Source organism: Neophocaena asiaeorientalis, unplaced genomic scaffold (genome assembly GCF_003031525.2).
Source record: "Neophocaena asiaeorientalis asiaeorientalis breed wild unplaced genomic scaffold, Neophocaena_asiaeorientalis_V1.1 scaffold1132, whole genome shotgun sequence".
NCBI lineage: Eukaryota > Metazoa > Chordata > Mammalia > Artiodactyla > Phocoenidae > Neophocaena > Neophocaena asiaeorientalis.
Window position 1 is genome coordinate 266,178 of NW_020174472.1, and position 72,089 is coordinate 338,266.

A 72,089-nucleotide genomic window follows, 5' to 3' on the forward strand; every position below is an offset into this window, starting at 1 on the left:
TTTATTCATTTGCTCAATCCTATGATGCACACAAAACAGTTTCGAAACCACTACACTAAAGCTATTAGGAAAAGCAATCTACTAAGTTGAGTTCAGAGATTGCTTGCATTTTCTGGCTTTTTGTCTTTATATATTAGGAATATTAGCTCCTTATCTGAGATTTATAAAGTTGTAAAGATTTTGCCATCTGTCTTTTGCCTTTGTTCGTTTTGCCTTACATAAGTGCTTTAATTTTATGTTTTAAGTGCAGCAGTCTTTTAAGTCTGGATTTTTAAGTCGAAATTAGAAAGTCTTTCCACACATCCAGGTTATAGTAGAATTCACCTCTGTACATGTCTGCTATTTGCATGGTTTAGTTTAGAACTCTGATCAATTTGGAGTTTATTCTTTTGCATGATGTGAGGTATGTATAAAATTGTAGAGTAATTGTATAATAATTATACAATAATACAATACTATATTTTACAAATATAATTATTATAATAGTTGTATAAAATACAATTCTACTTTTTTCCAACTGACTGTCCAATTATTCCACAAGGTTATTTATTAAAAAGTTCATTTTTATCCCAATGATTTGCCACCTTTACTACAGAGTAGATTTCCCTCTGTATCTGATATTTCTGGACTTTCTAGTCTCTTCCACCTGACAATTCATGAGCCAATACCACACAGCAGGTATAATTATAGAAGTTTTTAGAATGCTTTAATATCTGATCAGGTTAGCATACACCATAGCTTTCTTTTCTCAGAGTATTCTTAGCTATTTTTGTATGTTTAGTTTTTCATTTGAACTTTAGCATCAACTTGTCTATTTCCAATGAAGAAACAGTACTGGTATTCTTACTGGGTTTAAATTACATTTCTAAATTAATTTAGAGAAAAAGACATCCTCCAGATATGCAGCAACATGGATGTGCACAAACCTCAAAAAAATGTGTCAAGAAGTGAGACACAAGAGTACATGTTCGAAGAGAAATCAAGAGAAAAGGTCTCTGGACTGTGGGCCTGGGTCAAGGACAAATGTACCCCCTTGGATAGGGATGCTTTCCTCATTCACAGACCAGGTATAACAGGGTCTGACCGGCAACCAGGACATTGGACTTCCGACCATACTGGAACACGCTGTCCCGGGATGGGTGAAGTTCAGAGCTTCTCATGCTTTCACAAACCAAAGTTGTAGCACTAGAGGCCTTAGCCGGAAAATGTCATCTCATAACAGGAAACTCCTTGACAGCTCCTTTAAAACATTTTTGCTGATTCTGCATTCTCCTTCATAATCTACAAGTATTTCGACATAATGTTTTAAAATTAGTTACCAAATCAACTCTCGGGCTTTTTCCTCTCTCCAAATCTTTCAATAAAATGGCTGTTCCACGACAAAGATGATTTAACAATAGACGAGAAAAATTCTGTCATATACCACTTTTACACAGCCACACGCAAACGTGTACCTGGCGTTTAACGGTCCCAGTCACACACTGAACGACCGGGTGAGAACCGAACACGGCGCGCCCAGTCACAGTCACACACACTCACCTGCAATCAGCGAGACACTCACCTGCAATCAGCGAGACAGTCACACGCAGACAACGGGCCCAACAGACCTACCCTCACCCTGCGACTCAGGGAACCCAACACGCTCTGCCGTAACCCCGACAGCCTCCCACGCACACAAGCACCCAGCCCACCCGAAGCATCGCGAGACGCGGCCTTGCGGTTTGGTTCCGCCTTTAGGCCTGGAGACTACGTTTCCCAGAAGAGACTGCGGCGCTGGCCCAATCGCGACACATCAGCCAAGGGGCTTTGTGCGTCTGCGCTGTCTTCCGGCTCCCGAGTCCGCCGGTACGGAGGGGGAAGCGCACCTGGGGCTGCGCGGGGCGCGACCACGGGGGCAACTGGACCCGAGGAGGCGGCAGGTGAGGGGCTTCGGAGCTTGCCAAGCGCTCCGGAGTCCACGCAGGACTGAGCGCCGCGGCCGGGCGGGTCGCGGGCCTGGGAAGAACCCGAACGTCTCGCTTCATCGTTGGTCTGCGGCTTTCCCGGCTCTGGACTACACTTCCCATCGTCCCCCGCGGCGCGCGCCCTGCTTGCGCCCCCTGTCGGCATCAGGGCTCATAGCCCGGGTCCATAGACCCCTTAGGTGGGTGTGTCTGTTGGGGGAGTCCCCACCTCCAGAAAATACTTACGGATGTTTTGCGTTTATTCTTACGCGTGCTTTTTAAAAGATCTGGGGCGAAGTCTTGTTTCATGAGACTGTCAACGAATTGCAAGACCCCAGAAGATTTGGAACCACTAGTTTAGAAGGAGCAACTTGGAGACAATTTAGAGGATCTTGTTGAAAATTTGTCCAACCGTGGGGAAGTGGTTGAGTAAATCACTAGCCACCGCTGTAATAGACTATTTATAGATAATACAAATAATGCTTTAAAAAAAAAGTGGTCTTAAGGAAAAAGTCCTCCTACATGATATTAAGGAACACTTATCATTATTTCATTTACACATTACATTACTTAGAATTAAATATTTGTAACATGCCAGGCACTGTCCTAAGCTCTTTTATAAAATACTGCGGTTTTACTGATGAACTCAGGAAGTGGTTAAATGGCATCATTGTTAACACTTGGTTGTTTTCCATTCCAGTTGTGGGTGTTTTTTTTGTGGGGGGGTGGTTAACCTGTGTGTCAGTAAGTGGGTGGGTTTGACTTCTTTTGCTGAATGTTCTCTTGTTGTACAAAGGGTCCAGCTGTGAATATATTTGTCAGTTGATGTTGTTCTACATCATTTTTGATAGTTGCTTGGCATCCATAATACGGCTGTGCCAAAAATGATGCAACTGCTTGCCTACTTGTGAACTGTTAGGTACTAATCTTTGGTTCTGTTTTTTCAGCAAATATTGTGCACACAGTTTTGCTCACTGTTATATCTCTGTGCAGGGGCACGTTTATGTGATAATAATGGAGTACGGGACCTGCTCCATCTAATTTGCCCACTGCAAACATTTGTTGACTCAAGCAGGGTCCACAAAATGGTGTCTGCCAGGCCTTAGGTATGGCTGTAAGGTTCTTTGTGAGTTAGGAAGTTAGGGTAAGAGCCAGGGAGACTTCCAAAGGTGTTACATTGTGGGAATGAGACAGTTAAACGCTTTGGTTCTGGGAATGTTTCACTGTGGGCTGGGCTGATGCAGATCAGGCAGGCTTTGCTCCCTGGCCTAAGGATGGCCTTCCTTGTCCTTGGGACACCATCCTTAGTCACTGGACCAGGTCTGAGCATCCCCACCTCAGATTTGCATCAGTAACAGGGTGGAGCTGGGTAAAGGCCACAGTTTGTCCCAGCTCCCTCTAATTTGGGGGGATGGGGAGTAAAGGAGGTGGGCATTTGTCACCGTGGCATTCTGGGAGCTGTGAAGCAAGCCTAGCCTCTCATGTTTGCTCTTTCCTCCCTCAGCTCTGCCATCTCAGGACTCTGCCCTTCCCTAAGAGAGAAACCAGGAGGAGGACCCATCAACCCATGAAATTTTGACAGTCATGTCCCTTGTGAGTTTTAAAATCATATAAGTATTTGCTTTCCTTATCCTGAAGCTTCCCACCTGGGTTGCATCCAAGAATCTGGTTCTCAGAGGTTCCCATTTTAGGGAATAAAAAGACCAGGCAGGGCTTCCCTGGTGGCACAGTGGTTAAGAATCTGCCTGCCAATGCAGGGGAACGGGTTCGAGCCCTGGTCTCCAGAAAGATCCCACATGCTGCGGAGCAGCTAAGCCTGTGTGCCACAACTACTGAGCCTGCACTCTAGAGCCCGCTAGCCACAACTACTGAGCCCATGTGCCACAACTACTGAAGCCCACGCACCTAGAGCCTGTGCTCCTCCACCAGAGAAGCCACTGCAATGAGAAGCCCTCGCACCACAATGAAGAATAGCCCCAACTTGCCACAACTAGAGAAAGCCCGCACGCAGCAACAAAGACCCAACACAGCCAAAAATTAAAAAAAAAAAAAAAAAAAGCCCAGGCAGCTAGTACCCTCTCCCATAGCCCCATCCACTCTGATCAGTGCCCGCACGGATTCATTCTATATAGCATTCCACATCTTCTGTTTGCTTTGTATTTTGCTGGGAGGCCAGAGGGAGAAGAAATCCATTTCCTTACACAAAATGAAAGCATCCCTTATAGGAACTGAGGTTTGATGAAATGGTGATGGTTACTTATGAGGGATCACACACAAAAAAGCAGGGAAGCTGGTATTGGTTGGTCTCAATTTCAGTGTGGGGGGTGACATCTCCTGTATTGACAACTGGGTGTGTAACTGAAGTTTAGCTGGGAATCTAGGAGAGATTAAGATGCCAGAATTAAGGTCCAGTTTGGAGTTGAACAGAGCATTGGAATCTTGGTTATTCTCCATCAGCTTCTTGAGTTTAAAAGCAAGCAAAGTGCAGAGCTGAGGACTGAAAGATAGATAGATGGACAGATGTTCAGAATCTGGGTAGTCATAGTTTTGGAACAGCCTTAAGAGATCTGACCTTGGAGACCTCTGCATCCAAAGGAAGAGAATGGTTGAGTCAGTTATTTCACTTGACAGAAAATTGTACAGCTAATAAAGTAATCTTCGTTGAAGATTTTCCTCATAAGGAAAAATGTTTGTGATACGCTTTCACACAATCATGAGCCTGCATCTTGAAGCAATTCCTGACTTAAATGAAAGTTCTGTTTGCTAAGATAGAAAATATTTTTTAATAAAACATTTTGGGGAAAGTCTACCAAAAATTGTTGGGTTTTGTTGTTGTCACTCCATAAAAGTACAAATGATAGGTTTCACATTGAGAATTTATCATATACCAGGGACAGAGCAGGCAGTGTTCTTGATTATATTGTCACAACAGAGAAACTCCATTTGGCTGGATTTTAATTTTCATCCCAGAACTGAGTACAAGAGCTTTGGTTTGTAGTAAAAAGGGAAGTTCAAGAATATTTGAACATCTCTTTTACCTGTGCTCATCTTTTCCTGTCACTTGTTCACATCTAAGGCCTCCAGCCCCAGCCTTCTTTTTCACCAGAACACCCCGTTCTTGCAGAGACCTCCTCCATCTCCTCTCACCCCAGTGAAAAACATTTCCTTGAAATACACACATAACATACCTGCCTGTTGTTCCAGGGTTCAGACTTGTTCAGGGATGTGGCCGTAGTCTTCTCCCAAGAAGAATGGGAACAGCTGGCGCCTGCTCAGAGGGATTTGTACAGAGATGTGATGTTGGAGATCTATAGCAACCTGGTCTCACTGGGTAAGGCAATGTGGTCAGTTTGGAGGTTACCCCTGGGCACATCTCTTCCTTCTTACCAATTTTGGGGTGTCTTTTGATTGGTTAAAGGGTAGCTCTATGGCCTGAAGCTACATCTTCCTCAGCTTTCAGGTGGCTCACATATTCCCCTGGCCCATCCTGCAACTGCCTCTCCTGCTCGATAACCAGGCCCTAGGTCTGAATTCTGGGGCCCCACACCGTAACTGCATGGCATGTTTTCTTCTCACATCCAGGTCTTGCCATTTCCAAACCTGATGTGATCTCCTTCCTGGAACAAGGCAGAGAGCCCTGGATGGTGGAGAAAGTAGCGACAGGAGGCCACTGCCCAGGTGAGTGAGGCATGTGTGGGGAGAGAGAACCCACTGCAGATAACTGTCTAGCTGGCTGGTGAGGAGGCAGTCCTTTTGAGTTAGAAAAATTTCCTTCCAAGTTGCCAAACTCAGAGGTCTGGTCTCAGTCATCATCTTCCTTAGCTTATCATCAGCATTTGACAAAAGTGGTTGTTCCTTCCTTCCTGAAACATTTATGTATATCTGGGTCATCACTACCTCTTGTTCTCACCTACCTCATTAACCATCCTCAACCTCCTTTGTTGGATCTTCTCATTTTCTGTAAAAGCTGGAGCACCCCAGGGCTCAGACTTGGGCCTCTTCTGTTTATTTCCATTCCCCAGGACCTTCTCCATGACCATGCTATACGTACCACTCACACCTGTGCTGTCTAATGTGAAGCCACTGGCCACATGTGGCCATCGAAATTTAAATTCATTATAATTAAATACTTTTGGGGTGCGGGGCATGACGCGTGGCTTGTGGGATCTTAGTTCCTGGACCAGGGATCAAACCTGGGCCCCTGGCAGTGAAAGCATGGAGTCCTAAGTACTGGACCGCCAGGGAATTCCCTACAATTAAATACACTTTAAAATTCAGTACGTCAGTTGCACTTGCCACATTTCAAATGTTCCCTAGCAATTTTGTGGCTTGTGGCTACAGTATTGGACAATGCAGATACAGAATATTTCCATCACTGGAGAAAGTTCTTTTGGACAACACAAATGATTACCTTCACGTTCAGCTTCTCCCTTAAAACTTCAGATACCTCTATCCTACAGCCTTTTTATCAACTCCACTTGGATGTTCACCACTTTGAGCTTAAGTCCAAAAGGGAGTCCTTGATCCTTCCTAACAAATATACTCTTCCCCCTTTCTTCTGCACTTCAGTAACAGGGGACTGGACTCTATTCTAATTGCTCAAGTCAAAAACTGCTGAAGCACCCTTGACTTTTCTGTCTCACACATGTATTCAGTCTGTCAGGAAATCCTGTTCACTCTGCCTTGAAATATATCCAGAATTAAACCACTTCTTACCAACAAACAACACTGCTACCACCCATGTCCCCAGCACCACTTGGACTACTGCAGTAGCCTCCTCCCCGTGCCTCTGCCCGCACTGTTGTCCACTACAGTGCATTCTCCACACAGCAGCCGGACCGTCTCAAAACTTCAGTGAGGGTGTATCACATTTCTGCTCAAAACCTGCCCACAGGGCTTCCCCTGGTGGCACAGTGGTTGAGAGTCCACCTGCTGATGCAGGGGACACAGGTTCGTGCCCTGGTCTGGGAAGATCCCACATGCCGTGGAGCGGCTGGGCCCGTGAGCCGTGGCTGCTGAGCCTGCACGTCCGGAGCCTGTGCTCCGCAACAGGAGAGACCACAACAGTGATAAGCCCGCGTACCACAAAAAAATACACACAAAAAACAAAAAAACAAACCTGCCCACAACTTCCCATCACTCAAGAGGAAACCTAAAACCCATACCATGGCCTAGAAGGCTCTGTGTCTGTACTGTAGCCATCAGCCACACATGCTGTTTAAATTTTAACTAAAATGAAACATAGAATTCCATTTCACAGTCGCCCTAGCCACAGTGCCAATGCTGAGTGGCCATGTGTAGCTAGTAGCTGCCGTACTGGAATAGAACATTTTCAGTATCACAGAAACTTGTGTTGGACTAAGTTGCTCTAGAAAATCTGCCCTGCAGCCTCCACTCTGATTTGATTTCCTACCACCCTCCATGTTGCTGACTCGGTTATAGCCACACAAGCCTCTTTGCTGTTACATTAACAGAGGTTGGCAAATGTCTTGTTTAAAGGTCCAGACAGTTAAGTGTTTCAGGCTTTGCCCGCTCTGTGGTCTCTGTCGCAAGTACTCAGCTCTGCCATGGGAGCACGAAAGCAGACAATACAAGTATATGCATCCTGGCTTTGAAACATCAAGCGTATTCCTGTTTCGAGGCTTCTTCCCTTGCTTTCCCTTCTGCCTGGGGTGCTCCTGTTCTGGATGGGGGATTTCTGAACCTCAGTGGTATTGACATTTTGAGTGGGATAATTCTTTGTTGGGGCCAGGGTGGAGGGGGTGTCATTCTATGCATTGCAGGATGTTTAGCAGCTTCCCTGGCCTCCCTTTACTTGTGAAGCCAAAAATGTCTCCAGACATTGCCAAGTGTCCCCTGGGGGGACAAAATCTTCCCTGATTAGACCCAAAGTTACAGTGTGACACGAGACCAAAATCATGTCCATAAACAGTTTCTGCAGCATTCAAGAGAATTTCAAATGGGAAGCTAAGAACTAAGCGTTACTGATGTGGTAGATTCATCCACGTTGAAGTGGTAGTTAACCCCTTGGAGTGAGTGAGATCAGGGGTGGAGTGAACATGGGGAGAGAAGCTGTGTGCTGCCGTGTAACCTAACATATTCGTGGTTCCGAGAATTAGGACATGGGCATCTCTGGGAGGCCATTATTCTGCCTACCACACCTGAAATGTCACAGAACAGATTTTTTTGCTTTTGTCGTTTGAGTTTTGACAGCATGTGTTTGTTTGAGGTGCTCAATTTGTTTACTCCTTAGATATGTGGGTATGTGTCATATTTAAAGAGAACTTCACCCTCTGAGGTTATGAGTCTCCTGTGATATTTTTCTAGGTTATTTATGATGAAATTTATGACCCATATGGAATTTTTCCCAGTGTAAGATGTGATTTCATGTTATTTTCCAGATTATTATCCACTTATTGAAACAGCATTTATCTCTTCACCACTAATGTATAAAGCCACCTTTGTTGTCTGCTTTATCACCTCTGTATTTGGATCTATTTTTGAACTTTCTGTTCTAGCCCCTCTCTAACCATGTGTCTATACCATTATGGTTTTAATTTATTAAGAGTTTAAATGTTTTAAATATCTGGTACAATTAGTACCTCTTCATTCTTATCTTTCAGAGTTTTCCTGGCTAGTCTCATTTACTTTTCTATCCAAACCCTAGAATCAGAATATTTGCTTTCAAAAAAAATAAAATCATGCAATTTTTCTTACTGCAATCACTGTAAATTTATAGATTAATTTAGGAGAAAACTGATTTTATTATGCGGAATCTTCTATTGAAGAACACGACAGGATTTTCCTTTCATTTATGTCCATCCCTGATTAAAGTTTTAACATTTTCTTCATATAGATCTTATATGTGTCTTATTACATTTATTCCTAGGTAGTTTATATTTATTGCTGTTACTGGCATAATCTATAATATAGACTAATATGGCATTCATTTTATACTCCAACTGGTTGTTTTTTTATATATGACAGAAGCCATTCACATCTTCAGATGAATTTTGTAGCTAACCCAACTTACTGAATTTTCTCATTGTTTATGACAGTTTTTTATGTAACTCTCCTGAGCTTTCCAAGTATTCAGTTATATCATCTGCAAATGGTGATAATGTTTTTACATTTTTATACCTTGCAGGTTGTTTTCTCTTGCCTGATTAGGATGCTGATTATGTAGTACCCGCAGAACACTGTTAAGAGGGGTTTTACGTACTAATCTTGTTCTTGGCCTTAATAGGAATATTTTTAGTGTCTTTCATTAAGCATAATATCAGCCATAGGAATGAGATAGGGGTATTTTCTTAGGTTAAAGGAGATCCACCTTTTCATATTTTATTGTTTTTTTCTTTCCATCTATAAAATCTGCATTATATGAATAGGTTTCCTAATACTGAACTCCTGATACTGAATACTGAATCTAACATTCAAATGTTGCATTTCTTGAGCCAGTTGTGGTCATTTATAGTTTTTATGGAAAATGTTTAAAAAATTTTTTTAACTTATGGTAAAATATACATAACAAAATTCACCTTATTAAAGTGTATAGTTCATTGGCATTTAGTACATTCACCATTATCTAGTTTCAGAATATTTTTATCACCCTGTGATATTGTGATTTATAATAAGAAATATATATTTGTTCTTCATCCCTGTTTTTTGGCACACAAGTCTTAAAACCCTTGGAATCTCCAGAGTCATAAGTGTCTTCTTATATGCTAATTAGATGACTGGTGGCTGGGGTCTCCTGGATAGCTTCAGGATGGGGGCTGGTTGAGAGGGGAACCAAGTATGTGATTAAAGGGTTGGAACTCTCAGCTCCACGCCCAACCCCAGGAAAGGGGGTGCTGGAGGTTGAGTTAATCACTAATGGCCAATGATTTGATCAATCATGCCTACATAGTGAGGTTTCCATAAAAGTCCCTGAAGTATGGGGTTCAGAGAGCTTCCAGTTTGCCGAACACGTGGAGGTGCTGGGAGGGTGGTGTGCCCAGAGGTGGTATGGAAGCTCCACAGCCTTTCCCCACATCTTGCCCGATGCATCTCTTCTGTCTGGCTAGTCGTAAGTTACATCCTTTGTAATAAACTGGTAATACAGTAAGTAAACTGTTTTCCTAAATTCTGCAAGCCATTCTAGCAAATGATTAAAACCCATGGAGGGGGTTGTGGGAACTTCCATTTATGGGGGGTGGGGCACTGGTAGGGGCAGTCTTGTGAGACTGAGCCCTTAATCTGTGAGATCTGCAGCAAGATAGTGTCAGAATTGAATTTGTAGGTTGCCCAATCAGTATCTACCAGAGAGATGGAGGGCTGCTTGGTGTAAGCGAAAAACCCACACACATTTGGTGACCAGAAGTGTCAGAAGTGAAGTATGGAGAGTAGAATGGTGTTGAGAAGTGTGTTTTTCCTAGACATACCCCAGAAGAAAACCCATACCCATTAAGCAGTCATTCCGCATTCCCCCTCCCCACCAGGGCTTGGCAACCACTAATCTGCTTTCTGTCTCTATGGATTTGCTTATTGTGGATATTTCGCATAAATCATACAATATGTGGCATTTTGTGTCTGGTTTCTTTCACTTAGCGTGATGTCCTTAAGGGTGACCCATAATGTAGCATGTGACAGGATTTCCTTCCATTTTAAGGCTGTATGTATATGCCACAATTTTTTAATCCATTCATCTGTCAGTGGACATTTGGGTTGCTCCTACCTCTTGGCTATTGTGAATAAAGTTGCAGTGAACATGGGTGTGCAGCTATCTCTTTCAGATTCTGCTTTCAATTCTTTTGGATATATACCCAAAAGTAGAATTTCTGGATCATACGGTAATTCTGTTTTTAACTTTTTAAAGAGCCACTATACTATTTTCCATAGTGACGGCACCATTTTCCACTCCCACCAACAGTGCACAAGGGCTCCAATTTCTCTACACCCTATCAACACTTTTTTTATTTTAATAGTGGCCATCCTAATGGCTGTGAGGCAGTATCTCATTATAGTTTTGATTTGCATTTCTCAAATGATTAGTGATGTTGAGCATCTTTTCATACGCCTGTTGGCCACCTATATGTCTTCTTTGGAGAAATGTCTATTCAAGTCCTTTGCCCATTTTAAAACCAGGTTATTTGTGTTTTTTGTTGAGTTTTAGGAGTTCTTTATATTGTCTATTAACCTCTTACCAGTTATATGGTTTGCAGATATTTTCTCCCATTCTGTAGGTTGCCTTTTCACTGTGTTGATTTTTTTCCTTTGATGCACAGAAGTTTTTAAGTTTGATATAGTCCCATTTGTCTATTTTTGCTTTTGGTGCTTTTGTTACCATATCGAAGAAACCATTGCCAGATACAGTGTCATGAAGCTTTTCCCCTATGTTTTCTTCTAGTTTATAGTTTTAAGTCTTAGGTTTAGGTCTTTAATCCATTTTGAGTTATTTTTTTAAATGTGGTATAAAGTAAGGGTCCTGCTTCTTTCTTTTGCATGTGGATATCCAATTTCCTCAACCCCATTTGTTGAAGAGCCTGTCCTTTCCTCATTGTGTGGTCTTGGCATCCTTGTTGAAGATCATTTGACAATATGTATATGGGTTTACTTCTGTGCTCTCTATTCTGTTCCACTGGTCTTTATGTTTTCCTTTATGCCAGTACCACACTGTTTTGATTACTGTAGCTCTTTAATATGCTTTGAAATCAGGAAGTGAGAGAGGCCTCCAACTTTGTTCTTCCTTTTCAAGATTGTTTTGGCTATATGGGATCCTTTGAGTTTCCATATGAGGAAACCAAAACATTTTAATGCTAAGGCTATACATAAGATTTTTAGACATTATTTCATTTGTTGTTAAAAACAGTAACTACTAATGCTAAATAATCAGCTTCTAAAAAACTGCAGCAGATCCTATCAGGAAAATATAAAAAATAATACAGAGGACCTCATTATTATTGTTGCTATTTTGCAACTTTACAAGAAGTAGAACAGAAGCCAGAAATTAGAAAATTAGTACTATCTTTGTATAGTTATAGCACAATATATGATTAGAGATGGCTTAATCCAGATGAGTGCAAAGTGCTCATGGAATAAACACTGTACTCTGACCGCCATAAATCAGCAAAACTCAACTGTGTCTGATGTCTGTGACAGAAAATATGGCATTTTGGAGAGAGGAGTGCTTTTAATGTCATGTCCTTAGAGGCAGCAGTTTTTTTCACATTGCCAAAAAGACCAAGTGATGTGTTATCACTTTAGTTCCTAAAACCAGATTTCCATTAGGGCATAGTTACATTCCCAAACTAATTTTCTTCTGTCCACCAGGCTGGCTTTAATATTCCCTGGTCCACTGCAATCTTTTGGTCCCTTCTTTATAGGATGGCAGCCAGATGTTGCTAACCATTGAGTAGATGGACCACCAGTTCACAGGTAGCCATTATAATGGATGTGTTTGGAATCTGTCTTAGCACAGTTGTTAGAGCACAATAAAGAGACCGGTAAAGAGAGTTTCCCTCTTCAACAACCAAACATGGTGTCTGAAAAAATACCTCTACTTTTTGCTCTTTTCACTCTTTTTGTTCTTACAGCTTCACGTGGTGCAAATTTTTGAGGTGACAGCAGCATCACTCCCAGAAAACTGATACTTCTTTCACAGACTTTTCATCATCTTGCATTGTCAAAGTAATCTTTTATTCCAGTAGTTTTTGCTTAATAATTTCACAAAAAAAGCAATAGTGGTCTCTGATATGCTACCACAGGAAGCAGACGTGCCCCTATAAAGTCCCCTTTGGCCTTCTGTCTATAACTTACGAATACATTCAAAAGCACCCATTCACTTTTCCCCATAGTTCCTTGCATGAAGCTGAAACCAATTCTTTATTAACCAAATGGGACTGATTTCTGTGACTGCAGTAAAACAGGCCACTGTACGGAAATCATGTACCAGGTAGAATCAAGATCAAATACACCATTCAGCCTTTCCTCGCAGTTTGAATAACCAGCAAAGAATATTGCTCTGGAAGAGGCCACCCCTATTAAATTTGGGCCTAATCTTCTAAACAAGGAACAAGGCCCTCCTTTTTCCAAGGACACTTTTAGGCAGTGGAAAAGTCCAGGAGAGACTGGTCCAGCTGACATTAGCTCTAGCTACAGTGTTCAGCTAAACTTCAGAGACAGAAAGCATTACAGCAGAAGGCCACAGCTGTGTTATTACACCTTCCAGTGGACATGTGACATAGCCCTCCTATACCACCACATCCCCTGTCAAGCAGATGCACCGTCGTGTTCTTCTGGCCAGAGAAGTATCCAGTCACCCCTCTCCATCATTTTTAAAAATCTACTTTATTGAGGTATAATTTATATTAAATTAAATGCATGCATCTTAAGTACAATATTTTAATGGCTACTGACAAATGTATACACTTACATGACCACTGCCACAGACAAGATAGAGAACATATTTATCACCCTGGAAAGTTCCCTATGCTCTTTCCCACACAATTGCTCATACCCCCCAGCCCCTGGCAACAAATGATTTGCTTTCTGTTACTCATGTGTGTCTTTTCTAGGGTTTCATAGAAACATTCATTTTTTAAAACCATGGTTCAGTGGTGATTCTGATCCACACTAACATTTTAGAACTACTCTTATAATCTCTCTGATTACCTCATTCATCTTTATTTATGGTATTTCCTCTTTCTCTGTTCTACTCCATTTTCTAATTTCTTAGTCACATTCAAGAGCTTACAGATATTATCCTGAACTTTCCAGTTTTTACTATAGAAGTTACTTTTTCTGGAAAAGGAAAAAACAAATACATACTTGTTTTGTTCTTTTTCAGTATTGGAGTCCAGGTATGATACTAAGGTATTATCTCCAAAGCAGCACAGTTATGAAGTACAGTCACCCCGGTGGCAGATAATGGAAAGCCTTACAAGTTATGGTTTTGAGTGCTCAAGTTTCCAAGATGATTGGGAATGCAGAAGTCAGTTTGACAGGCAAGAGGGAAATCCAGATGGACATTTGAGTCAAATGATAATCGATAATGAAGAAATGTCCACTTTTGACCAGCAAGCATCTCTTACTTTTTATCAGAAAATTCATATTGGAGAAAAACCCTACGGATATAATGAATGTAGAAAAGACTTCTGGCAAGAGGACTTCCTTATTAATCATCAAGGGATTCATACTAATGAGAAACCCTACAAATGTAAGGAATGTGGGAAGGCCTTTAAATATGGCTCACGACTAATTCAACACGAGAATATTCATTCTGGCAAGAAACCGTATGAATGTAAGGAATGTGGAAAGGCCTTCAATTCTGGTTCAAATTTCATACAACATCAGCGAGTTCATACTGGTGAGAAACCTTATGAATGTAAGGATTGTGCAAAGGCCTTTAGTCGAAGCTCACAGTTGATTGAACATCAACGAATTCATACTGGTGAGAAACCCTATCAGTGTAAGGAATGTGGCAAGGCCTTCAATCGGATCTCACATCTTAAAGTACATTATAGAATTCATACTGGTGAAAAACCCTATGCATGCAAGGAATGTGGGAAGACCTTTAGTCATCGTTCTCAGTTGATTCAACATCACACTATTCACACTGGCAAGAAACTCTATGAATGTAAAGAATGTGGGAAGGCCTTTAATCAAGGCTCAACTCTTATTCGACATCAGAGAATTCATACTGGTGAAAAACCCTATGAATGTAAGGCATGTGGGAAGGCCTTTAGGGTGAACTCACAACTTAAGCAACATCAGAGAATTCACACAGGAGAGAAACCCTACCAATGTAAGGTATGTGGTAGGGCTTTCAAACGGGTCTCACATCTTACTGTACATTATAGAATTCATACGGGTGAGAAACCATATGAATGTAAGGAATGTGGGAAAGCCTTCAGCCATTGCTCACAACTGATTCAACATCAGGTAATTCATACTGAGGAAAAGCCCTATGAATATAAGGAATGTGGGAGGACTTTAAATCATGACTCAACTACCATTCAACATCAGACAATGCATAATAGAGAAACACAAGTGAATTTAATAAATGTAGAAAAACCTTCCATCAGCACTTATCCCTTATTAATCATCAGAGAATTTATGTTAGCAAGCAACCATATGAATGGAAATAATGGGAAGAGTCCATTAGCTTAGGCTAATCACAACTTACTCTTTTTATCTTGGAGAAAGACATGAAGAATGTAATGCAAGTGAGAATTCCTTTATTCAGAGTTGTCCTTTATCCTGAGTAATAAAATTCATATTGAAGAAAAATTATACGGATGCAAATTTTTTAGACCATGATTGTCAAAGATGAAAAGGTTGGAAAAAGTTTTGTCTCTAACACACACCAGAATCACATTTTCTCACCACAGTGTAATAATTTTAACAATAGCCAAGTGTGAGTTTTATTGGAAATTAAAAAGAAAAAAAAAAAACAGCCTAATTACTCTTGGGTTAACAAGAAACTAAGTCACGCAGTTACCATCAGTGGTAATGAACAGAATGACAATGAGAGTTTTTACATGTCAAGAAATGTGTGATGTGGCTGAAGTTACTCAGAGGAACTTTTATGGCCTTTAAGTATACGCAAAACATGAAAACCTGAAAGATAGTACTCAAATATACTAAATGTACTATTTAAGAAGCCAGAAAAGAGAATACCAAACACCCTGATGATGAATAAATGAACAGAAAATGATGAAATAGAAAGTGTTATCCTACAATAATCTCATATTTTATTTCTTTCTGATCCAAGAGTAAACTAAATTTAGGAGACTGTTTCTTAGTTTCCAGGTTGTTGTAGATTATCTTTTATAATATCACAGACAGAAGGGGTTGGTTGCCTACCTAGCAGCCATACCCAATTCCCATTCCTGTTGGCAGCATCTGTGTCTTGTCTTAGAAGCTGCAGATGTCACATGCTAATTTTCAGCCCGCTTTGCAGCTCAAGATGGCCCAGATGTTCCAGTGTGTGGCCAGTATGTTCTAGGAATCTACAGGGCCTTCTGGGAAAGATCTTCCTCATTCAGAAGAGACAAATACATTAGGAAGACTCCCTCCTCTTTCATCTCTTGCTTTTAAACATTTTCCTCTGAGAACTTGATGCCTGGAGCTGCTGCAGCCATCTTGGAACCAAGAGCAGAAAAGAGAGGACATCAAAGAAGCTGAACCAGCACCCTAACACTGAGCTACGAGGCCAATTTGGAACTGTCTCTTAGATGCCTTGTTATCTAAGAAAAATAAACCTTTATTGCTGAAGTTACTTTTAGTTGGACATTTTGTAAACTTGAGCTGAAAGCATCCTAAGTGATGTAACTTCAAATTTTATTTTATTATGATTGATAAATGTGGCCTGAAAGTATCTACTTTTTTGTATTTAGCATTTTTCTTTGTGGCTAAGTACAGGACTGATTTTTGTATATGTTCCATAACACTGAAAGATAATGTATATTATTTTTTGGATACTAGATTCTATTTAAGCAGTAGATTATAATGATAAAATTCTCCACATTCTTATATAATTTGGTATACTGGATCAGAATTTCCTAAAATAGAATTTTTTAACCACAATCTTGAATATCCAGAGATTTTTTACTTTATGTTGTTTGACCTATAAAGACATATAACTTAACCCCTATTTAAGAATCATACTTTTATCACTAAACAATATCCTACTCTGCTGAGTGTAGGGGTCAACAAACCAAATCTGGCCTGCTGCCTGTTTTAGAAATAAAGTTTTATTGGAACACAGTCATGTTCATTTATTTACATATTGTCTACAACAGTAGAGCTGAGTGGTTGCAACAAGGACTGTGGCCACAATGCCTATTTATTTCCTATCTGGTCCTCTAGATAAGAAGTTTGCCAACTTTGGCCTAGTATAATCCTTTTGGTATTTTATTTCCATACTGTGTAACACTAATAATAATGATTTATCCTTGTTTACTTGGCATGTTTTTGCCCATCCATTTATTTTCAACCTCTGTCATTTTAGTTATTTCTTATTTTAAAAATATAGCTAATTTTTTAATAACTCAAAATACAAATTTCTTTTTCTGTAGGGAAATTCAATTTTTTTTTTTTTTTTTTGCGGTCCGCAAGCCTCTCACTGTTGTGGCCTCTCACGTTGCGGAGAACAGGCTCTGGACGTGCAGGCTCAGCGGCCATGGCTCACGGGCCCAGCCGCTCCATGGCATGTGGGATCTTCCCAGACCAGGGCGTGAACCCGTGTCCCCTGCATCGGCAGGCAGACTCTCAACCACTGCGCCACCAGGGAAGCCCCACATTTTTATTTAGTGTAATAACTTCACCTTATTCCTTTCATTTTACTTTGTACTATTTATGTTTTCTTGGTCTTTTCCTTTCCTTATGTTCCTTTTCTCTTGCTAAATTGGAACTTCCCACTGTGCTTAGGGTAGTGGTTATCTCCCCATTCTTAATCATTATTGGGCAGAATGAGAGTACTATTATACTTTCTAGCCCATCATTAGTTTTCTTTGTTACTGTCCTCTGAGAAGAGACCATCCTTGCTTTCTCTTTCCCTTCCTTCACAGCCTGTTCTTTAACATTTCCTCCGTTTTACTAACCTAATGAAAACTCATAGTTTTACTAGTTTTACTCTTATTTACAGTAAGTCCCCTACATACGAACGAGTTCTGTTCCGAGAGCATGTTCGTAAGTCCAATTTGTTCATAAGTCCAACAAAGTTAGCCTAGGTACCCAACTAACACAATCGGCTATATAGTACCTACTGTAATAGATTTATAATACTTTTCACACAAATAATACATAAAAAACAAACACAAAAATAAAACAGTTTTAGTCTTCCAGTTCAGTACCTTGAAAAGTATTGTAGTACAACAGCTGGCGCTTCTTACCAGTTTCATCACCGCTGCTTTTACGCTTCCAGACATCCTGGGCTTAAAATAAAGATACTGTACTACTGTACTCTACACAGTACTGCATAGTAAAGTACACAAAAGCACAACCACTTGGAGAGGATGCATACACATGACAATGTACGCCAGACACATGAACTAACGTGATTGGATATGCAAATGCATGTTTGCATCTTTGAAAGTTTGCAACTTGAAGGTTCGTATGTAGGGGACTCACTGTATTTGATGCTTATATTACTTACTGCCAGACCCATTCATGATTTCCATTTAAACTTAAATATAGTATTCAGAGTAACATTCATTGCTGGCCACTGTTTTTTTTTACTGTTTTCCCCTGTCTTGAGGTAACAGATTTATTTCAAATGCAGTTTGGTTAGACTATTTTACTGAGTATTTATATTTATCTCAATAAATGTTACATAGTTGGTATTCTCTGAATCCTTATATGTCCAAAAGAGTTTCTTGGACCTTCACAAGTTATATTTTTGGTTAGTGGAATGTTCTTGGATTACAGTTTTTTTCTCAGTAATCCAGAGATGTCACTTCACTGAATTCTGGCTTCTGATCTTCTAGAAGAGGAACCCAATGCTAGTCTGTTTCTCTTAGCTTATGGGGATGTATTCATTTCCTGTTGCTGCTGTAACAAATTATCAAAACTTAGCATCTTAAAACAACACACATTTATTATCTGGAGGTCAGAGTCTGAAACAGGTCTCAATGGGCCAAAATCAAGGTCTTGACAGGGCTGTGTTCTCTTCTAGAGGCTTTATGGGAGAATCTATTTCCTAGCCTTTTCAGCTTCTGGAGGCTACCCACCACCTTTCTTGGTGTGGCCCGTTTCCACCTTCAAAGCCAGCAGTAGCCAGCTGAGTCTTTCACACATTGCATCATTCTGACACTGACTCTTCTGCCTCCTCCTTTCTTTTCACCTTTAAGGACCCTTGTGATTATATTGGGCTCATCTGGACAACCCAGGATAATCTTGTCCTAAGGTCAGCTGATTAACAAGCTTAATTTTATTTGCAACTTAATTCCCTCCTGCCATGTAAAAACATACCCACAGGTTCCTGGGATTAGGACATAGACATCTTTGGAGGGCCATAATTCTGCCTACCACAGTAACTGCTTCCATCCCAGCATTTGGCAAGAGTTTCTTTCTATCCTTAGAATTCGGGAACTTAGGATATGTTTAAATATCTCATGTCTTTTTTTTAGCCCAAGGTAATTTTCTTCTAAATATTGTTTATTACTTCTCAATTGTTCTATTTTATTTCTGCTTAAAAATGTTTAGTATTTTGAATAAGCAGTATATCTTCATGATTCAAAAACTTGAAGATGTAAAAGGGATGCAGTAACAAAGTGTGAGATTCAACCTCTTTATGCTAACATCACTTTTAATATCAGTAATCGTAATTCCTCAAAATAACCTTGCAGTCAGATTTTCTTTGTAGGAGAAAAAATAAGACAGATGTAGAAAAGTGACTTGCTGAAAACCACAAACTACAAGTGACTTGTAGAATGTGAGTGGTTGAGTTGGTATTTACAGTCAGGTCTCTGTGACTCTAAAATTTCCTTCCATGAAATACAAGGCCTACAGGGAAATGTTCCTCTATTTATTCCAGCCCCATATGGGTAGAATCAAGGTGGTAAACTCTTTAGAGAAAGCAATATCAGAGATAGCAGACATTTGCTTCATGACATCACAGAAGCCATGAGGCCAGATGAAAACAAAACTATATTAAGGGATAGAAACTCTGAGTTCTGGGTCTGGCTCAGGGAGAAACTGCTGCCTTGGGCAAGCTTCGAGACCTTCTGAGGGAAAGCATCCTTCCTCAGAGAGTGGGCAGACCAGGCCATGCATATTGTAGATGAGCGCTTCAGGATGGGTAACGCTAATTCTGCAGTCCAAGGCTTCCTGAATTTCTGCAGGTACATTACAATCAGCAAAAGGAAATGAGTAACTGTGGTGTTTGGGGCAGAGCCAAGACAGGCCGTACCATACTATTGATAAGAAATTGTTTTGAACAAACCCATCTTCATGTGTTAACATTTTAGGCTGTTTTTGAATTTTTCTCTGTAATAATTTTGAGTTTATTTAATGTAAAAGTCATGTTTTTATCATGTTTTATGTTGTTTGCGCTTTGCTCCAGAACTTCAGGGTAATAAGAAATTTGGAGTTATTACCCTATTTGTAAAGGGGGAAAACAAACCTGGAAGCAGATATCACAATCCCACAGGCAACCAAACAGAAACCCACATTCATGTTTTCTTAAACCTACAGTTTCTGAACAACTCCGGTCACACTGATAGACTGAAGGAAGGTTGAGAGTCACACCAACTTTTCACACATAACCAAGGCCACACATTCTAAGACCTGCGGTCACACACAAAGACACGTCACATACAAAGCCCTCCTCGCACGGTCACGCTCCACGTCGCAGAATCCCATCCGCCACCCACGCAGAGGCAGGTGTATCCACTCACCTGCCTCTCCCCACCCTCAGTCACTGGCACCGTCTTGGGCCAAACTCGACCTCTCACGTCACAGACCCACAGCCTCCCCTCTGTCACAAACAGGCTGCCCAACAGCTCATACCCGGAGAAGTACGCAGGACAGGTCATGGCCTACAGGCACAACTCACGGAGAAAGATTCGGTTCTGGGCGGTCATACGAGGCCAAGGTTGAGGAGATGGAAGACCGGGCTCCAGCTTGACCAGAGCGACACGCCGAACTACACTCCCAAAAGCCAACTGCGGCCAGGGCCCAATCACGGTCCGGGTTTGTCTTCCCAGCATTCTTCGGGCGACCGGCCCTCCGGCTCTGGACTACATTTCCCAGAAGGCACTGCGGCGGGGCCGCTCTCGGGTGCCTTCTTGTTGTCCAACTGAGGAGCCCAAGCTCCCTGGAATTTATAAGCGGGTTCATCCGCGGAGCCTTCCAGCGTTTCAATTCCGGGCGATTGTTTCCGCGTTAGAGCGGGTCGACGTTCGGCTCCGCCCGGGGCCGGGTCCGAGCTCTTTATGGGTGGCGGGGAAGGTACTTTGGGGGTTCGGGGGTGGTGATGGGATGACCAAGTTCTGGCTATCCTGCCTCTGGACTACGTTTCTCAGAGACCATGGCGGCAGGAAATGTGTCCAGCCACAAATGGATCCCAGCGTCTTTTCCTTAAACATACTTAATCTGGGATTCGTAGACCCCACAAACCACTTAAGGTTTTGTGCAGTTTTGCTTTTTTTTTTTTTGCGTTTTCTCTTAGGAATAGGACTATAGTTGTATGGATTCCCAAAGTTATCTGAGCCTTCCTCAGTATATTGTCAAAAAATACCAGAGCCGGACAGAATCGAAAGCTTCTCAAGGCAAACTTTATTCAGGAATTATTGCCATAGGGCGAGAGACCTTTGTCCATAACTGGGCTCCATTCCAAATACAAGAACAAGTGGGGATTTATAGTGAACGGGGGCGGTGTCACTGGATATACGGTTACTAAAAAAGAACCATCAAGGGTAAGAGGGAGAATCTGGCTAAAAGGACTTAATAGGATTCTTGCTGAGGGCTGGCGAGAGTGATGAGATGTTAAGGATGAGGGCGGGTGGTGGTGTTCTTGATAAACTGACCTAGGGGAATTCTTCCTAAAACTGGACTAAATGGGTGAAGGACAGAGCCCAAGACTGGGGCCTAGAGGAGCCTGACTAGAGTTAGTTCAGGGAGAGAGAGTGTGTGTGTGTGTTTAGAGAAAGACAGAGACTGACTGACTGATATCCATTGATAAATATATCTGATACATGCCGATATAGATGTCACTCTATATATACAGATGGTCCCCAACTTACGATAGTTCAGTTTAGGATTCTTTCACTTAGCAATGGCGTGAAAGCGATATGCATTCAGTAGAAACTCTACTTTGAATTTTTAATTTTGACCTGGGCTAGTGCTATGCTCTATGATGCTCTCATGATGCTAGGCAGCAGCAAATTGCAGCTCCCAGGCAGCCAGGAGGTTATGAGGGTAAACAATGGATATACTTACAACCAGTCTATTTTTCATTTTCAGTACAGTGGTCAATAAGTTACCCGAGATGTTCAACCCTTTATTATAAAATAGGCTTTGTGTTAGACAATTTTGCCCAACTGTAGGCTCATATAAGTGGTCTGAGCACGTTTAAGGTAGGCGAGGCTAAGCTATGATGTTCAGTAGGTGTATTAATTGCATTTTCGATTTAGAATATTTTCAACTTACCATGGGGTTATCAGGCCATAACCCCATAGTAAATTGAGGAAGATCTGTAGCTATAGATGTGTGTATATATACATACAGATTTATATATACATATATATATATATATTTGCTAATCACTATGTAGCAAGCACTATAATATAGTAAGCACATAAGTCAATCCTCACAGCAACACTTTGAGGTACATAATGTCACCTATCCCATTTAAAGATTAGAGAACTGAGGCATGGAGAAGTTAAGGATACTGGTGCAGCTGCCCTTCCAACCCCAGCAGTCTCATCCTGTTTAGACTCAATATATGTATACCACCTCTCAGAAATTTGGAACCACTAGTCTAGAAGCAGATTTTGGGAAAGACCTTAAGGTCTTATCTAAAAGGAGTGCCCTACAATCAAGAATGACTGGGCAAGTCATAGACTTACATGTGAATCTCATGTCCATTCATGTGGTGGATTACTCTACAGTTAATAAAAATTATGTTTGAAGAATTTTTCAGACCAAGGGAAAATGTCTGTGGTAATGTTAAACATTCACAATGATGTATGTGTTCTCAAAAAATAATTGTATTTAAATTGCACTGTCAGAAAGAAATTTGCTGATTCCATTCAAATACTTTTTTAAATGAGTAAATCCATGGGTGTTAGGTAATTTATTTAACTAGTATTGGACTCAATACATTAAGGCTATCTGAGAAAAAATTTTTATAGTGCCCTCTTTCCCTTTCTGAGGCAAATTTGCCCCTCCCCTTAGGGTCATGTTGTCACTCAGCTCTCAAAGTCTAAAAATGTTGGTTTTTCTTATCAGGATAGCCCCAAAGATGTGGCCATCAACTCCACTTAAGCAGAGTGTGTGTGGGTGGCTAATTCCCTCCCTCTCCTCCCACACATAGCCACCCAGAGGGATGTGTACAAACTGGAGAACGACAGGAGTCTCAGCTGTTGGTTAAGACCGTCCTCTCATAATTCACTATCACCTGAGCATAATGATTCCTCCATCTTGACCCTCCAGGGAAGTGCTAAAGTGTTTGACTGCATTTTGGAAGCAACAGTTTGAGATTTGTAAAGCTGGAAATAGGTCTGAGTTACTTCTGAAACTTCACCTTCCTGATTTTTCAAGCCATTCTCTTTACTTTGCTGTATCCATGTACCCTCAAGGGACTGGGCATTTGGATAGCAATAGCATGACCAGGTCCCACTCATTTTCCTACATGGAAAGTTTAGCAATTCTAAGCCAAGTGTGATCGATTGTTGGAACAAGGGAATAGCTGTTGGTGGTGAAGAGACAGCAGCCTAGTAGCTGAGTGAGGAAGGGGTAAGCCATTGTAGGGAAAAACAAACAAACAAACCTCACCTGTTTGGCTTTCAAAGGTTTTCCTTTTAAACTCTTTTCTCAAAGGTTTACAGAGAAAATGAGGCTCCTTTCACATGCGATCTTAAACTGACTTTACTTTTGTCTTAGGGCTCAAGCTAAGCTGCAAACTTAGCTTGACTCCAAAGTATGGTGGCTCAACATAAGAATTTATTTCCTAGACACTGAGTGCCAGCACCTTGAGCTCATTCTTCCCAGCTTCCAGAACTGTGAGAAAAAATTTTCTGTTGTTTATAACTTACCCAGTCTGTGCTATTTTGTTACAGCAGCCCAAATGGACTAAGACACCTGACATGGGTTTGGGCAAAAAAGACACACACACACACACACACACACACACACACAATCACCTGAACTAAAATTAGGATTGGTTAACTGGGCAAACCAACTTCAGTACTCTTTGAGCTGGTAGCTCAAGTTTCCTAAGATTTTTGCCTGGTAATTCTGGGCTATTTTTTTCAGATCTTTGATAAAGATTTTTTGGTGTAAGTTTTACTTTTTAAATGTGTTTTTATTGGAAGGGTTGCTCTGGCTTATCTTCTCCTGAAATCCTGTTTTTTTTTTCCTAATTTCTTAAAATCAGTATTAAGACTGTGTATGTGTGTGTCTTTTTTAAATTAGGAAGGTATTTAAAGATATAAAATATGGGAAATGGGTGCTTAAAAACTGTTAGAAGGGTAACAGGAGCTGGCTCTCCAGAAATGCCTTCCAGAACGTGGCAACACTGAATCTTTGGAAGATGTGCTACCTCTGCCACAGCCAAGATGTAGAGACATAGGAGCTGCCACTAGGACCACCACCTGCAAGTGCACACTGCCTTAGCTATGATCTGGGATCAGAAGGTAAGGCGATGAAGCCACCACCACTGCTGCCACACGTACTTTGAAACTGGAGTGAAGAGGCCAGCAACCACCTTTTGATAGCCAAAGCAGCAGAAAATGTTGCTTCTATCATCTGAATTTCACACAAGTGTGCCTAAAGGGTGGAAACTTAGTTCCATTCAGAGTCTTCAGTGCCAGGAGCTGGAAAATTACTTTCCCAGCCTAAGTAGAGGAAGGCCAACTAGGAGGTGGGAATGGATACTGAATGCCAGTTGACAAAACTAACTACAGTCACTGTACTTTCAATTGTTAGAATTTCTATTTAGTTTTTTGTCAGTGTCCTTTGCTTGGTTTGTTTTCCTTTCAGCAGTTAAGATTTTTGTTTCTTCCTTGATCTCTTGATGCATTTTAAGCCATACTTATGTTCTCTCTCAATATATGCTGCTGTCTTGTTCTTGCTCCTGGTTTGGGCTTGTGCACTGCTCCTTGGCCAAGGGCACCCAACCTCATCCTGCGTGCTGCCCTGATGAGGTTGTGTCTGGTCCTTGCAGCCAGGGGGGCAGCTCTTCCAGGTCAGAGCCCACCTAGTATCCCGTCGATGTTTCAGGCATGCATTGCTGACTGGCTGGATCCTTCCGGCTAAAGCAGGAACTCTGGGGATTTTGGAGAACAGGAACTGCGTAGTCACATTTGGGAGCTGTATGGAACACTTACTTTTTCCATAAGCATTATTTTCAGTTTAAAACTATTTCTACTAAAGAAGCTCTAACTGACACCAGGCACTAAAGCATCTCTGCTTTTTCATTATTTTTCAGATCAGGTATCCCAATGGGAGAAAATGGAAAATTTTATAAACAAAGATCCTGAGAACCCCAGTTTCCAAGATGACTGGGAATGTGAAGGTACATTTGAAACATATCACAGAAATGAGGAAGGAAGTTCCAGTCAAGTCATAATCACTCATGAAGAAATACCTGCTTTGACACAGCAAACATCCCATAACCTGCTTCATAACATTCCACCTGGAAGTAGACCCTATGTGTGTAATGAATGTAGAAAAGGCTTTTGGCAGAAGAAATGTCTTCTTAGTCATCAGAAAATTCATACTGGTGAGAAATCTTATGAATGTCAGCAATGTGGGAAGGCTTTCCATTGCCGTTCCTATCTTCCTCAACATCAGAGAACTCATAGTGGCGAAAGACCCTATGAATGTACAGAATGTGGAAAGGCCTTTGGTTCTGTCTCACTCTTTACCAGACATCAGAGAATTCATACTGGTGAGAAACCCTATGAATGTAAGGATTGTGGAAAAACCTTTGTTCGGCTCTCACAACTTAACGTACATCACAGAACTCATACTGGTGAAAAACCCTATCAATGTACTGAATGTGGAAAAGCTTTCAGTTACTTATCACTGATTATTAAACATCAGAGAATTCATACTGGAGAAAAGCCCTATGTCTGTAAGGAATGTGGAAAGGCCTTTAGAGGTATCACCCAACTTAATGAACATCAAAGAACCCATACTGGTGAGAAGCCATATAAATGTAATGAATGTGGAAAGGCCTTTGGTCATCGTTCATATCTTCCTCAACATCAGAGGATCCATACTGGTAAGAAACCTTACAAATGTAAGGTTTGTGGGAAAGCCTTTAGGCAGGGCTCACAGCTTAACCACCACCAAAGAATTCATACTGGTGAGAAACCCTATAAATGTAATGAATGTGGGAAGGCCTTTAGGCAGGGCTCACAGCTTAAACAACACCAGATAATTCACACCGGTGAGAAGCCTTATGAATGCAAGGAATGTGGGAAAGCCTTTAGTCAGTGCTCACAACTTACTCGACATAAGAAAATTCATTCCTAACGTATGTAAGAAATGTGGGAAGGCCTTCGGGCACTCTCCTCTTCCTCAACTTTAAGGAATTCATGCTATGGAAAATTCCCATAAATAAGTGAAGCAAAGACTTCACTGGTCTCATCCCTCAAGGAACATCAGGTAATTATGTACAACCTTGTGAAATGTGGAAACGCTTTTTGGTTCAACTCATGTTACATTCATCGGCAGATTCATCACCATCACATTCAACATTAAAGACCATACTAATATGATAATGTAGCAAAGCTTCCCAACACTACCTATCAATCATTAGTAATTGGAAAATTCATGCTGGCTAGCAACCATTAAAGTAGAGAAATTTTGGAAACACTTTAGTTTAAGCTAATTCTAACTTACATAAAGAAAGCAAAAGAGAAAGTAATCCTGTGAATGTCAGGTATGTGGGAAGTTCTTTAGCCATAAGTCTCTTATGGCTAAAGAAAATTCATATTTGAAGAATGTAAGTTTAAAAAAAATCCCCATTCATCATTTACTGTGCATCAGAAAATACACAGTGAATAAAACACCACACATTTAAAAACAACAGTTAAACATTTAACTATCAAGTTGAGGAAGGTGTGAAGTTTGTAACCAATCATATAGGGCTATAGCTCAGGTAAAAATGTAATAAGTTAGACATTAACAAAATATTTATGTTACATACTACCTAATATTTTCTCCTTCAATGAAACAATGAGAGCAAGATGAAGTGAATGAGCAGTATAAAACAAAACCCGTGGGACGTGACCATATCTATACTCAAAGTTACTACTTTAAATGCATTTATAGATAAGAAAACTACAAACAATGTAAATAATAAGTGAACCAGAGACCTCGAGAAGGTAGAAAATGAACATAACTCACCAACAGACAGAATTAAGAAAAAAAATTAATTGAAATTTAAACAGAGAAGTAGGTTTTATTAACCTTGAAACCTTTTCTTTGAAAAGAAAATATAAGCACTTATAAATTTCGTAAAAGTATGCTACAGTATTGTTAAAAACGAGGATGTAAACAAGCGAACAAAAAAAAGAGGATGTAATAACACACATAAAGAGTATTCAAAAATAAGGTTGAATGCTTTACATTTTTGATACCAATAAATTTTAAATTTAGATATACTTCACTTCCTATAAAGACAAACCTAAGTTTTCCAGAGTTGCCTGAATATTAGAAAAGGACAGATTTTATAGGGAATTCACTTAAGTGTTTTTTTTTTTTTTAACTGTAGTATCATCAGTTGTTAGGAGCAAAGATTTACCAAACTATAAGTGTATAGAAAATATGATACAAATTTCCAAGTTTGAAAACATGCAGATTTCATCAATTCCTTTTCTGAATCTTGCATAATTTCAATATATAAACAGAAACCAAGATTTGCAGATGTCCTCAACCTCCCAATTACAAAAAAAATGTTGAGTACCTATGAGAGCCAGGTACTTTTCTACATGTTAATTGTGAATTTAAATTTAAAAAGTCATAAGAACTAGCATATTAATACATCTTAGTTTTTTCTCTTTAAAATGGAAATATTTTTAAACCAGTAATATATTCATTAGTATTTTTTAAACTAGAAGATTATTTTTCAGGAATTTAGAAGAACGTATCTATTTCCAAGTTTGATTATCCTTCCACAGTTTACACAGCTTAACTAAAAGGAAAATATTTAAAAATTACTTGATCCTTGCATTGAAGAATGGTATGATGACATAGGTAGAATCAGAATGTGACACTTAAAAATAATTATTGACCACAAAAAATAAGAACAACTTAGAATCACCTGGACATATGCATTTTCTTTAGAAAATGTGGAATGTCTTCTTTTACCCAGCCTTCTTTAAAATGGAAATTTAAAAAAATGAGTAGAAAGTTACATTTCTCAATTTTTACATAACTTATACAAATGTTTGTAAAGGCTGTCCTTGGAAGAGAATTGAACAAAACTTTAGCTAAGCAAGTTTAACCTATGTCTCAAGAAGACCAGTTCTAACTATGTCTTCCTCTATATCCAAATGACAACATTACTTTTGAGGTTTCCTTCAGTCAAGTATAAAAAGGAAGATTTCATAATATCAGTGTTTTGCTTTATTTTTAAAGTTTGTATTTAAGCATCTCTGAAGTCTTTAAGCATGAATCTTGAAAGAACTGCTTGCAGTCCTAAAATGTATTATTTTGTTTTTGTTTTGTAGGAAATAATGTTAATAGTCCTTGAAATATATGCTTCTTAAATTCCTCTGTTACATCATGAACGACATCAATATAATTTTTCTTCTTTTTGCTTTAGTCTTCCAACCATATATATTCTGTGAAAATTTCTAAACAGAGAGAAAGCAATATTCTCTATTTCCAACTTTTGTTACGTTTTAGGATAATTGACAAGATCAGAATGAAGTCATTACAGCAATCAGTTATTATGTTTCAGTTATTCTTGATTTGTGACAACTGTTCTTCTTCACTATACCAACAGAATGTTTAAGTGGCTATAATAAAATCAGTCAATTTCATATATAATCTTGTATAATTATGTGAAATACTTCTAATACACTGACATTATTCCTTCCAAGTATATTTTTATATTAACATATACCTTGACATACCTACAAACAATATCCTTTCCAACATTTATTCCGTATCATAATGTTGGTATGTGGACATTCCTTTTATTTTATGTATGCTAATATGCGTGGTGGTATCTCACTGTGGTTTTAATCTGCATTTCCCTAATGACTAACATTGAACATGTTTTCATGTACTTATTTGCCATCAGTTAATCTTTAATGAAATATCTGTTCAAATCTGTGGCCCATTTAAAGTTGATTTGTTTGCCTTCTTTTGAGCTTTGAGTGCTCTTTATATATTCCAGATCAAATCCCTTTTCACATTTGTGAAATGCAAATTTTCTCTAGGCTGTTATCTTCTCATCTTAGGAGTATGTTCTGAGGAGTAGAAATTCTTAATTTTTGATGAGGTCATTTATCATTTTTATCTTTTATGAATTGTGTTTTTGGTGTCATATCAAAAGAAACCTTTGCTTAACCTAAAGCCACAAATATTTTCTCCTAAAAGTTTTGTAGTTTTAGGTTTTACGTTTAGCTCTATCATATTTTTGAGTCAATTTTTGTATACGCTTCAAGAGATGGATCAAAGTTGGTTGTTTTTTGTTTGTTTGTTTTGCATATAGATATCCAGTTGTTCCAGCATCAATTGATAAAACACTTTCCATTCTCCACTGGATTGCCTTTGCTCTTTTTCAAAAAAAAATCAATTGACCATATATGTACAGGTTTATTTCTGGACTCTAGTTTGTTCCATTAACCTTTTTCTGTCTTTATGCCAATACTCTCTTGAGGACTGTAGCTTTATGAGTCCTGAAGTCAGGTAATGTAAGCCCTCCAACTTTACTCTTTTTCAAAATTGCTTTGGGACTTCCCTGGTGGTGCAGTGGTTAAGAATCCTCCTGCCGGGCTTCCCTGGTGGCGCAGTGGTTGAAAGTCCGCCTGCCGATGCAGGGGACACGGGTTTGTGCCCCGGTCCGGGAAGATCCCACATGCCGTGGAGTGGCTGGGCCCATGAGCCATGGCCGCTGAGCCTGCGCGTCCGGAGCGTGTGCTCCGCAACAGGAGAGGCCACAACAGTGAGAGGCCCGCGTACCGCAAAAAAAAAAAAAAAAAAATCCTCCTGCCAATGCAGGGGACACAGGTTTGATCCCTGATCTGGGAAGATCCCACATGCCGCAGAGCAACTAAGCCTGTGTGCCACAACTACTGAAGCCTGTGGACCCTAGAGCCCGCATGCCACAATTACTGAGACCACGCATCACAACTACTGAAGCCTGTGTGCCACAAGAAAAGCCACCACAATGAGAAGCCCACGCACTACAACAAAGAGTAGCCCCTGCTCGCTGCAACTAGAGAAAGCCCATGTGCAATGAAGACCCAACGCAGCCAAAAAATAAATTAAAAAAAAAAAACTTAAAAACTGCTTTGACTATTCAACTTTTGCATTTTCATATGAATGGTCAAATCAGATTATTGATTTCTATTAAAAAGGCTACAGGGATTTTGATTGAGATGTTGTTAAATTTACAAATGAATTCTGGGAGAACTGATGTTTTAACAATATTGGGATTTCCAATGCATAAACATATCTCTGTATTTCTTCAACATTTCTCTCAACTGTGTTTTGTAGTCTTTGTACAGGTCTTTTAAGTATTTCATTTTTTGGTGCTATTTTAATAAGTATTTTAATTTCAATTTCTGATTTTTAATGCTAGTATATAGAAATGTAATTTGTTTTTTTTTTTGCGGTACGCGGGCCTCTCACTGTTGTGGCCTCTCCCGTTGCGGAGCACAGGCTCCGGACGCACAGGCTCAGCAGCCATGGCTCACGGGTCCAGCTGCTCCGCGGCATGTGGGATCTTCCCGGACCGGGGCACAAACCCGTGTCCCCTGCATCGGCAGGCAGACTCTCAACCACTGCGCCACCAGGGAAGCCCACTTTTCATATTTTGTTGAAAAACTTAGATACATTTTTACACCCACACCTCTCTTCACATTGTCTATATGTATGAACGTGTAATTTGCAAAACTGGCCATGGGATGGGGCCCAGATATTTGGTCAAATATTATTCTGGGTGTTTCTGTGAGGGTGTTTTTGGATGGGATTAACATTTTAGAAAATTTTAAAAATGTTTTCTTTGGCTGTGCTGCACAGCATTCAGGATCTTTGTTCCCCAACCAGGGATCAAACCCATGCCCCTGCAGTGGAAGTGTGGAATCCTAACCACTGGACTGCCAGGGAAGTCCCGTGGGATTAACATTAAAATTGGTGAAGGGACTTCCCTGGTGGCGCAGTGGTTAAGAATCAGCCTGCCAGTGCAGGGGACACGTGTTCAAGCCCTGGTCCGGGAAGATCCCACATGCCTCAGAGCAATTAAGCCTGTGTGCCACGACTACTGAACCTGTGCTCTAGAGACCACGAGCCACGACTACTGAGCCTGCATGCCACAATTACTGAAGCCCGCGTGCCGAGAGCCCGTGCTCCACAGCAAGAGAAGTCACTGGCATGAGAAGCCCGTGCACTGCAATGAAGAATAGACCCCACTCGCCGCAACTAGAGGAAGCCCGCGCGCAGCAACAAAGACCTGACGCAGCCAAAAATAAATAATAAATAAATAAATAAATAAATTTATGTTTTAAAAAAAATCATGCTTTAAAATTGGTGGACTTTGAGTGAGCAGATTGTCCTCCATAATAAGGCCTGAATACAACAAAAAGACCAGCCTCCCCTGGGCAAGAGAGAATTCTCTCGCAGTGGCCTTTGGACTTCATCTGAAACATCAGCTCTTCCTGGCTCTACAGCAGATGGCCTTCAGGCTGGAGCTGAAACATCAATGTTCCTGGGTCTCAAGCCTGCCAGTCCACCCTGCAGATTTTGGGTTAGCCAACCTCTGTAATCAAATGAACCAATTCCTTACAACACATCTCTATGTCTATATACATCCTATTGACTCTGTTTCTCTGGAGAAAAACCTGACTAATACAAAGTGCCTGCCTATCTGTGTTTCTAGCTTGACCATGAACTCCTTATGGGCTGACACTCTATTTTATTGGTTTCTGAACTCTCAGGATCCAACATGTGCCTAGAGAATATTTGTTGACTAGAGTTAAACTGACAGTATTTTAAAACCATTAAGGACTTCCCTGGCAGTCCAGTGGTTAAGACTTTGCCTTCCAATGCAGGGGGTGCGGGTCTGATCCCTGGTTGGGGAGCTAAGATCCCACATGCCTCGTGGCCAAAAAACTAAAACAGAAGCAATATTATAACAAATTCAAAATAGACTTTAAAATGGTCCAAATCAAAATAGAATCTTTAAAAAAAATTTAAAAACCCATGAATAGCTTATCTTCCTGGAGTATTAAGTGGGACCCCCATCTGCACTGGACACAATCTCAGTAGAGATTTTATAGGAAGTATTGTTGGTTTTTTTAATAAATGATGATAATTTTTAAAAAAACGTTTATTTATTTATTAGGTTGCACCGGGTCTTAGTTGCGGCACGCGGGCTCCTTAGTTGCGTCATGTGAACTCCTAGTTGTAGCATGCGTGTGGGATCTAGTTCCCTGACCTGGGATCGAACCAGGGCCCCCTGTATTGGGAGCGTGGAGTCTTATCCACTGTGCCACCAGGGAGGTCCCCAGGAAATATGGTTTTATATGAAATATATTTTCTGGTTCTTAGGGAGGGGAAAGTCCTTATCTAAGATCCCAGGATTATTTTAACAGTCGTAAGCTTTGTTTTGCATCAATTTGCATATTGTATCTCTTAAAATGTGAGACAACTAGTATGACTTATTTCTCCCTGTCTTAGCCAACTGCTGTGATTTTTAAAGTATGTAAAAATTACAACAAGGTCCTACTGTATAGCACAGGGAACTATATTCAATATCCTGTAATAAACCATAATGTAAAAGAATATGAAAAAGAATACATGTATACATAATATATATATATATATCTGAATCACTTTGCTGTACACCAGAAACTAATACAACATTGTAAATCAACTATACTTCAAAAAAAAATTTAAAAAGTAAAGTATGTAACAATTACTAATAAAATCAGTTGCCCTTTCTTCTCTCTCCTGTTTGGGTAGAAAGTAGGCCGTTGCTCCTCTAGATTCTTAGTGTTTTGTGAGGCCTGGTCCTTAGAGTGTTGTCTAAGGCAGGCTGATGGCTTTTCATTTGGCCTGTTCTGCTACCTGACCTTTATTCTCCCTCTTTGAGGTTGTCATCGGTCTGGAGAGCTGCCACCATCAGCAGGTACCATCAGCCTTCTTCTTGGCCGAAATATCAACAAATCGGGCCCAGGAGTCTCAGAGGAACCTCTGTGAAAAAATGCCCCTAGAGCTAGTGCATCTTTAGGAGGCAGAGATAGGGATAGAATTTCCCAGAAAGGGTGGCTGTCACCCCTTCGTGTAAAACTGAGATGACGCCAGGGCCGTGTCGGCTACACCCCTGAAAATACTATGTTCGTTTGGCCAGCGAAGCCAGTGGGTTCCTTTGCTTGCTAATCATTCGTCGACTTGCTCAGGCATGCGGATGTCAAGGGGAGACTCACAAGGCCTCCAAGAGAGAAATCTCAGCTTCCAGGACATAGAGCCGTTGCACCTGGGGCCTCTGTCCGGAAGGTGGCGCTGCCGTACTGCGAAACAGCATTTCCCACGGTGACTTTTTTTTTTTATGCGTTCTTTTTTTTTTCTTCTAGGATGTCATACCGTTTTCATTAGGAACCTCTGTCTCCCAACTGCCAAGGCTCACTTTGATGACGTCAACAACATGGATATTCTAAATTCTGAGTCCACCAAACGCAGTGTTGGGTGGAAAACTCCTACTCTCGCCTGTGTATCTCATCACCGGTTTCCTTCTCTAAGATAATCATAGTTCTACCAGAGTTGTCCTAAGGGCCCCACACCCAAAGTATTATATCAAAGAACTACAATGCCTTTTATGTTTCTGCCTGTTTTCCCAACAACCTGCCTAATCCTAGATCCAGGAGTCTTATGCATCTCTGATGACAGTGAATTCCAAACTTGGCTGTAAATCTGAATCACCTGACCAGAGGGTTAGTTTAATTTTGATATTTTCTTACTCAATAATTTAAATTTTCTAGTGATTCAAATAAAACAAGGACATATTACTTTATGAAAGAGCAAAATATATAGAGAGAGATCACTGTCTTCTCAAACTGTTTTTCAGTATTGTTCTCCCAAGAAACCTTTTTCAGACTTTTCTTTTTCTAATCATTCCCACCTCCATGAAATTTTAATACCACAGAAGTACTGTATATGTTTATGTATATGTTTATGTATGTCTGTTTCTTTTAAAGAATAAAGGAATATTTTTCCCCCACCAAGAATCAATTTTTTAAAAAAATCATTTTTTGCCCCCTTGGGGATGATATCGCCCCAGTGGAGAACTATAATATGCTATATAATAATATACTAATATACAATAAATGGAGCAAGATTTCCTTTGGATAAGTCTTTACCGTTTGAAGATTCTTCCTAAGAAGTAACTAAAAATAACTTTGGTCTGAATGATTCCAGACACTTTTGTAAATATTATCACATACATACATAAATGTACCTATAAAAACCCAAGAGGGATGGCATCGAACAAGAAAACTATAGACCAATATTATTTATCAATATAGATGCAGAACTTCCAAATGCAGTGTTAACAAATTTAATCTACCAACTTCATTGAAGAGTAACCCACCATAACTAAAAAAGGATCTGATCTGGTCCAGGAACAAATGATTGCTCACATTATTAACACAGCTCAGAAAATGGATAATTTAAAGAGGAAATGATCATCTCCGTAGGTTCCAACAAATAAATTTCATCCAAACCAGAGAAAACTGTCTGCAATTTCAAAATGGAATAAAACCTCTTAGTTTGATTCAAAAGCCTAACAATATTATTATTATTTTTTTTTTTTTCGGTACGCGGGCCTCTCACTGCTGTGGTCTCTCCCATTGCGGAGCACAGGCTCTGGACCCGCAGGCCAGGCGGCCATGGCTCGCAGGCCCAGCGTCCATGGCTCACGGGCCCAGCCGCTCCGCAGCACGCGGGATCATCCCGGACCAGGGCACGAACCCACGCCCCCCGCACCGGCAGGCGGACTCCCAACCACTGCGCCACCAGGGAAGCCCAGGAAACCTGATTTTTAATGGTAAATATTGATAGTATTTGTGGTCAAGACAGGAGCAATACAAAGAGACCCATAATTACCATGACAAGTATTATATCAGAGAAACTTGCCAACACACTAAATCTAGAAATAAGAGGTAAATGTTGGATAGAAAAAGAAAAAAAAATTGTTATATGGTTGTACAGCTTAGACATTCAAGAGATTCAACAAACAAAATAATGGAACTGACAAGCGGATTAAAAACCCGGTCTGATCTAGAACAGAGGAAGAAGCAATCTTACCCAAGTAACCAGTTAAAAATGTAATCAGAATAAAACAAACAAAAAAAAATCCTTCCCAATGGTGATGAAGCCAATATAACCCTTAGGAATAGATTTAGTATGAAAAAAATACTAGACTGGAATGAAATATATACCTATAAAATATTAATAAAGGAGAATGAAAACAACATGGTAAATGGAACGTTATATTCCTGAAAGGAAAAATTATTAATTTCAAAGATGTCTGTTCCCCCACCAATTAATCGATAAATTCACTAAAATTCCAATCCACGTACCAATAGTATTTATTAGGAGATTTTCCAAGACAATTTTAAAATCCATACAAAGGAGGAATCCACAAGAATAAATACCACAACTTTGCAAATGGTGAACCCTTACGTAGGAAATGTGGTACCCACTATCAAACACAGAAGTATAAAGTTCCCACTATTAAAACAGTGTGATAGTTGTTCCGTAGAGGAAAGGGGGGTGTGAGGGTTGAAACAGACACTGAGTCCATAAATAGATGGATTGGATTCACGTATAGAGATTTACGATACAACAGAATTGGACATTTCAAATCAGCAGGAAAATAAGACTATTTATTCAGTAAATGGTCTTAGAATATTTTGGATATCCACGGCAGAATTGGTGGAGGGTAATATTTAAGGCGTCTCTGAGTTCAAATAGAAAAATGAGAAAATACAAACCGAAAGACTACATAAAAGTGTTACTACAAACAAAGTGAATACGAAATGGTAGAATATAACAGTAGATTCAACGTAAAGAATCTCCCGCCGCCCCCTTCCCCAAATGAGCCGATGTTGAAATTCAGGATGAAAGTTTGAATGGTGGTTAAGGGTTGCAATGCCCTGACTACTCATTTTTTGACAATAAATATTCTAATTTCCTCTACTCACTATTCCTCTTCCCTGTTTTCTCCACAGCCTTTTCAACATTCGATATACTATTTATTTTACTCATTCTTTGGTGGTCTGTTTCCATTCACTTGAAAGTAAGATCTGAGAGGTCGGGGGATTTTGTGGGGTTTTTTTCCTCTGCTATATCCCTCTGAATGGCTTTTCCTTATTTACTTCAACTTCCAAGGCAGCTACTAATTTACCGTTTTCTTAGTCTCCCATACGACGGACCATTTACAGTCTGGTCAGGGGCAGAATGGGGTTCAATCCCAGTGATCTGGTCCAAAGAGGTGCGTCTCATATTCACTACTTCTGAACAGTGATAATAACGACATTCCCATTTTGCAGGTGAGAAGTGTAATAATTTGCTGTTATCACAGAGGTGATAGAGCCCATTCGGGGTTCCCTCGCTGATCTTGCTGCCATAAAACTTAGCACAGAAAGAAAATCACGTTCCCGCAGACAGTCTCAGAGGGCCGCACTCGGAGCGACACGGCGGTCACACGGACACAGACAGCGTCAAATCACAGGTACACACAGGAGCACACCAGGGGCTCCGCCGCACCTCGCTTAGACCACGTAACTAGGGCCAGAACACGCCTAAGAACACGCCCCTCTCCGTTAAACCACGCCCCGTTCCACGCCCCTCGAGTCTAACCCCTCCCCTTATTCCGCCCACCTGGGAGATTCGGCGCCTGCGCACTCTGTTCCCGGGCGTCGGCTCCGAAGTCTTTCGGGTGAGTGTGGCTGGCTTCCGGGGGGAGGCCTCTGGGTTGTTTTGGGTGGTCGGGTGTCCAAGCCCGAGGGCGGGGCGGGGCAGGGCAAGCGAGGCAAGCAGCTCGGACCCGGCCGTGAAGCCCTGGCCTGAGCGCCGCTGCGCCGTCTCTCCCGGACCGACTACATTTCCCAGAGGCCCGCGCGGGTGCGTCGAGGCCGCGGCTCGAACCGGGCTCTGGGCTGTGGGGCGGCTGGAGCGGCGTGTGTGTGAGAGACAAGACTGGACTGTGAAAAATACAGAGAGAGTGCGAGCGGGGTGTGTTGGTGTGGGTGTGAGAGAAACGGATGTGCCTGTGTGTAAGAGGTCAGCAGGTGTGGGGCCCCGGGAGAGAGAGAGAGAGATCGTGTTGAGGGCGGGTGTGTGTGTGAGAGAGAGAGAGAGACCTGACTGTGAGTGTGAGAGACCGAGAGCATGTTGGTGTGTGTGAGGGAAACGGGTGTGCCCGAGTGTGAGAGGTCAGCAAGTGTGTGGGGCCCCAGGAGAGGCTGAGAGGGAGAGATCGTGGGGGCGGGTGTGTGTGTGAGAGAGACCGAAAGCATGTTGGTGTGAGCGTGTGAGGTTGTATGACAGTCCGTGTGTGTCCGAGTGTGAGGGAGACCCCAGTGTGTATTGTGTGTGTGTGAGAGAGATAGCAGTTGCAGTGTTTGTGTATCTATGTGTGTGAGAAATCCGTGTGTCTCTGAAACAGAAGCCATTAAGGATGTGTGTGAGAGAGAGAGAGAGAGGAAAACTAGTGATGTGTGTGACACCAAAGTGAGTAGGAGAGAGACTGTGAACCATGGATTGTCACCACAAGGCTTGCAAATATAGCTTCTGTGAGGTTGCGGAGAGTGTGGGTGTGAGTGAGACAGAGATGAGGGGCAGTGAGCCATGATGAGGGGTGTGTGAGAGAATAAGATTGGGGGTATATGTGTGATGTTTGTGTATCACCATGTGTGTTTGTACCCATGGCCTCTCTGAGACTGTGATATATGTGACTGCATATGATGTGCCTTCCGTTGGGTGCTTGCGATTGTGTCCTCTGTGTAATCAGGAGGTGTGTGAGGTCTTGTGTCAGTGTCTGTGTGTTACCCTGTATGGTTGTAACTGGCCCTGTGTGACTGTGGTGTGTGTGGGGAGACTACTTGGAAGGTTGATAGCTTTGGCTTCTTTGTGTGTTGCTTTATGGAATTGTGTGTTGCCAGGATAAGGATCCTGGAGTAGAATTCCCTGCTCCCAGTCCGAGAGTTCCAGTGAGAAGCAAGAGGTGGGGTGACTGGAGCTCCTGACTGAAGCAGGAGACACCCTTAGTTCTGGGTGACAAAAAGGAGGGGAAACCGAGGGGTTGAAGACAGAGATGAGAGTGAAGGTGGCAGAATTGGGTGCTAAAGGATCCACTGTCCCAGGGTGAGAGGAAAGCAAAGCCCCTGGGGGTTTGGCAGGAGAAGGTGGATAACCCTGGCCTCTGGTGGCATTTAGGAGTCAGATTTTCAAACTGAAGACTGTATCAAAGCATGAAGTAGGGACACAGGAAGGGAAAGAGTCCACCTTTACCTACAAAATATAAAATAGAGGAAACAGCTATTTCATGGGATCATTTTAAAAATAAGGTGAGAGAAGATAATCTATGCAGAGTACCTAGCACATCTCATTATTTTTATTCATAATAAGACCAAAGAATGGGAAAGCAACTTTTAGAAAAAAGATTAAATTTAGGACCTTGAGCATAAGAGAAACAGAGTTATAAGTTATACATCTCAACTGCCATCGGTTGCCCATAATCTCCCAGTTATGTGGGCAGTGGAAGCAAAGAAGGCTGGGAGGAAGAAGGAGAAGATAGAGTTTTTAGGCTGGTGATTCTGGGAGTGCAAAGGCCTCATCTTTTCACTCTCCTTTTTCTCCCTTCAGCCTTACCCTTCCAGGACAGTGCTGTTCCCCAAGAGAAAAGCCAGGAAAAGGAGGCGAAAATGACAGTTGAACTAGTGAAAGCCATACCTCAGGTTAGTTATTGCATTTCTCCTTCTTGAAAAGCAGTCTTACTGTTTAGGACTTTGTAAAGCTGCTTTCCTTTTGAAAATTCCCTGATTAACGGTCTTATCTAAGGGCCTGGTTCCCACTTCTCCCAGAGAGCACTGTCCTTAACTCAGACTGCCTAATGGGTAAATAAAACTGAGTGTGATGAGGCATAGAGCCCCCTCTTCTTCCCACTTTATTTTATTTATTTATTTATTTTTGGCTGCATTGGGTCTTCGTTGCTGTGTGCAGGCTTTCTCTAGTTGGGGCGAGCAGGGGCTACTCTTTGTTGCAGTGCATGGGCTTCTCATTGCAGTGGCTTCTCTTTGTTGCGGAGCACGGGCTCTAGGCGCATGGGCTCAGTAGTTGTGGCTCACGGGCTCTAGAGCGCAGGCTCAGTAGTTGTGGTGCATGGGCTTAGTTACTTCACGGCGTGTGGGATCTTCCCAGATCAGAGCTTGAACCCATGTCCCCTGCATTGGCAGGCAGACTCTTAACCACTGCACCACCAGGGAAGTCCCTCTGTGAGTTTTTATTTTCTGATTTTTTTCCTCTTAATTTTGTCTTATGTGCCTCATTATTTTGAGTTAAGTGCTGGACTTTGTATATTTAAAAATCTTAGAGAAAATTTAAAGCTTTGATGTCTTCCTTTTGATAGGGTTTACTCTTTTTTTGGCTGCGCTGTGTGGCTTGCGGGATCTCAGTTCCTTGATCAGCAATTGAACCCAGGCCATGCAGTGAAAGCCTGGAATCCTAACCATTAGGCAAGCAGGGAACTCCCTATAGGATTTACTTTTTAAAATAGATTTTTAAAAATAAACTGTTTTTAATAATAGAAAATTTGCTGATAGCAGGGAGGATCCTTATGCATCACACTCAGCTTCCCCTGTTTCTAACATCTTACATTAGTATGGGACATTTGTTAAAATTAATGAACAAATATTGATACATTATTATTAAGTAAAGTCCATTCTTTGTTCAGATTTCCTTAGTTTTTACTTAATATCGTTTTTCTGTTCCAGGATCCTATCCAGGACACCACATTACATTTAGTAGTTCTATCTTCTAGGTAGTTTTGTCTCCTTGTCTGTGACAGTTTCTCATACCTTCCTTCTTTTTGATGACCTTGTCAGTTTTGAGAGGTTCTCTGGTATTTTTCAGAACATCTCTCAAACCTGATTTTTTTTTATTTCCTGGTTAGACTGGAGTAATGTGTTTTTAGAAGGAAGATCACAGAGTTCCATTTTCATCATATATCAGGGGTTCATACTATCAACATGAGTTATTACTATACCTTGATTACCTGGTTGAGGTAGTATTTGTCAGGTTTCTGCACTGTAAGGTTACTCTTTTTTGTTCCACTTTTCCATACTGTACTCCCCTCTTCTCTAGCAACTACCAGTTTGCTCTCTATATCTGTACAAAGTCTGTTTCTGTTTTGTTTTTTAGATTCCACATATAAGTGAGATCATACAGTATTTGTCTTTCTTTGACTTATTTCACTTAGCATAATACCCTCTAGTTCCATCCATGTTGCTGCAAATGACAACACAGCATTACAAAGATTTTTATTTTCAGTGGAAATAAATGTGAAGATGAAAATGCCCATAATACTTAAAAAAAATTGTCACAAGCCTCACAGATATAGAGAACAAACTAGTGGCTACTGGGGGGAGGGGCAAGATCGGGGTATGGAATTAAGAGATACAAACTATTATGTGTAAAATAAATAAGCCACAAGGATATACTGTACAACACAGGGAAATATAGCCACTATTTTATAATAACTACAAATGGAGTATAACCTTTAAAAATTGTGAATCACTATGTTGTACACCTGAAACTTATTGTAAATCAACTATACCTCAGTTTAAAAAAAAAAGAAAAAAATTTGTCTCAACCTGATGGTGATGGTAACTGGACATTAAGTCTTTATGAAACTAAAAATTATAATTATTTCATTTTGATATTGTCTAAGTATATATTGGTTTGTTATACTCAAATTCAGCACACAAGTTGGATGTGTTATAGTCTTTTTTTGTGTGTGTGTGGTACATGGGCCTCTCACTGTTGTGGCCTCTCCCGTTGCGGAGCACAGGCTCCGGACGTGCAGACTCAGCGGCCATGGCTCACGGGCCCAACCGCTCCGCGGCATGTGGGATCTTCCCGGACTGGGGCACGAACCCGTGTCCCCTGCATCGGCAGGCGGACTCTCAACCACTGCGCCACCAGGAAAGCCCGTGTTGTAGTCTTATGCTGGGTGATTTCTCATATTGCTATCCAGGTCACTGTGGTATGGCCTGGCATGCTAATTAATTCTTAATGGTACAGCACAAAAAAATTGCATTCTAGATATATATTTTTATTATGTAAGAAAAAAACCACAGCCATGTCAGTTCAATGCCTCTTTCCCCTGAAACACTAGGATCCCATAGAGTACAATTTACAAAATATCAACTTAGATATTCTTTTTTTGCTGTTTTGGAAGGTTCAACCACAGGTATACGTCCTTACTTGAAGCCCTTGTTTACTGCCCTATGGCCACGTGTCCATATTTCCCCATGCTGAGAAATGGATTAGCACCATCATATACAATGCAGTTTAGCATTTTAGGTTAGCATTTTAGTTCAATAAGTACTATTTTAGGTTAGCGTTTAATATTATATGTTTAAGTTGTTTTTTTTTTTTCTCTAAGGGCTATTTCTCACATAAAGTAGGGACAGCTTAACACTTCAACTCGAAGTCACGTGTGGACATGAGCATTGGTTGATCAAGAATGTCTTTGTGTCATTTCAGGACTCGGTGACATTCAAGGATGTAGCAATAGACTTTTCCCAGGAGGAATGGGAATGGCTGAACCCTGCTCAGAGGAGTTTATACAGGAGTATGATGTTGGAGAACTATCAGAGCCTGGTATCAGTGGGTGAGAATTTTTTCCCCTCTCATAGTTCAGAATTACCCTTAGGGACTCTTTAGGTTTTGGTTTTTGTTTAATTATTAAAACTTTTTTTTTTTTTTTTTTACTGTGTGTAGGTCAGAATCGAATCTGGGAAATAAAGAGGGTATTCAGGAACTGATGAAAATTTCAGATTTAATAAGTGAATTTGGTGTGTATCAGATATTTCATGAGTGTGCCCTTTAGTCAGTTGGGAACAGGATGTGATGTGACTCTCACTGGTCTCCTGTGCTGCCTTGTTTCCTCTGTCCTATGGTATTGTTACCACCATAACAAAGTTCACAAAGAGTATAGCTGGATTGTTAAAAATTCAGAATATTGCTTTAAAATCTGTATATTTTTATTAGCTTGCAATAAATGAACTAGCGAGGCACAAACTATGAAAATTGCTTCAGATGTTCTTAGGGAAACTAAAATGGACCCTTCTCAACCCTGGGGCCCACCATTGGCTGGATTAGCTCTCTGTTGTCTAGAGGCCTCCCCCTTTTTTTTCCTCATTTTCCCCTAGGAGGGTGTTTTATCTTTATTTTTTATTATATTACTATTTTTTTGGCTGTGCTGCATGGCATGAGGGATTCTAGTTCCCCAACCGGGGATTGAACCCACACCCCCTGCATTGGGAGGGCGGAGTCTTAACCACTGGACCACCAGCAAAATTCCAGAGGCCCCCTTTTTTTTTTTACATTTATTTATTTATTGTTTATCTTTGGCTGCATTGGATCTTTGTTGATGTACTTGGGATTTCTCTAGCTGTGGCGAGCAGGGGCTACTCTTCGTTGCAGTGCCCGGTCTTCTCACTGTGGCAGTTTCTTTTGTTGCAGAGCACGGGCTCTAGGTGCGTGGGCTTCAGCCTAGAGGCCCCTTTTAACCTGCTTGTGGTTCACTGAACTTCTTGAAACTAAATATGTCTTTCACCAAATTTGAGAAATTTTTGGCCATTATTTCTTCAACTAATTTTTTCTATTGATTTATTAGATAATTTCTATTGTTGTGTCTTCAAGTTCACTGATTCCTTCCATGTCTTCTTCAATGTCTTGTTAAGCCCATCTAGAGAATTTCTGTATTTCAGATACTGTATTTTTCAATTCTAGACTTTTTACTGGTTCTTTTTTATAATTTCTATTTCGCTGCTGAGAAATTACAAGCATATTTTCCTTTACATTCTTGAATATAGATATTTTAACTGTTTTAAAAGCCTAGTCTACTGATTCTGTGTTATCAGTCCTGTGTTATCACAGGTTAGGTCTCCATTAATTGTTTTTCTGAGTCTGATTCACTTTTTCTTCCTTTTATGTAGTAATTTTGGTTTTCATCCTGGCACTGTAAATAATGCATTGTGGAAACTCTGGATTCTGTTATATTCTTCTGAAGAATATTGATTTTTTTTTTTTTAATCAGGCAGTTGACCTGACTCAAACTCCAAACTGTCTCTAGGGGCCCCCTCTTTTTTTTTTTAAGATTTATTATTTGTTTATTTATTTTATTTATTTTTGGCTGCATCAGGTCTTAGTTGTGGCACGTGGGATCTTCTTTGAGGCGTGTGGGCTCTTCATTGCGGCGCACAGGCTTCACTCTAGTTGTGGCTTGCGGGTTTTCTCTCTCTAGTTGTGGCATGCAGGCTCCAGGGTGTGTGGGCCCTGTAGTTGTGGCACATGGGTTCCAGAGTGCATGGGTATGCAGCCTCTCTAGTTGAGGTGCACAAGCTCAGTAGTTGTGGCGAGCGGGCTTAGTTGCCCTGCAGCATGTGGGATCTTAGTTCCCTGACCAGGGGTCGAACACCCTGTCCTCTAGGGGTCCTTTGTATTACCTCACTTACTGCTGTCTGATGATCCTCCGAAAATGCTGGGCTGAATTTCTGCCCCGGCCCCTTAGAAAATGGTTTAACTTTTATAGAATTGACTGTTGGCCGTCCCACTAAACTATGCCAAAAGCTTTATATAGTCTGTCACCCCTTGATCTATTCATTCCTGTAATGTCATTCCATCAGAATTAAGGAACCAGCTGAAATGCCCAAAACATGGCCAATTTTCATATCGATTTTTGTATGCAGGACTTTGTATCTCTAAGCCATATGTCATCTCCTTATTGGAGCAAGGGAAAGAGCCTTGGGAGATGAAGAGTGAGATGAGAAGAACCCCATTCCCAGGTGAGTGTGGAAGAACCAGATAAGGGAATTCTTTCTAGGTAATGGCTCAGCCATTTTTCAAGGTGATACTTCCTGCTTTCTTATGCTCTTAGAAACATCTCAAGCCTTGAGTCATGCCTTGACTCAAGCCTGGGAAAAAACTGAAACTTGACTACTTAGCATGGGCTCCCCAAATATCTTCTCTTCTACTTGACTCTCTTCTCTCTAATAACTCATTTTGCAAAAATCTTTATCCAGCTCCTTCCCATCCTCTTTTCTTGTGCCATACAGACTTATATAAGTTTCTCTCCTTACATCTTTGCTTAACTCTAAAATTAGATGCTACCTAAAATCATAACATACCCTGCTGCTTAAATCTTTTTTTGCTTTCCTGCTGCAAATAGGAAAAATCCAAACCCTATCAGCCCCTATGTAACCAGCTCCTTCCTACTTCTCCAACCCTATCTTCTATCACTTTGTAGTTTTTTCACTATACTTTAGCCCAGAGTTTTCTAAACTATGCAAGGTATACAGGTATGTTCCAAGTTTGTTACAGGTATGCCAATATCCTGAGTCTCTAAGCCTTGGAAGACCACATGGGGCTAGCAGCAGTCTGAGTTCCAAGTCTGGTTGCCTCTGGATCATAAGCAGTGCCATGTGTCTTACAAATGTCATTATCAATGAGTGCCTGACATACAGTTGAAAAGCACTGCTCTAGCCCACTGGTCACCTTTTCTGAACTCACCAAGCTCTTTACTGACTCAGGCTTTTGAATTCCCTATTTTCTCTGCCTAGAAGACTCCTCTGTCAGCTCTCTGTCCATGCTTGGCTATCAGGCCAGAGCTCAAAAATCATCTCACTGGAGGCCGTCCCTAACCACATTGTATAGTGAACCTTTCCCTTTTCCAACCCAATTACTCTCTACTAAGCCACTGTTTATTTTCTTTGTAACACTTAGGAGAGCCTATAATTAACTTTTTTCTGGTGTACATGCTTATTTTCTGCCTCCCCCAATGAACCAAAAATTCACAAACACAAGGGAATATTGGGATCACATGTGATAATTATGCCTTTATGAAATTCTCCTTTCACTTCTATAACAGTATTTGATCTTTACATTTGGAGATGATTTGGACCCTAGACTTCTAGGATCCTCCAAATACCCAAATATTAGGAGGGAAATAAGCTGTGCTTAGACACACTTTATACTTTGCTTATGTAGGAAGCTACCATCTGCCTTAAATAGGAAAAGAGAAAGAGGAACTTTCCTGATAAGAGGTAATAGTTGGCCATGTGAAGAATAGATAGAGGATGAGGGAAAGGGGATAAAGAAGCCTGTAAATCTGCTGGGACGTTGAGTCACAGTATAGATGTAAGTATAATTCAGTGACTAAGATATTTCAGCATCTGTGTTGAGAAAAGCCCAAAAGATAAGGGACAACCATGACTCTTCATGGGAGGCTGGAGATGAAGGCAGCCTTCACAGACAAGAAAGAATTTGAAAAAAAAAAAAAAAAGAAAGAAAGAATTTGAGGGAGGAGTAGATGATGCCATCAGGTTTCTGTTTTTCTCTTTCTAGTATTTCTCCCCTCAGCCCATCTATGTAAGAAAAACTGTAGGTGATTGGTTCACTGAACTCTTATGGCCTCAGTTCTAGAATTCTTGAAGCTTGGGTGTTTCTGATACCACAGATGACCTGGGGTAGGACGCTTGTTAACACCTCAGAGTCTTTCTTAACTTCTCTGGTAGATTTGATCCCTCCCATCTCTGAACTTTTATACCAATTTTACTTTTTTACCACATGGGTTCGCATTTGATATTCCATATTTTCTTCTTCTCAGATTACTTCCTTTGTTGGCCTTGTCTTCCTAATCACTTTCTGTACTTCTCAAGAGCAACTGTCTAATTAGTGTTCCTAATGCTTGACATGTAATAGAAAACTATTTAGGGAGCATTGGATTAGTCCATAATTTGCTATGGACAAGATGGGAAAGGAAAGCACTTTCTCCTTTGCCCTTTCTTGATATCACCTCTCCCCTAAATTTTTCTCTTAGTGTCACCTCTTCAATACAAATTTCTTCTTTATAGATTTATCGAGAATTTCTTATATATGCCTGAGTTTCTGTGATGCATGTTAAGTGACTTAGTAGTAGTGTGTAAGGCTCATCTAGTCCTTCCCCAAAGCTTATATTCTAGCTCACAAGGCAAGACAGGTACTTATGTGGCAGGAAATAAGAACGTGATTAATAATAGTGATATCAACCCACATATCACTGTAAGACTTGTTTCTACAAAAAAGACACATGGCAAAACCCTATTAAGATGTGACACTTTTCCTACTTTCCACTTTTCCTGGTGAAAGTGAGAAGGTGAATGGAAAAATCCCTTAATATGCAGCCTGAAGTTCAGGGATCTATGAGAAGTGAAGAGAGTTTACTGTATTAAGACACATGGAAATGGTTCATAGGGACACTATTTTCTGATTATGAAGAGATGACTCTTAAGATTTTACCTAAATCCCAAGGGAAGTCACAAAGCACAAAGTATTTGTGATTTCTGGGAATCTACAGAGATTTTTGAGTGGCAGTAGTTATGTGATGATATTGGTTTTTAAACAAAGTTAGCCTAGCTATATATGCAAGTCTCCCAGAAGTGGGAAAGAATAGAGGAAGTTTCATTTATAGTCTGTTATGTTAATATAGGCATAACATATTATTACCATTGCATTACTACTTCAGGACTTTGTTATCCTACATTTAATTTTCTAAATCACCTTTTCCATGTTCCTCTATGAGGTCTCATTCTCTAGGGTCTGCTTGCATATTTGTTCAGTTGACATGCCTGTGTATCATACATTTTGTGGGATTCATTATTTTCAATTCACCTTTTCCGTGTTAAATGTTTCCTTTGTTATAGCCCATGATAAAGGAAACATTTGCTTTTTTGAATCTTTCAGATTGGGAATCTGTATATGAGACACAAGAATTACCTCTGAAGCAATTTGTGTGTGATGATGTATTAATGGAGAGAATTATTAGCTATGGACTTGAGTGTCCCACTTTTGGAGAAGATTGGAAATGTGAAGATCTTTTTGAGAGGCAGTGGTTAAGCCAAGAGACATTTATCAGGCAAGAAACAATCACTCATAAAGAAACCCTTACAGTGGAAATAGACCACAAATATAACAAATCTGGGAAATTTGTCTCACTGGACAATATAGAAGAGAATATTTATAATCACAAGTCAGATAAAAAAAGCTTTTCTAAAAATTCCATGGTAATAAAACACAAGAAAGTCTATGTAGGAAAGAAACTTTTTAAATGTAATGAATGTGAGAAGACCTTCACCCAGAGCTCATCCCTTACTGTTCATCAGAGAATTCATACTGGAGAGAAACCGTATGAGTGTAAGGAATGTGGGAAAGCCTTCAACCAGAGTCAACACCTTGCCCAGCACCACAGAATACATACTGGAGAGAAACTGTTTGAATGTAAGGAATGTAGGAAAGCCTTCAGCCAAAATGTTCACCTTATTCAACATCAAAGAATTCATACTGGAGAAAAACCATATAAATGTAAGGAGTGTAGAAAAGCCTTCAGCCAGCCTGCACACCTTGCCCAGCATCAGAGAATTCATACTGGAGAGAAGCCCTATAAATGTAAGGAATGTGGAAAGGCCTTCAGTGATGGCTCATCCTTTGCACGACATCAGAGATGTCACACTGGCAAAAGACCCTATGTATGTATTGAATGTGGAAAAGCTTTTAGGCAGAACACATCCCTTATCCGTCACTGGAGGTATTATCACACTGGGGAGAAACCCTTTGACTGCATCGACTGTGGGAAAGCCTTCAGTGATCACATAGGACTTATTCAGCATAGGAGAATTCATACTGGAGAGAAACCCTACACATGTAATGTGTGTGGAAAAACCTTCAGCTATGGCTCATCCCTGACTGTCCATCAGAGAATTCACACAGGAGAGAAACCATACGAATGTGATATCTGTGGGAAAGCCTTTAGCCATCATGCCTCACTCACTCAGCACCAAAGAGTGCATTCTGGAGAGAAGCCTTACGAATGCAGGGAATGTGGGAAAGCCTTTAGGCAGAGCATACACCTTGCTAGTCACCTGAGGATTCATACTGGCGAAAAACCCTATAAATGTAAAGAATGTGGGAAAGCTTTTAGCATCAGTTCACAGCTGGCTACTCATCAGAGAATTCATACTGGAGAGAAACCTTATGAATGTAAGGAATGTGGCAAAGCTTTCAAACAGAGAGCACACCTTGCACAGCACCATAAAATTCATACCGGAGAGAAACCTTATGAATGTACTGAATGTGGAAAAGCCTTCAGCCAGACTACCCGCCTTATTCAACATCAGAGAGTTCACACAGGAGAGAAACCCTATAAATGTACTGAATGTGGGAAGGCCTTTAGTGATAGCTCATCCCGCTCTCAGCATCGGAGACTTCACACTGGCCAAAGGCCCTACGAATGTGTTAAGTGTGAGAAGGCATACAGAACAAAATCGTTGCTCATTTGTCATCAAAGATGTCATACGGGGGAGAAACCTTATGAATGTAGCATGTGCGGTAAAGCCTTTAGCTATCGGCAATCCCTTACCGTTCATCAGAGAATTCACTCTGGAGAAAAACCATATCAGTGTAAGGAATGTAGGAAAACCTTCAGCCAGATTGGACACCTTAATCTACATAGAAGAATCCACACTGGAGAGAGATCTTATGAATGTAAGGAATGCAGAAAGGTCTTCAGACAAAGTGCGCACCTTGCTCATCATCAGAAAATTCATGCTGTAGAGTCATCTCGGGCCCCCAGCTCTTCCTCACCTTCTCTGTCACCAAGTCCTGTTGATATGTCTGCTGAATATTTTTGGAATTCATCCACATCTTTCCATTCTCGTTGTCCTAGTCCAAAACACTGTCATTTCATCTGGACTATTCCAACTGTCTAATAACTGTCTCCTTGCATCCTCTTTTGTCCCGTTCAAGTTCATTTTTCACACTACTGCCACAGTGGTATTTTCAAAATGTAAATGTAATTTTATGACTCCCTTAAAACCCTTGCTATGAAATTTTGAACTACTTGATGCATACAAAGTACTCAGCACAGTGCCTGACCCAGACTAAGTGCTCCATAATGTTAGCTCAGTATCCTTCAGAGTCTGCTTGAAAGTTATTTTTAAACAGTGAACTCTGGAAGGCAGTATATGTACTTGGAGATCATAACAATTTTGGAACTGAAACAATGTATATGATGAGGGTTAGCATGAGTAGTATGTTTAAAGCTTGAGATCACCACAAAATAAGGCTGTGTTCCTTTGTTGATGAGGAAATTCAGTGTGACCTGATACATAGAATATGTTTTAGGAAATGTCTAGACCTCTGGATAAGACTGGAACAAAAGAACTAGAATTTACTGGGAAGAATGTAAGACTATATTTATTCAAGGCAGAAAGTAAAAATTCCTAACATTTAAAATGGAAGAAACAGAACTTGAATAGTGTAGCCCTCTTCTAAGACACCTGGGTTAACAGATTAATTCTAAACCTTCAAGGAATCATAATTAAGCTGTTCTAGAGTGTAGAAAAAATAATGAAATGGATTATTTTGCAGTATTTGGAATACTTCTTTCATGAGGCTAATTCAACCCTAATATCAAACCCAGAAGAAAAAAAATTATAGATGAATTTACTCATGGTTTTATATATAGGAAGGAAATTATTAACCTCTGTTAAGGAGAATAGAGGTTCTGAATAAATGGAGATCTGTGTTTCCAGATGGAAGTTTCAATATTGTTAACATGTTTGTACAGTCAATTCCAGTCACAATCCCTATAGGATATCTTTACATTGACAGTTTTGTTCTGAAAATCATGTAGAATGGTAAATAGGAAAGCATCACAAGGAAATTTTTGAAAAAGATCGTATACCCATGAATTTAGTTTATTGCAAAAGTAATTATTTTTGATGTGTCGGTGGGAGAGATGGATTACTTAAATGGTGCTTGACAGTTATCCAACTGGAAATAAGGTCAGATCCACATTTAACCCCTTACAGAGAAGTTCATTCAATATGATTAAAGATGTAATATGAAACAATATTAAGATTCTAGAAGAGAATGTAGAATATTTCTATCCCTTTGAGTTCAGGAAGGCTTTGGTAAGCAGGACACAGAGTCCAGAAGTCATGAAGAGAGACAGAGTGATAGGACCATGTAAAAAATTTAAACTTTTCCATGGTTTAAGACACTGTATTCAAAGTTAAAAGGCACATGACAGACTGAGATTTTATATATATATATATATTTTTTTTTTTTTGCGGTATGCGGGCCTCTCACTGTTGTGGTCTCTCCCATTGCGGAGCACAGGCTCCGGACGTGCAGGCTTAGTGGCCATGGCTCACGGGCCTAGCCGCTCCGTGGCATGTGGGATCTTCCCAGAACGGGGCACGAACCTGTGCCCCCTGCATCAGCAGGCGGACTGTCAACCACTGCGCCACCAGGGAAGCCCCCAGACTGAGATATATTTTAACCATATATTACGAAGCATATAGCCCTTAAAAAAGGGCTGTTGGAAAGCAGCAAGGATAAGGTAAGATACACAGTCTGACAAAGTCTGATAAGATGAGATACACAGTATAACAGCAAATCTTAAATGAAGATTGCAGATGTGAGAAACCATATTTTTATATTACATTGGGAGGGTAAATAGGTGGAAAGCCATTTTAGAAGGCAATATGGTGTAACCTGTCAGTATTTAAAATGTAATTAATCACTGCTGCAATTCTACATCTAGGAATTTATCTTCTCGAAAAGCACAGGTGCAGAAATATAGATGCATAAGCACATTCATTACAGAATTGTAAAAAACTTGGAACAGTTTAAATGTCCAGCAGTAGTAAATTTGTTACTTAATTGTGGAAAATCAGTTCAGTAGATTATTAAACAGTCACTGGAAGGAATGAGGTGGATGTCTATGCTCACAAAACAATGCTTTGTAGTTTATTGAGAATGTAATTTTCATAACTATATAATATGGCATAGTTGTAAACACATAAACTTTTTAAAGTTAAAATTATGAAATGTGTTGTTTTTGTCTACAATACAAATAGAAACCATGCATACACAAATACAGACTCCTTCCCCCAGCTGTGTTGGTTGGGCTGTTCTGATGTCATTCGCTGAGGTTTTGTTTGCATTGCCAGCTGTACACAGTTCACTTTAATCCAGTCATATACTCTCTCCTTGGGACTCAGGAGGAAGCTGAATATGAGTCATCCTTTGGCCACAATTTTAAGATGGCTCCTGAGTTCCTGCTGCTCTGCTTGCTAGAGCTGACCTGTTTCATGTTCTGGTAGGTTGTTTCCCACAAGCATTTTGTTTTCATTTTATTTTATTTATTTACTTATTTAATTTATTTTTTGCTGTGCTGGGTCTTTGTTGCTGTGCACGGGCTTTCTCTAGTTGCAGCAAGCGGGGGCTACTCTTTGTTGCAGTGTGCGGACTTCTCATTGCGGTGGCTTCTCTTGTTGCAGAGCAAAGGCTCTAGGCACAAAGGCTTCAGTAGTGGCGGCACATGGGCTCAGTAGTTGTGGTGCATGGACTCTAGGGCATGCGGGCTTCAGTAATTGTGGTGTGTGGGCTCAGTAGTTGTGGCTCGCAGGCTTTAGAGCACAGGCTCAGTAGTTGTAGCACATGGGCTTAGTTGCTCCGTGGCATGTAGGATCTCCCCAGACCAGGGATCAAACCCATGTCCCCTGCATTGGCAGGCGGATTCTTAACCACTGTGCCACCAGGGAAGTCCCTTGTTTTCATTTTAAAATTAGATTAAGTTCTTTTGCTGTCAAACAAGGAAACCTACCAATATAGAAATTGGTAACCTTGAGTGGGTTTTAGGCAAAAGATCCTTAGAAAATGTGGAATTATTATTAAAGTACGGTTTTTGGATGAAATGGAGCAAAGCAGTGTACGGCTCCTAATCATATTTTGTGCCATGGAAGTAATATGCCTTCATAGCAACTGTAAAACAGCTGATCAGCTGCAGTCTAGATGGCTTTTGCTTTGGACGAATTCAAAGAGGACAAGAAGTGCCAGTCCAAGAAATATGTATGATGTTTGTTCATAGTGGAACTGAATAGTATAAAGCAAGAAGAAAAAAGGGCTTATTTCTTAAAATTTTTGCTTTAAGGCATGGAGTAGAACACAAGCCATTTTTGTAACATAGTTGAAAGACTTGCTTGTAGCTATCAGGCTGTGCTTGCTAACTATCAAAGAATGAGCTACAGTGCCAGGTTAATTCACAATTTTGGCAGGTCTCTTAAGTAGAATGTTTGATATTAATTAGGAACAGTTGGTATCCTGGTTATTGGAATGAGGACTTGTGGGAGAATTTTGAGATTTTGAAACTCTAAGCCGCTAAGAAACCTTAAAACAAAAAACATACCAACTAATTCACATTTATTTGCCTGAGATAGCCATGGATGAAGGTTAACCAATTTCCCTTTTAGCTTACCAATATTATGGCTTCACTGATTTAAAAACAAGAAAGGAAGAATGGGGGGATGAAGGAAGGGAAGAAAGAAAAGACAGAAAGAAAGGTCTGATTCTCAAGTGGTCTAGAGGTTGATATAAGAAAAGAGATTAGGAAATGGATGAAGGACTCCCCAAAGTATTTATCAACATTCATATCAGAATCGCGAAAATGGCCTCAGGAATGGGTTTTAATAGTGCTTGGCCTCAGAAGTTGGAATAAAATTTTGAGCTGGGTTGATTTATTTATAGATTTACACATCAGGAATTACATATTCAATTTGCTAATTTGTGCAGCTTATTGCTTTTCCAATAGTTTTCTGGGTAGACAAATGCAATCTATTAAGTCCTAACTGATAACTAAATGACATTGAACGACCAGAAACGATCTTGCCTGATACACAGGAAGGACCTGGGAAAACTTGGGGATGCTGAATTTGCTTTCTTATTACTGAGTTTCTCTCTTACTCTATCATTAGGCTCCGTGAGACAGGGCCAAATGCCTTTCCTTGAATCCGTGCCACGGGGAAAGCATCACTATATTCAGAAAGTGCTTTATGGCCATTCCTTTTTTTATAAAGTATTTTTAAAATTTATTTATTTACTTTTGGCTGTGTTGGGTCTTCGTTGCTGCGCGTGGGCTTTCTCTAGTTGTGGCGAGCGGGGGCTACTCTTCATTGTGGTGCACGGACTTCTCATTGTGGTGGCTTCTCTTGTTGCGGAGCATGGGCTCTAGGTGCGCGGGCTTCAGTAGTTGTGGCTTGTGGGCTCTAGAGTGCAGGCTTAGTAGTTGGGGCGCACAGGCTTAGTTGCTCCGTGGCATGTGGTATCTTCCCGGACCAGGGCTTGAACCCATGTCCCCTGCATTGGCAGGTGGATTCTTAACCACTGCACCACCAGGGAAGCCCTATGGTCATTCTTAAGATGCTGGGCTTACTGGGGTGGGGGCTGCTTCTGAACTCCCGTAAATGCAGGAGCCAAGGAAAGCTGAGCTCCAGATAGCAGCAACTTGCCAGGTGCAAGAAGTTAATTCAGGGGCCATCATTTAAAAGTCTACAAATAACAAATGCTGGAGAGGGTGTGGACAGAAATGAACCCTCTGTACTGTTGGTGGGAATGTAAACTGGTGTAGCCACTAAGGAGAACAGTATGGAGGTTCCTCAAAAAACTAAAAATAGAGTTACCATATGATCCAGCAGCCCACTCCTGAGCACATATCCAGAAAAAATTATAATTCAAAAAGATACATGCACCCCAATGTTCATAGCAGCATTATTCACAATAGCCAAGACATGGAAGCAACCTAAATGTCCATTAACAGAGGAAAGAAAGAAGACGTGGTACTATATACAATGCAATATTACTCAACCATAAAAAAGAAATGAAATAATGCTATATGCAGCAACATGGATGGACCTAGAGATTGTCATAGTGAGTGAAGTAAGGTCAGAGAAAGACAAATATCATATGATATCACTTATATGTGGAATCTAAAAAAGGGGTACAAATGAAGTTATCTACAAAACAGAAATAGAGTTACAGATGTAGAAAACAAACTTATGGTTACCGGGGGTAAGAGGGGGATAAATTGGGAGACTTGGATTGACATATACACACTACTATATATAAAACAGATAATTAATAAGGACGTACTGTATAGCACAGGGAACCCTACTCGATACTCTGTAATGACCTATATGGGAAAATCTTAAAAAGAGGGGATATACGTAAATGTATAACTGACTCACTTTGCTGTATAGCAGAAATGAACACAACATTGTAAAGCAACTATACTACAATAAAAAAAATTTTTTTAAAGTTCATACAGTAAAACGTACTCATTTTGGGTGTAGAATTCTAACTTTGACAAACTCATACAGGCATGTAACCTCTACAACCAGGATGTAGAGGACCCAAGAATTCCCTTACGTCTTTTGTAGTCAGTCTCCTCCTCCTGCCCCCAGCCTCTGGCTACCACTGCTTTGTTTCCTGTCTTATATAACATTATAGGGTGTCACATAAGTGGAATCACACAGCATGTAGCCCTTAGAATTTTTGATGATGACTGTAATAATAGCATTATGCCTGGCTGTTGTTTGTGAGGTCATTCACTGAGCCAACAATGTTCTCAGCTCCTGGGATAAAGAAAGCTCTAGAGGCAGGTGAATCAAGATAGCAGAATAGAAGAGAACAGAAGGACGTGGAGCTTACCTCCTTCCACAAATACATCAAAAGTACATCTCCACGTGGAACAGTTCTCATAGCATAACTTACTGAATGCTGGCAGAAGAACTCAGACACCAGAAGTGCAGGAAATATCACCATGTAGCAGGGTAGGACGAAAGAAAGCAAAAACAAACCAACAAACTGGAGGAAGCAGGATAGGACCTGTGCCCCTAGGAGGGAGCTGTGAAAGAGGAAAGGTTCCTGCACCCTGGGAAGCCCCTTCAAAGCCCTTTCAGCTGGGACAGAAAGGGAGCCTCAGAAGCTTGGAGGAGAGCACAGCAGCTGGTTGGCAGCAGGCAGAACAGAGAGAGACTGACATAGAGGGTCTGTGCTACCAAGCTGCACTTCCCAGCCCAAGAGGCGTGCAACTGGGGGTGTATGGGGAAGAAACCCAAGCCCACCACAGGGGCGAAGCACCACTCTTAAGGGGCATGTGAAGGGGGGGCGCCATAGCACCCTCACTCTTGGTGTGCTCACAGCAGGTGCATGGCCATTGAAACCCCACTGTAACACATGAAGGGCTCAGTTATGCATCTGTGGTCAGCTGTGGGTTGGATGGGGGCTGGCTGGTACAGAAGGGCTCAGCTGACTCACATCTTGCCTGGGTGTGCTCTCATGGACAGAGCAGGGATTTATGAGAGTGGGGACACACAGGCACAACTTCAAGTTTGTTTCTAATCCCATCGGCCAAAGCAGGCCCCATGGCCAAGCCAGGAATAGCCTAGGAAGGGCCTACGCAATGGTGTGGCTACAGGGAAGAGTGAAACATGGTAATCACTAATGCAATCCATCTGCTGTTTCGGTGGAAGACAAGTGTCAATCACATGGCATGACCTCTACAAAATTATTTTATGGGACTTCCCTGGTGGTGCAGCGGTTAGGAATCCACCTGCCAATGCACAGGACATGGGTTCGAGCCCTGGTCTGGGAAGTTTCTACATGCCATGGAGCAACTAAGCCCGTGCGCCACAACTACTGAGCCTGCCCTCTAGAGCCCATGAGCCACAACTACTGAACCCACGTGCCACAACTACTGAAGCCTGCACACTTAGAGCCCGTGCTCCGAAACGAGAAGCCATGGGAGTGAGAACCCTGTGCACCACAATGAAGAGTAGCCCCCGCTCGATGCAACTAGAGAAAGTCCACACGCAGCAACAAAGGCCCAACGCAGCCAAAAATAAATTATTTTTAAAAATTATTTTATGTAATCCATATGTCCCCAATTTATAAAGTAAAAGAAAAATAAAAATCTTACCCCATCCTCCCCCTCCCCCACAGCCAGCAAGTTCCTCTCCCTGGAGGCAACCACCCCGAACAGTTTCCTGGTATATTTCCAGAACATTCTATGCATATATAAGCAAATATTTATGTGGATTTTTTATATACATAAATATTCCAAAAAATTGTATAGTACACCTTTCTACACAAATGGTAACATGTGGAACAGTTTTCCGTCTTGCTTTTATCCATTGTCATCTGAGACCCCTTGTGTCCTTAGACAAGGGGGGTGGATGTTATCATTTCACAAAGTTTGGGCATAAGATTTATTAAAAGAATTCCTTATGATTATTTTGATCTCACTGTGATTTGTTTGGCTCCAGAAAAAGAGATCACTGAGGGCTTCCCTGGTGGCGCAGTGGTTGAGAGTCCGCCTGCCGATGAAAATATTTTTCAGTTATGAATGAAGAATGCTTTTCGGCCGAGTGTGACCAATGAATTGTCCTGTGTTGTAATGCAGCATAGGACTCCTTTTAAAAAAAATTTTTGTTAGGAGATTTTCAATTACACAGAAAGGTATAAAATACAATAAATGCCCGTATTCAATACCTTTAAAAATAATTTTGGTAACATAAAAATATAATACCTAAATATTTTTAAATAACGAAATTTATCATTTTATAACATATATTTGCTTTTAAAAGGGGAAATCGACAGTAATAGTAGGGGACTTTAATACCCCACTCACACCAATGGACAGATCATCCAAACAGAAAATAAATAAGGAAACACAAGCTTTAAATGACACAATAGACTAGATAGATTTAATTGATATTTATAGAACATTCCAACTGAGAGTGGCAGAACACACTTTCTTCTCAAGTTCACATGGAACATTCTCCAGGATAGATCACATCTTGGGTCACAAATCAAGCCTCAGAAAATTTAAGAAAATTGAAATCATATCAAGCATCTTTTCTGACCACAATGCTATAAGACTGGAATTCAATTACAGGAAAAAGACTGTAAAAAACACAAATACATGGAGGCTAAACAGTACGCTACTAAATAACCAAGAGATCACTGAAGAAATAAAAGAAGAAATAAAAAAATACATAGAGGGCTTCCCTGGTGGCACAGTGGTTGAGAGTCCGCCTGCCGATGCAGGGGACACAGGTTCGTGCCCCGGTTTGGGAGGATCCCGCATGCCGTGGAGCGGCTGGGCCAGTGAGCCATGGCCGCTGGGCCTGCGCATCCAGAGCCTGTGCTCCGCAGCAAGAGAGGCCGCGGCAGTGGGAGACCCACATACTGCAAAAAAAACAAAAAAACAAAAAAACATAGAAACAAATGACAATGAAAACATGACGACCCAAAACCTATGGGATGCAGCAAAAGCAGTTCTAAGAAGGAAGTTTGTAGCAATTCAATCTCACTTCAAGAAACAAGAAAAATCTCAAATATACAATCTAACCCTACACCTAAACAACTAGAGAAAGAAGAACAAAGAAAACCCAAAGTCAGTAGTAGGAAAGAAATCATAAAGATCAGAGAAGAAATAAATAGAAATGAAGAAAACAACAGCAAAATCAATAAAACTAAAAGCTGGTTCTTTGAGAAGATAAACAAAATTGATAAACCATTAGCCAGACTCATCAAGAAAAAGAGGGAGAGGACTCAAATCAATAAAATTAGAAATGAAAAGGGAGAAATCACAACTGACACTGCAGAAATACAAAGGATTATAAGACTACTACAAACAACTATATGCCAATAAAATGGACAATTACGAAGGAATGGACAAATTCTTGGAAAGGTACAATTTTCCAAGACTGAACCAGGAAGAATTAGAAAATATAAACAGGCCTATCACAAGTAATGAAGTTGAAACTGGAATTAAAAACCTTCCAACAAACAAAAATCCATGACCAGATGGCTTCACAGGCGAATTCTATCAAACATTTAGAGAACAGCTAACATCAATCCTTCTCAAACTCTTCCAAAAATTGCAGAGGGAGGAACACTCCCAAGTTCATTCTATGAAGCCAACATCACCCTGACACCAAAACCAAAAAAGATATCACAAAAAAGAAAATTATAGACCAATATTACTGATGAACATAGATGCAAAAATCCTGAACAAAATACTAGCAAACAGAATCCAACAACATATTAAAAGGATCATACACCATGATCAAGTAGAATTTATCCCAGGGATGCAAGGATTCTTCAATATATGCAAATCAATCAATGTGATACAGAACATAAAAAAATTAAGGAATAAAAACCATTATGATCATCTCAATAGATGCAGAAAAAGCTTTTGACAAAATTCAACACCGATTTATGATAAAAACTCTCCAGAAAATGGGTACAGAGTGAACCTACCTCAACATAATAAAGGCCATATATGACAAACCCACAGCAAGCATCATACTCAATGGTGAAAAACTGAAAGCATTTCCACTAAGATCAGGAATAAGACAAGGATGTCCATTCTCACCACTCTTATTCAACATAGTTTTAGAAGTCCTAGCCACAGCAATCAGAGAAGAAAAAGAAGTAAAATAACACAAATTGGAAAAGAAGAAGTAAAACTGTCACTGTTTGCAGATGACATGATACTATACATAGAAAATCCTAAAGATGCCACCAGAAAACTACAGGATACAAAATTAATGCACAGAAATCTCTGGTATTCCTATACCCCAACAACAAAAAATCAGAAAGTGAAATTAAGGAAACACTCCCATTTACCACTGCAACAAAAAGAATGAAATACCTAGGAATAAACCTGCCTAAGGAGGCAAAAGACTTGTACTCAGAAAACTATAAAACACTATTGAAAGAAATCAAAGATGACATAAATAGATGGAAAAATTTACCATGTTCTTGGATTGGAAGATCAGAGAAGCAATCTACAGATTCAATGCAATCCCTATCAAACTACCAATGGCATTCTTCACAGAATTAGAACAAAAAATTTTACAATTTGTATGGAAACACAAAAAACCCTGAATAGCCAAAGCAATCTTGAGAAAGAAAAACGGAGCTGGTGGAATCAGGTTCCCCAACTTCAAACTATACCACAAAGCTACAGTAATCAAGACAGTATGGTACTGGCACAAAAACAGAAATATAGATCAATGGTACAGGATAGAAAGCCCAGAGATAAACCCACACACATATAGTCACCTAATTTATGACAAAGGAGGCAAGAACATACAATGTAGAAAAGACAGCCTCTTCAATAAGTGGTGTTGGGTAAACTGGACAGCTACATGTAAAAGAATGAAATTAGAACACTACCTAACACCGTACACAAAAATAAACTCCAAATGGATTAAAGACCTAAATGTAAGAGCAGACACTATAAAACTCTTAGAGGAAAACATAGGAAAAACACTGACATAAACCACCGCAAGATCTTTTTTGACCCACCTCCGGGAGTAATGAAAATAAAAACAAAAATAAACAAATGGGACCTAATTAAACTTTAAAGCTCTTGTACAGCAAAGGAAACCATAAACAGGACAAAAAAAAAACAACGCTCAGAATGGGAGAAAATATTTGTAAGTGAAACAATGGACAAAGGATTAATCTCCAAGATATAAAAACAGCTCATGGAGCTCAATATCAGGAAAAAAAAAACAATTAAAAAATGGGCAGAAGACCTGAATAGACATTCCACCAAAGAAGACATACAGATGGCCAAGAGGCTCATGAAAATATGCTCAACATCACTAATTATTAGAGAAATGCAAATCAAAACTACAATGAGGTATCACCTCACGCCAGTCAGAATGGCCATTATCAAAAAATCTAGAAACAGGGACTTCCCTGGTGGCACAGTGGTTAAGAATCCATCTGCCAATGCAGGGACACGGATTTGAGCCCTGGTCCGGGAAGAGCCCACATGCCGCGGAGCAACTAAGCCCGTGCGCCACAACTACTGAGTCTGCACTCTAGAGCCCGTGAGCCACAACCACTGGGCCTGTGTGCCACAGCTACTGAAGCCTGCGCGCCTAGAGCCCATGCTCTGCAACAAGACAAGCCACCGCAATAAGAAGCCTGCTCACCACAACGAAGAGTAGCCCCCCCAGCTCGCCGTAACTAGAGAAAGACCGCATACAGCAACGAGGACCCAACGCAGCCAATAAATAAATTTTTTAAAATCTAGAAACAATAAATGCTGGAAAGGATGTGGTGAAAAAGGAACCCTCCTGCCCTGTTGGTAGGAATGTAAATTGATACAACCACTATGGAAAACAGTATGGAGGTTCCTTTAAAAACTAAAAATAGAACTACCATATGACCCAGCAATCCCACTACTGGGCATATACCCTGAGAAAACCATAATTCAAAAAGTCATGTACCACAATGTTCATTGCAGCTCTATTTACAATAGCCAGGACATGGAAACAACTTACGTGTCCATCGACAGATGACTGGATAAGAAGATGTGGCACATATATACAATGGAATATTACTCAGCCATAAAAAGAAACGAAATTGAGTTATTTGTAATGAGGTGGATGGAGCTAGGGTCTGTCATACAGAGTGAAATCAGTCAGAAAGAGAATCAAATACCGTATGCTAACACATATATATGGAATCTAAAAAAAAAAATGGTACTGATGAACCTAGTGGCAGAGCAGGAATAAAGATGTAGACATAGAGAATGGACTTGAGGACACGGGGGAGGGGAGGGGGAAGCTGGGGAGAAGTGAGAGGAGCATCGACATATATACACTACCAAATGTAAAATAGTTGGCTGGTGGGAAACAGCAGCATAGCACAGGGAGATCAGCTCAGTGCTTTGTGACCACCTAGAGGGGTGGGATAGGGAGGGTGGGAGGGAGGCTCAAGAGGGAGGGGATATGGGGATATATTTATGCATATGGCTGATTCACTTTGTTGTACAACAGAAACTAACACAGTATTGTGAAGCAATTATACTCCAACAAAGATGTGTTTTAAAAAATAATATTGGGGGCTTCCCTGGTGGTGCAGTGGTTGAGAGTCTGCCTGCCGATGCAGGGGACACAGGTTCATGCCCCGGTCTGGGAAGATCCCACATGCTGCGGAGTGGCTGGGCCCGTGAGCCATGGCCATTGAGCCTGCGCATCCGGAGCCTGTGCTCCGCAAAGGGAGAGGCCACAACAGTGAGAGGCCCGTGCTGCACACACACACAAAAATAATAATAATAATCATAATTTTGGTAACATAAAAATATAATACCTACAATTTTTTAAATAATGAAATATACTGCATTTTATAACATATATTTGCTTTTAAAATAGGTCATGAAAATATGTCTATATGTATATTTTCCAGGTCTAGTTGTTTTTTTTTAACATCTTTATTGGAGTATAATTGCTTTACAATGGTGTGTTAGTTTCTGCTTTATGACAAAGTGAATCAGCTATACATATACATATATCCCCATATCTCTTCCCTCTTGCATCTCCCTGCCTCCCACCCTCCCTATTCCACCCCTCTAGGTGGTCACAAGGCACCAATCTGATCTCCCTGTGCTATGCGCCTGCTTCCCACTAGCTATCTATTCAGGTCTATTTTAAAGTAAATTACAGACATATCTCACTTCACTGGTAAATACCGAAGCCTGCATCTCTAAGAAATAAAGAAAATCTTTGCAACCACAATATTATTATCACATAATGAAATAAATAATTTCTTAATATCAGCCAGTGACCAGTCCATATTTAGATTTCCTTGGCCCCCCAAGAAAGGTTGAAAAATTGTTGTAATTTATCAGAAACTGATACGTCAAGCCTTGAAAACAACTCAAGCACAAGTGATCTTCAGCTAAGCCAGGAAGGGAGAGATGCAGACATATAACAAATGGGGACACATCTGCCTCCCAGTCCACCAGCTCCCTCAGCTCCCAGCCCTACAAAAGAAGCTAGTGAGGGGCCTGGGAGGAGAGAATCTGTCTGCCTTTTTTACTTCTGTCCTGGCATTTTCTTCACAGGCCTTGGCACACAGTAGGTCCTGAAGAAACATCAGGTGAATGAATAAATAAGAGAAAAACCCCTGACCTGGCCCTGGTATCCTGTAGGGTCAGGAACCACAGTGTCTGAGTCTTCCCTGTGTTCTAGGTATCACCCAGGCCACAGCACACAGTAGGTCCTGATGAAGTGCCAGGTGACTGAATGAACAGTTGTATAGCCCCAGCACCAGCACTTGGAGTCATTCAGAGTCAGGGACCACAGAGTTGGCACTCCCTGTGCCGCAGATATCATGCAACCCAGGCCTTAGCACACAGTAGGTCCTCAGTAGACATGAATGAATAGGTCAGGTAAATGAATGAGTAGGCGAACATCCTCAGCACCACCCCTGCAGCCTTTCACGGTCAGAGACCATGCAATTCTGGTCCATTCCTGTGATCCAAACTTTGCCCAGCCCAGACCTCAGCACATAGTAGGTCTCCAAGAAGTGCCAAGTGACTGAATGAGTAGTTTATACATCCCAGCGTCAGCCCTGGAGTCATTAAGAATCAGGGACAACAGAGCTGGTTCCTCTGTGTGCCCCAGACATCACTCAGGCCATAGCACGCAGTAGGTTCTCAAGAAATACTGAGTGACTGAATGGATAGTCGAAATGCCCAGCCCCCGCCCTAGAGCCATTCAGGGTCATGGACCACACACAGTCTGGCTCCTCCCTCTGACCTTTGCTCAGTTCAGGCCTATGCACACAGTAGGTGTTCAGTAAGTGCCAGGTGAAATGGGTGAATGAGTAAAATGGAACCTAGTTTACAGACATGGTGCTGAGTTCAATGACCCGAGAGAACAGAAGAAACAGGCCCTCTGCAGCTGAAGAGCTGCGGGTCAGCCCCGCCTTGTGTGGGGGTGGGGCCACAGGGCCGTGGGCGGGGCCACAGGACTGTCCACTGAGCCCTCCCACCAAGACTTCAGGGAGAGCCTACCTGGTTCGAGTGCGCAGGCGCAGAGGGCTCCGGCGCCCCTTGAGTCCACAGGCACCAGCCTGTATTCGCTGGGTGAAGGGCTCCCAAGCTGATTTTGACTTCGTGGGGGACTGTGCTGCTCCGGCCTCGCGTGTAGGCTGGTTGGCCGGCTGTGACCTCCTGTCCCTGCCCAGGAGCAGGGATGGGCTGTAGGGATGTGTGTGGCGAGTCTGCCCTGAGTCCCTCCTGCTGCAGTCAGCAGCCCCCAGAGGAAGCAGGAGTTTGTAGACCCTCCTGCTGCGGAAAGAATGGAGCCCCCGCGAGGTCAGAGTCTGAGTGTCTACAGCTGCAGAAGGAGCTGAGCCCCTGGAGCAGCAGTCATCGAAAATGTTTGTTTCGGAGCTTTTGAAATTTAGGGATACAGATAAGGTCAAGAGGAAGAGAAGTGGACAGTCCGTGAACACCACGGTGCTGGATGCTGAAGCCGCTCCCTGGTGGCAGCTTGCAGCAAGCCCACCGACCCCAAAACCACTCTCACAACCGGAATTGCCCATCCTCGGAGTAGGCAGTCTCATGATGAGAATTACAAGCTATGGACCAGCGGCTGGGCATCCCAGCTATTTCCGTATGATTTTAAATTTGCCATATTTGCCAACTTATTTGACCTATTTCCCCCTCCACCACGTACCCCACATACTATATGCAGATACTACCCTGGGTCCAACATCTCCGTTCCAGGAGGGGACAGAGCAGCTTCAAGCATTTGGGGGAGAGGGTCCAAGAGGCTGGGGCCCCACAAGGTGGTGTGGGTGTAGGAAGGGTTCCTGGGAGACAGAGCCTGATCTCTGCAGCCCTCTCCAATTCAACCTTCCCAAGACCAAGTTTCTCTGGGGAAAGCCACCCGAGTAGGAGGACGCCAGAAAAGAGCCGCATTAATCCGTAATTGTCAGGTGGTGATACGGGCTATAAGGATGATCAGAGTGAACTGCGGAGGGGGTGGTCAAGGAAATCCTCTCTAAGGAGGCGAACGTTGGAGCAGAGACCTGTAGGACTGAGGGAGCCATGTGGGCTTCTGGGGGAAGAGCATTCCAGGCAGAGGTCCATTCCAGAGCTGGGGCAAAAGTCCTGAGGCTGGTGCACGATGCGCTTGTTGGAACAGCAAAGAGGCCAGTGCAGCTGGAGCAGCAGCTAGAGCAGCGGAGGGAGCAAAAAGCAGAGATGGGGGCGCAGGCGGGTTTGCGTGCGGCTGGCCCGGCTACTGTGAGGACTTTAGCTTTTACTTGCTGAGGTGTGCATTATACATGGTCTTAATTATGGTTTAATGGGATCTGCCTGGCTGTTGGGTGGAGAACAGAGCATCAGCGGTGCTGGTGGAGACTTTAATCATCCATGAAATTAGGTTCCTGGCATGTGGTAGAGCCCAAATAAATAACCACTGCTAATATGATTTCTATTACTAGCGTGATTATTTTCAATATGTCACAAATGTGATTAAGAATACCGGCTCCGTCTGAGCTAATCACAGCCCCTTGGCCTGGACATCTATGATGGTCTCCACAGGCATCGCCATTCCACTCTTGCCCAGCTGCGCATCATTCTTCGCCTGCTCCTCCAACAGCTTGTTCCTGCCTCGGGCCTCTGCATCCTTTATTGCAAGACTCTGGTCCCTGCAGCCAAGCAGCGATGGGAGGTGGGGTGTGTGTGACGAGAATCTGCCCTGAAACCACCCCCGCCTCCCCGCCTTGCCAAGTAGGTAATGGGGGTGGTAGCTATTCTCCCAGGCACGTGGAGAAGGAGAAGGAGGTCACCCCCAAAAGGAAGGTAACTAGGAGGCCAGCGGAAAGTCCTCAGCAATATTTTTAGACCTGGAGAACCAGCTCTAAACTTTTTTCCTTATAAATCCATTCTTTACTTGGACAATCCTCCCCTTCCAACTCACTGCTTTTGTTCCAGGAATACTTAATACATTAAAAAAAAAAAAGATATACTACCTCCCCTGCATATTTCTAGTAATTATCTTCCAAGACCCAGGAATCTTTTCCCAGCATTTCCAAGAATACCATTCCTGAAAAGAGATATTTTATTTTAAATTATTTTCTGCATTGGTCAATGCCTTTTACAAGTAACTTCTTTAACACAGCTTACATATCCTCATTTACATATTCAATCATCACAACAGTTCATTCCAGCTCTAAATGAAGCTGATTTCATCCTGAACTTTGGTGTAAGTGAATCTATAATGAATCTCTTTGCTTGAGTTCATTTGAATTGAGACTCTCCTATTTGCAACCAATAAAATACTAATGAATGAAACAGCTGAGGCTTGTGTTTCTTTCTTTTAAGGGCCAGTTGTTGGCTTGTTGGGTGCAATCATCCAGAGAGGGGAATGGAGAGAGAGAGAAGCCCATACTTCTCCTGCCCTGATTTCTCTAGCAAACTCGGGGAGGCCACTGAAAGTCCTATTAAAACAAAATGACTGGGCTTCCCTGGTGGCGCAGTGGTTGAGAGTCCGCCTGCCAATGCAGGGGACACGGGTTCGTGTCCCGGTCTGGGAGGATCCCACATGCCGCGGAGCGACTGGGCCCGTGAGCCGTGGCCGCTGAGCCTGCGCGTCCGGAGCCTGTGCTCCGCAACGGGAGAGGCCACAACAGTGAGAGGCCCGCGTACGGCAAAGATAAATAAATAAAAAATAAATAAATAAACCCAATACATGTTAAAGGAAAACAAATTATAAACTAGAGAAATAATGGACATAAATAAATCCTAATGATGGTTCTTCAGAAACTTAATAATAAACTAGATAAAACTTTGACACATCTAATAACCACAAACCGAAGTTGAAAGGCAGAAAGGGGACAGAATAAAATAAAGAGAAGATTTTGTTTAATTATAAAATACTGTGCAGAAATAAGCTAGTCATCTTGGGGGGAAGCTTAGTGGAATGAAGCCTAGCCTAGGGGATAAGAGAACACTGTAAATCGTAAAAATTAATGGAGTAAGAAGTATTCATAGGCTAACAACATGACAAGAAATGGAGAAAGCCATCCAACAACTCACTGAAACGTCCCCTCCATAGCTCTAGGACCTGATTACTTTACTGGTGAATTCTTTCAAAATGTCAAGGAATTGATACTTCTCAAGCTACAGAAAGTATTCGAAAGCACAGAAAAAGGTTAAACTTTACTCAAGTCCTTCCACGATGCAAGCTTAGCCACGATACCAAAACTTAACAAAGATAGCACCAGTCTTACATAAGAAGATAGAGGCAAGAATCCTACAGAAAATATCAAGAAATAGAATTCAATATCTGGAAAGACTGCTGTACCACCATCCTAAGAATGCAAAGATGATTTGTAGTTAAGAAATCTACCAGATTTTATCGCTCCTAAGTTGCACGTGTTCACCTTCTCTGAAGTCAGGATGCATCTTCCACTTGGTGGCATCTTACATTTAAGTAGCATTTTTTTTTTCCTCAGGGGTATACAAAATAATGCGTGTTTTACAATCGATGATGTCTTAAGGTCAGTGAAATACAGTAATTCAAAACCTCACACAAAAAGGTTAAATACAAAAGAAAAATCATCTCAATGGATGTTTAAAAGGCATTTGATAATATTCAAGACCTATTCCTGATTTTTAATCAGGGCTCTTCCTTAACATGACACAGGGCATCTATTTCTAAACAATAGCCACTTTTATAGTTAAATGTGAAACATCATAGGCATCCCTGTTAAAACCAGGAAAAAATAAAGCACACACACTTCCAAGACTATGGTCATTTGTTGCGGAGCTTTTGACCACTCCACAAAGCCCTGAAACACACACACACACACAAAAAAAAGAAGAAAGAAAAACTATAAATATCAGAGGGGGAGCCACCATTGTCACGTGCAGGAAAATGGGATTACAGGATTGGGAATGAGACAGTGTATCAGCTGTAAAGCTGTTTGAATTAAAAACTACAAACTATAGCACAGGGAACTATCCTCAATATCTCGTAATAACCTATAACGGAAAAGAATCTGAAAAAGAAAATTTATGTATATGTATAACTAATCACTTTGCTGTACACTTGAAACTAACACAACATTGTAAATTAACTATACCTCAATAAAAACAAATAAAAAAGTATACAACAAAGTGACCAGATATAAATATACAAAAGTAAGTACTATACCTATGTCCTAGCAGAGGAAATATCAGAATGATGATACATGTGGTGAAAATTTCAAAATGATATATAAATTCTCACAGTTGCAAATACCACCTGTACTCTAATGATCTTCACATGTACGTGTGTGTGTGTGTTTTTCTTGACCCAACCCCTCTCTTAAATTCCTGACATAAATCTCACTGTATACCTGCCATCTCCGCTTGAATATCTCATGGGCATCTTAAACTTTACATTTCCCAAATATCCTAATATCTCTCCCCACTGGCCAAAAAAAAGCTCCTCTTGCAGTTTCCCCCGAGTCTACCCCTCAGGTCCCTCCAGGCATCCAACTGTGGCACCCTTGACTCCTGTCTCTCAATACTCACCTCCAACCCACCAGCCAATGCTGTTGGCTTCACCTTCCAAATACATCCAGATGCTGACCACTTCCATCCACTCCCCCCAGTACCACCACACTGGTCAAAGTCACCATCACTCTTGTTTCTTTCTTTGTTTTAATTCAATTTCAGAGTTTATTTTATGGGAAACTGTACCACTATCTTACACCATACTGCCATATTAACTCGACATGGAATAAAGACTTGAATGTAAAACTTAAAACCACAAAACTCATGGAAGAAACATAAGGCAACGGTTCCTTCATATTGGTCTTGACAATGATTTTTTCTTTATACGACAACAGAAGCACAAGCAACAAAAACAAAAATAAACAAGTGGGACTACATCAAACAAAAATGCTTCTGCACAGCAAAGGAAACTATCAACAAAAGGGCAAACTATTGAATGGGAGAAAATATTTGTAAATCATACATCTGACAAAAAGTTAATATCCAAAACATATGAAGAACTCATGCAACTAAATATCAAAAAACAAAACAAAACAAAAAAACCTCCAAACAATTGGGTTAAAAACTGGGCACTCTTGTTTCTTATCCTGACACTCCCCTCACCCCCAATTTCTTTTGTATGCGTCAGCCAGAGCGATCCCTCCAAAGCTAAAGTCACTCTGCCCCAGCCACTCTCACCTCCAAGCTTTGCAGTTATGCTTTCTCCTGCCTGGATATCTCCGCCACATCTTCCAGCTCCACATTTTCCACCACAACTTTAGAAACCCCCGCCCGCACCACTCTGTATAGAACAGCATCCCCCAATACCTCCCCACGGTAGACCACCCATCTGCCCTCCCCAGCTCTCTTTCTCCCGTGTCCAGAGAGGGCAGAGATTTTAGTTTGCTCGTGGCTGTATCTCCAGTGCCTGACCCAGAGTCCAAGTTTATAAATATTTCTCAAATGAATGAATGAATGGAAAGACAGGGACTTCCCTGGCGGTCCAGTGGTTAGGACTCTGTGCTTCCACTGCAGGGGGCACGGGTTTGATTCCTGGACTAAGATCCCGTATGCTGCGTGGCACGCCCCCCCCCAAAAAGGACATACCACAACGAAGGATGGGAAGACAAAATGTTTAAAACGGTGACAATTCTTCTGCAAAATAACGATGAGTTAAATGCAATTGCTATTAAAATATCTGGGAAGTTTTGGGAATGGGCATGAATGAGTTATCTGGAGAGCTAGGCAGTGGTGAACATTAAAAAAATTCTGTTAAAGGAGAGAAATGAAGGGGACACGTACTATGAGATGTTAAAGCATGTTATAAACCATTAATGGGATTCTCATCTCTAATCTTCGGGAAAGGACCAATTCCTCCCTCTAGCTTGCTCTCCCCCACTGGATGCCACCTCATTTCAAAACTTCCTTTTACAACCTGGAGAGAATAACCCACGTCAGCTGTTCCCAAACCTGGCAGAGCATCAGAAACCTCTTGGGGGAGTTTTTCACATATTTTGGGCTCTACCGTGGGAATTTTGGATTCAGTGGATCTACATTCAGAGATCTTATGAAGTCCCTAATAATCCACACTACAGAAAATGAAGCCAACTGGATAAACATTCATTCTCCTGTGGCAACAAAAACAAGGATAACCTAACAATTCATCTGTTGAGGAAATGGGCATGACACAACTGCTGTATAGAATATTCGGCAGCTGTAAAACGTAATTTTTAAAAAGGATGAAAGTGATCAGGATGGAAAGTTATCCAGACGATATTGTTGTGAAAACACCAAATGGCAGAATAATAATCTTGCTATAATTTCCTTTTTCGGGGGTTAAGAAATATATGTCATTTACTGTAGGACTCTATTTATACGAAGGCAAAACGAATCTATGCAACCAGAAATCAGAACTGGGATGAGGGAGTGAGTCAGACTGGAAAGGAAGATGAAGGCATTTTCTAGGATGATGGCAGGTTGGTTACGCAAGCATATGTGTCGACACTTACTGACATGTGCATTTTATTGGAAATAATTATGCCTCCTTTTTTTTTTTGTTTTTTTTTTGGCTGTGCTGCGCGGCATGCAGGATCTCAATTTCCCCGACCAGGGATCTAACCCGTGTCCCCTGCAGTGGAAGCAAAGAGTCTTAAACACTGGACCACAAAGGAAGTCCCAGGTATTCCTCCATTTTTAAAAAGCAGAGTATAAATTCAGGAAAATGTAAAAAAAAAAAAGTTTTAAAAAAGAAGAAAATGTAGTTAATATGGCTCATCTGAAATCCAAAAATTTTACACATACACACACGCACACGACACCACACGTAATGGACCCGTCAGCGCCTCACTTAGTTCCTCTTTGTTTCTCCTCCAGCTGCTGTGAGTGTTGGCTGCTAACTTGATGGTTTATGGTTTATATTTATGGTTGCCCCCTTTCTCCTAAGAAATGCCCTTTGCTAAGAGGAGCCACCTCTCTAGAGAGTTACCTACAAGGTTACACTCACTGTCCACAACCAGCGATGGGAGATAAAAGCCTCCCCACTGGCTCAGAGAAGGACTGGTACTATTCACACTCCAGAGCTCCCTGTGGGATCAGACTGAAGCCGGACCTCAGTTAAACCCATATAATACTTGCCTCACTCCCTCTCCTCCTTCCCAGCCTCCCTCACCCCTTACGGGTTCTACCCGAGAACACACTTCCTCAATAAATCCCTTGCACAAGAATCCTAGTTCAGTCTCAACTTCCAGGAAAAAAAAATGCCTGCAAGGAAACGGGACAACCTTCTAAAAACATTCTGTTGAAGTATAATAAGCAAAGAGAAAATTGCATGTATCCTACAAGCGTGATGAATCTCCGGAAGGTGAATCGTGTAACTGGCACCCAGAAGAAGACGCAGATCATTATCAGCACCCCAAAATGTCCCCCTCTCATGCTCCCTCATTTACCCCACCTCGAAGGGAACCAGTATCTGGATTTCTAATGTTGTAGATGAGTTTTGCTTTTATAGCAACTTTTACCAAGTCTATTTCTTTCCTTACCTCATACTCTGAGAAGGTTTGCATTTGTGACGCATGCTTGTATTTTATGGTATGGGAGTGATGGGACTATTTTTTCCTCCCTGCTTTCCTATGTCTGGGGCCATAGAGTGGGAATTTCTGCCTCTTAGAAATGTCAGGGGACTTCCCTGGCGGTCCAGTGGTTAGGACTTCACCTTCCAATGCAGGGGGTGTGGGTTCTATCCTTGGTCGGGGACCTGGGATACCACATGCTTTTTGGCCAGGAAGCCAAGGCATAGAACAGAGGCAGTATTGTAACAAATTCAATAAAGACTTTAAAAATGGTCCACATCAAATAAAAAAATCTTAAAAAACACGAAGAAATATCAGGGTGCTTCCCTGGGTGGTGCAGTGGTTGGGAATCTGTCTGCCAATGCAGGGGACATGGGTTCGAGCCCTGGTCCGGGAAGATCCCACATGCCGCAGAGCAACTAAGCCCATGCGCCACAACTACTGAGCCCGTGCACCACAACTACTGAACCTGCACTCTAGAGCCCATGTGCCACAACTACTGAAGCCTGCACGCCTAGAGCCCGTGCTCCGCAACAAGAGAAGCCACCACAATGAGAAGCCCGCGCACCACAACGAAGAGTAGTCCCCGCTCGCCGCAACTAGAGAAAGCCCACGCACGGCAACGAAGACCCAATGCAGCCAAAAATAAAATAAGTAAAATAAATTAAAAAAAAAGAAATATTAGGAAAGTAACTCCTTTCCTCCCCTCCATTCCTTCACTCACTCCTCCCCACCTGAGGGGTGGAGGGACATAACTGAGTAGTGGGATGGGAAGAAGCCCTCACCCCTTATCCCCAGTCCTCTCTTGGGGGAGGATAAAGTCCCCAGACAGACAGGATACTTTAGTGGTTAAGAAAGGCACTGGATTCAAATCCCACCCCTACCAGTTACAAGCTGGGTGCTCCGGGGAAAGTGTACTTGACCTCTCTGTGCCTTAGTTTCCCTGTCTGTAAAATACAATTGTAACAGATCCCACATCAAGAACTATTAAGAGAATCAAATAAATTGATTTAGCCCCATGGTGAGGGCTGTGGAGCCTGCCTCTTATTGATATTAAAGGTCTCTGGTCCCATATGGCCTGATCTTCTCTTTTTTATTTTTTGGAAGGGGGCCACCTATAGGAAGGAGGCTGAGTCCATGCAGAAAGGTCAGCTGGGTCAGGACCCACCGCCCACCCCTACCGGGTCCCAGCCTGTGCTCCATCAATGTTGGTTGAATGAGCCATGACGGAGTGAATAAGTGAATGAATGAATGATGTCACAGAGGTCTCTGGGCACCTTGCCCACCCTAGCTTCATCTTAAAGGGAGGGAAACCATACTAACTACTTCACAGGGCTCATGAATTAATAATGAGAGCTAGTGAGTGTCGAGTTAATAACAAGAACCACCCAAGACATGGAAGCAACCTAAATGTCCATCAACAGAGGAATGGATAAAGAAGATGTGGTACATATACACAATGGAATATTACTCAGCCATAAAAAAGAATGAAATAATGCCATTTGCAGCAACATGGATGGACCTGGAGATGATCATACTAAGTGAAGTAAGTCAGACAGAGAAAGACAAATATCATATGATATTGCTTTTATGTGGAATCTAAAAAAGTGATGAAAATAAACTTATTTGCAAAACAGAAATAGAGTCACAGATGTAGAAAACAAACTTATGGTTACCAAAGGGGAAAGGGGAGGGGAGGGATAAATTCGGAGTTGG

The 72,089-nt window shown here is 41.2% G+C and overlaps 1 protein-coding gene and 1 pseudogene across 3 annotated transcripts; one reads left to right on the forward strand and one right to left on the reverse strand.

Annotated features, from left to right (window-relative positions):
* The first annotated feature begins 1,850 nt into the window (after positions 1-1,850).
* On the forward strand, positions 1,851-50,181 carry ZNF582 (zinc finger protein 582). Of its 3 annotated transcripts, XM_024757204.1 has the most exons (7): positions 1,851-2,143; positions 3,448-3,536; positions 5,148-5,274; positions 5,526-5,621; positions 25,078-26,085; positions 37,383-37,387; positions 47,237-50,181. In XM_024757204.1, the coding sequence occupies exons 2-7, from the start codon at positions 3,528-3,530 to the stop codon at positions 48,860-48,862; spliced, it is 2,871 nt and encodes a 956-aa protein (XP_024612972.1). In that variant the 5' UTR covers positions 1,851-2,143; positions 3,448-3,527; the 3' UTR covers positions 48,863-50,181. The 3 variants fall into 3 exon arrangements, with proteins under 3 accessions (XP_024612972.1, XP_024612971.1, XP_024612970.1); XM_024757203.1 differs by lacking the exons at positions 25,078-26,085; positions 37,383-37,387; positions 47,237-50,181 and adding an exon at positions 13,771-16,199; XM_024757202.1 differs by lacking the exons at positions 1,851-2,143; positions 3,448-3,536; positions 5,148-5,274; ... (1 more) ...; positions 25,078-26,085; positions 37,383-37,387 and adding exons at positions 38,701-38,791; positions 41,601-41,727; positions 43,811-43,906 and having other exon boundaries at positions 46,842-50,181.
* On the reverse strand, positions 12,014-13,604 carry LOC112407810 (solute carrier family 25 member 36 pseudogene; annotated as a pseudogene).
* Positions 50,182-72,089: the final 21,908 nt, after the last annotated feature.

What these genes read in the sequence shown, in the direction of transcription:
- ZNF582 (XM_024757204.1), top strand. An exon ending in TAGCAACCTGGTCTCACTGG is followed by an intron (nt 5,275 to 5,525) that starts GTAAGGCAATGT and finishes TCTCACATCCAG; the next exon opens with GTCTTGCCATTTCCAAACCT. An exon ending in GACAGGAGGCCACTGCCCAG is followed by an intron (nt 5,622 to 25,077) that starts GTGAGTGAGGCA and finishes ATTATTTTTCAG; the next exon opens with ATCAGGTATCCCAATGGGAG.